This window comes from Myodes glareolus, chromosome 2 (assembly GCF_982192425.1).
Source record: "Myodes glareolus chromosome 2, mMyoGla1.1, whole genome shotgun sequence".
NCBI lineage: Eukaryota > Metazoa > Chordata > Mammalia > Rodentia > Cricetidae > Myodes > Myodes glareolus.
In genome coordinates this window covers 107,663,730-107,735,818 of record NC_142027.1, presented here as the reverse complement: position 1 = coordinate 107,735,818, position 72,089 = coordinate 107,663,730, and the positions used below count along the sequence as shown (strand labels likewise).

The window sequence follows — 72,089 nt, the reverse complement described above, 5'->3', positions numbered from 1 at the left end:
GTTCTAAAAAAAGCGATGATCCCCAGTGAAAATGCACGAGGCAGCTGAACCAAAACCTGCCTAGCATTTGTGGGCCTGTGAACACCTGAGAACAGACAGGGCTCGCAGAGACTTAGCTGCCAGTGGGCTATGCAGACAGCTGGGCTCCAGTAATTGAGCAGGGGCTGAGTGGCGTGGCGCTTGGCTAAGGTAACTGAGCCAACCTAACTGGGGCTGAGTGCAACGAGGTGGAGACATGCAGTTCAAATGTACAAGGCACCCTTGGCCATTTATGCTGGCAGTTCAAGTCTTGCAGACACTAGTGGGGAGCTGCCGCTGTGCTTTAGGCAGAACCTCTCTGGGACGGCAGCAGTCTGAGGCAGAAATGCAAGATGAGCCTTTATGCTGAACTGCTTGCACTTCTGCGTGTACTGACTACAATTACCAGAAGTGGCGATTTTTTTTTGAAAGTAATTTTATTAAATTATAAAGAGTTTCCATTTACGCCCCTCCTCCCAACGCCCTCCCACTCCCCCCTCCCTCTTCTCCTCCCTCTTTGTCCCCAAGGGCAGTCAGGGTCTCCTGCCCTGTGGGAAGTCCAAGTTCCTCCCCCCTCCCTCCAGGTCCAGGAAGGTGAGCATCCAAACAGATTGGATCCCAAAAATCCAGTATATGCAGAGGAAACCAGTCCCAGTGTCATTGTCAATGGCTTCTCAGTAAGACTGCAGGCCAGCCACATTCAGAAAATCCGGCCACATTCAGAGAATCTGGTTGGATCACATGCTCGTTCAGTCACGGTCCATCTGGCCTTGGTAAACTCTCATTAGATCCGACCCCTTGTATCAGTGGGTGATAGTATCCCTCGCAGTCCTTCGTCATTTTCTTCCTTCCATTTGGATCTTGGGGGGCTCAGTTCGGTGCTCCAACGCGGGCCTCCATCTGTATCGTCATCCAACGCCAGATGAGGGATCTATGGTGATAAGCAAAATATTCATCAGTATGGTCACGGGCCAAGGCCGGTTCAGGCACCCCCTCCTCTATCCAGAGAACAATCTGGGGATCTCTCCTTGGACCTGGGATCCCATATATAATCAAGTTTCCTGTAAACTCTAATATGACTCCCTTAGTTGAAATATATTCTTCCCTGATCCCACATTCATCCTTCCTCCCTTCCCCCCATCCCGGTCAACAGAGCTTTCTCCATTCCTCCCCTACTCCCTTCTCTCTAACCCTCTCCCCTTCCAACAAACCTCCCACCCCCCCCCATGCACCCAAGGTTACCTGGGACTCTTGACTATTTCCTACCTCCTGGCGGATAGCTAAAAAATCTTCATCAGGTTCGTCTTCTTATTTAGCTTCTCTAGGATCACGAATAATAGGCTCAAAGACCTTTAACTATGGTTAGAATCCACTTATGAGTGAATACATACCATATTCCTCTTTTTGGGTCTGGCTTACCTCACTCAGTAAAGCGTTTTCTATGTCCATCCATTTGCATGCAAAATTCAAGATGTCATTATTTTTTACCGCTGAGTAAAACTCTAATGTGTATATGTTCCACACCTTCTTTAACCATTCTTCTATTGAGGGGCACCTAGGCTGTTTCCAGGTTCTGGCTATTACAAATAGTGCTGCTATGAACATAGTTGAACAAATGCTTTTGTAGTATGTTTGGGCATCTCTAGGGTATATTCCCAAGAGAGAAATTGCTGGGTCCTGAGGGAGGTTGACTCCCAGTTTCCTGAGAAACCGCCACACTGATTTCCAAAGTGGCTGCACAAGTTTGCATTCCCACCAACAATGGATGAGTGTTCCCCTCATTCCACATCCTCTCCAGCATAGGCTATCATTGGTGTTTTTAACTTTAGCTATTCTGACAGGTGTAAGATGGTATCTCAAAGTGGTTTTGATTTGCATTTCCCTGATCGCTAAGGAGGTTGAGCATGACCTTAAGTGTCTTCTGGCCATTCGAAGTTCATCTGTTGTGAATTCTCTGTTCAGATCAGTACCCCATTTTTTAATTGGGTTAATTAGAGTTTTAGTGTCTAGTTTCTTGAGTTCTTTGTATATTCTGGAGATCAGACCTTTGTCTGATGAGGGGTTGGTGAAGATCTTCTCCCAGTCAGAAGGCAGCCTTTTTGTCTTACTGACAGTGTCCTTTGCTTTACAGAAGCTTCTCAGTTTCAGCAGGTCCCATTTATTCATTGTTTCTCTTATTGTCTGTGCAACTGGGGTCCTACTTAGGAAGTGGACTCCTGTGCCTATATCTTGTAGACTACTTCCCACTTTCTCTTCTATCAGGTTCAAAGTGGACAGATTGATGTTGATGTCTTTAATCCATTTGGACTTGAGTTTTGTGCATGGTGATAGATATGGATCTATTTTCATTCTTCTACAGGTTGACATCCAGTTATGCCAGCACCATTTGTTAAAGACGCTTTCCTTCTTCCATTGTATACCTTTAGCTCCCTTGTCAAAAATTAGGTGTTCATAGGTTTGAGGGTTAGTATCTGGGTCTTCTATTCGATTCCATAGGTCGACTTCTCTGTTCTTATGCCAATACCAAGCTGTTTTCAATACTGTAGCTCTGTAATAGAGTTTGAAGTCAGGGATAGTAATGCCTCCAGAAGTTCCTTTATTGTATAAGATTGTTTTGGCTATCCTGGGTTTTTTGTTTTTCCATATAAACTTGATTATTGCTCTCTCAAGGTCTGTGAAGAAGTTTGATGGGATTTTGATGGGGATTGCATTGAATCTATAGATTGCTTTTGGTAGAATTGCCATTTTTACTATGTTGATTCTCCCAATCCAAGAGCAGGGGAGGTCTTTCCATTTTCTGGTATCCTCCTCAATTTCTCTTTTCAAAGGCTTAAAGTTCTTGTCAAATAGGTCTTTCACTTCTTTGGTTAGAGTAACCCCAAGATATTTTATGGTGTTTGTGGCTATCGTGAAAGGTGATGTTTCTCTGATTTCCCTCTCCATTTCTTTATCCTTTGTGTATAGGAGTGCCACTGATTTTTTGGAGTTGATCTTGTATCCTGCCACGTTACTAAAGGTGTTTATCAGCTGTAGGAGTTCTTTGGTAGAGTTTTTGGGGTCGCTTATGTACACTATCATATCGTCAGCAAATAACGAAAGTTTAACTTCATCCTTTCCAATTCGAATCCCCTTGATCCCCTTATGTTGTCTTATTGCTATTGCTAGAACTTCAAGCACTATATTGAAGAGGTATGGAGAGAGTGGACAGCCTTGCCGTGTTCCTGATTTTAGTGGAAAGGCTTTGAGTTTCTCTCCATTCAATTTGATGTTAGCTGTCGGCTTGCTGTATATTGCTTTTATTATATTTAGGTATGATCCTTGTATCCCCAGTCTCTCCAACACCTTTATCATAAATGGGTATTGAATTTTGTCAAACGCTTTTTCAGCATCCAATGAAATGATCATATGATTTTTTTCACAGATCTTAATAATTTTTATTTGGTATATTTAGTACATTGAACTTTATGTGGGGAGGGGACTTTTTTTTTGGTCAAGTCTATTTGGTGTTCTCTAAGTTTATTGTACCTTCATAGGCATATTCTTTTTTAGGTTGGGAAAGTTTTCTTCTATGATTTTTGATGAATATATATTCTGTGCCTTTAAGCTGAACAACAGCTTATTATTATTATTATTATTATTATTATTATTATTATTATTATTCTTTACCTGTTATTTCTAAATTTAGTCTTTTCATGGTGTCCCATATTTCCTGAATATTTTAAATTATGGATTTGTTGGATTTAACATTTACTCTGACTGAGGAATCTATTTCCTCTATCTTATCTTCAGTGCCTGAATTTCTCTTTTTGATTTCTTGTATTCTGTTGGTTATACTGTGTCTGTAATTCCTGATCATTTATGTAGATTTTCCATTTCCAAAATTGGTTTGTGTTTTCTTATTGTTTCTATTTCTGTTTTCAAGTCTTGAACCATTTCCTTCACATGTTTGATTGTTTTTTCTTGATGTTCCTTGTAGGATTTGTTGATTTCTTGCCATTTTCTGTATGTCTTTTCCTTCACTTATTTAAGGTAATTTTTTCATTTCCTCTTTCAAGGCCTCTATCATCATCATCAAGTTATTTTGAAGGTAATTTTCTTCTGCTTATTCTGCTTTGGGATGATCAGGTTTTGCTGTTTCTGGTGGTGCTGTATTGCTCTTTATGTTGTTGTTTGTATTCTTACATTGTTGTCTACCCATCTCTTCCTCCAATTGGTGCAGATAGGGCTTATGCTTAAGGGGGTCCCTCATCTTCCAAATGGTGCAGGTGGGGTCTGTGACTTAGATGGTTGCTTTTCCCCCAGGTGTGAGTGGGGCCTGTGGCTATAGTATTTGCTACTCTAGGTGAGGCTGTTTCCTGTGATTGCTCCTGCAGGTGCCAGCAGGGCCACATCTTTGGTGGCTGATGATGCATTGGGGGGGTGGTTGAGAATCTGGGGAGGCTGTTGCAAGGACTCTGGGGCTTCATTGTTTGGGGATGGGCATGGGATGTGCTCCCTAGTAGCTAGGGCCTAGAAAGCATAGCAGCCCAAACAATTACCTTTACCAGGTACAGGCAGGAAAGAGATATTTTGATAGAGGGAGTCTTTATGAGGCTAGAGTAATCTGGCACTAGGGAAATTCCCAGGAATCCTCAAGGATGACCTCAGCTAATATTCTAAACAATATCAGAGAGCGTGTTTGGATTGGTATACACCTGTTATCAAATTTATGACTACCTTAAATGTTATCATAGAGCCTTTGTCCAGTAACTGATAAAAGCAGATGCAGAGATTCACAGCAGAGCACTTGCCCACACCCCTGGAGTATAGCCAAAAAGAAAAAGGAACAATAATATGAGCAAAACGGTCAAGACCATGATGGGGGAAAACCTAGCTAGTAGGAGCTCACTGGGCTCTAGACTGACGCTGGAGAAGCTGCATAAAACTGAACAAGGTCCTCTGAATATACGTGTCAGCTGTGTGACTTGAGCAGTCTGTGGGGGTCACTAGAAGTGGTACCCGGATTTACCCCTAGTACGTCAATTGACATTTTGAAGTGCATTCCCTATGGAGGGATATCTTGTTCAGCTTCAATAAAGCATGGAGTTCCTTGATCCTTCCTCAATGTGATAATGTTAGACTTTGTTGACTCCCTGTGAGAGGACTTAGTCTCTCTGAGGAGTAGATGGGGTTGGGATTGGGAGAAGGTTGGGGAACAGGAGGAGGGTAAGGAAGGAAAACTAGGATTGGTATATAAAATGAAAAAGATTTTTTTAAAAAAACATTAAAAAATATGTAACAAAAAAGAAGAGGCCCTAAATATGAGAGAGTGGGGGTTGATGTTAGAGGGTTAGGAGGGAGGAGAAAAGGGGGGAAATGAAATAATTGTATTTTAGTTAAACTTTTAAAATATGAAGCTGTGAAGGTCTGTTATGAACATGGCTTTCACATTCCAAAAGCCTTCAGTGAGGTATGGGTCACGTATGCCAATTAAATGCTGAGTCTCAACCTTATATAGAGCTGCTGAATCAGAACCTCTACCTGCAAATATACTTCCATAGCAGTAATCAGAAAGTAAAGAGTAACTTTGTGAAAATTATGGACACCTTTAAAGAGGAAATGAGAAACTCCCTTAAAGAAATACAGAGAAATATGAACAATAAATTGAAAGAAATTAATAAATCCCTCAAAGAAACCCAAGAAATCCAAGAAAAACAATCACCAGTTCAATACTTGAAGACTGAAATAGAGGAAATAAGGAAGCACAAATCAGGGAATTCTGGATATGGAAAATCTGAGTAGAAGAACAGGAACTACAGAGACAATTATAACCAGCAGAATATAAGGGATAGAAGAAAGAACCTCAGGTGTTGACGATACTAAAAAGAAAACAGATTCATTGGTCAAAACAAATCATTAAATCCAGCAAACTCTTAACGCAAAGTATCCATAAAATCTAGGAAACCATGAAAAGACCAAACTTAAGAATAATGGGGATAAAAGAAGAAGGAGAATAAGTCCAGCTCAAAGACACAAAAAATATATTCAACAAAATCATAGAAGAAAACTTTCCAAACCTAAAGTAAGATATCCCTATGAAGGTGCAAGAAGCTTACAGAACAACAAATAGATTGAATCAAAAATATTCCCTCACCATATAATAATCAAAATGCAAAACATACAAAATAAAAAAAAATATTAAGAGCTGCAAAGAAACAGGGTCAAATAACACATAAAGGTAGACCTATCAGAATTACACCGGACTTCTCAATGGAAAGCATGAAAGCCAGAAGCACTTGGGCAGATAGATATACTGCAGACAATAAGAGGCCATGGATACAAGCCCAGACTACTATACCCAACAAAGTTTTCAATCCCTGTTGATGAAGAAAACAAGATATTCCATGACAAAAACATTTTTAAACAATTGTATCCACAAACCTAGTCTTACAGAAAGTACTACAAGGGAAGCCCCAATCCAAGGAAGCTAAATGCAACCACAAATACACAGGCAACAGATAACCTTCTACCAGAAAAACCCAAAGAAGGGGAGCACACAAACACTACTACTGAAAAATAACAGGAATTAACAATCATGATCATTAATATATCTTAATATTAATGGACTCAATTCGCCTATTAAAAAACCACTTGCTAAGAGAATGGATACAAAAATAGGATCCAGCCTTATGCTATATACAAGAAACACACCTCAACCTCAAAGACTGACACTACCTCAGAGTAAAGAATTGGGAAAAGGTTTTCCAATCAAGTAGAAGTAAGAAACAGGCAGGTATAGCTATCCTAATATCTAACAAAATAGATTTCAAACTAAAAGCAATCAGAGGAGATGAAGAAGAACACTTTATACTCATAACAGGAACAATCCATCAAGGTGTAGTCTCAATCTATGCCCCTAATACATCTCTGCCCCTAATACAAGAACAACCGCATATGTAAAAGAAACAATACTAAAACTTAAATCACACATCAAACCCCACACACTAATAGTAGAAGACTACTCCACACTCTACTCTCTCTAATGGAACAGGTCAACCAGTAAGAAACTTAATAGAGAAATAAGAGAACTAGCAGATGTCACAAATCAAATGGACTTAATAGATATCTATAGAGCATTTCCCCATAATCAAAAGAATATACCTTCTTCTCAACACCTCATGGAACCGTCTCTAAAATTGACCACAAACCTCCACAGACACAAAAAATTGGAGTAATCCCAGTGTCTTATCAGATCACTGCAGATTAGAATTAGAATAAATAACAACACTACTCTCAGAAAATCTACAAATTCATGGAAATTGAACAGTGAACAATTGAACTATTCATGAGTCAAAGATGAATTAAAGGAAGAAATTAAAGTCTTCCTAGATTTCAAAGAAAATGAAGGCACAGTGTACTTAAATATGTGTGTCACAATGAAAGCAGTCCTAAAAGAAAAGTTCATAGCACAAAGTATCCACTAAAGAAAATAGAGAAAGCTCATATCAATGACTTAACAACACACCTGAAAGCTCTAGAACACAAAGAAGCAGATTCACCTAGGAGGAGTAGAAGACAGGAAATAAATTGAGAGCTGAAATCAACAAAATGGAAACAAAGAAAACAATACAAAGAATCATTGAAACAATGAGCTGGTTCTACAAGAAAATCAACAAGATAGACAATCCCTAATCCAAACTAATCAAAAGGCAGAGAGAGAGAACACCCAAACTAACAAAATCAGAAATGAAAAGAGCAACATAGCAATTGACACTGAGGAAATCCAGAGAATCATTATGTCATACTACAAAACCTGTACTCCACAAAATTGGAAAATGTAAAAGAAATGGACAGTTTTCTAGATATCATTTACCATATACCATAATTAAATCATGACCAGATAAATAATTTAAAGAGGCCTATATGATGCAATGAAATAGAAGCTGTAATCAAATAACCTCCAAGCCAAGTAAAGCCCAGGGTCAGAAGATTTTAGAGGAGAATTCTACCAGAACTTCCAAGAAGAGCTAATACTTATACTCCTCAAAGTGTTCCACATAATAGAAAGAAACAGAAGTAACATTGCCGAACTTTCTTCATGAGCCTGCAGCTACCCTGAAACCAAAACCACCTAAAGAATCAACCAAGAAAGTGTGTCACAGACCAATCTCACTCATGAACATTAATGCAAAAATATTCAATAAAATGCTGGCAATCCAAACCCAAGAACTGGTGTAGGATGTATTTCTTTCATTGGTTGAATAAAGAGACTGCCTTGGCCTTTTGAGAGGGCAGAAACTTGGTAGGCGGAAAAGACAGAACTGGATGCTGAGAAGAAGAGCAGAGTCAGACAGATGCCATGATTCTCCTGCCCGAGATGGACTCTGGTTAGACTCATGCCAGTAAGTCACATTCAAGTGGTGATACACATTAATAGAAATAGGTTAATCAAGATGTGAGAGTTGGCCAACAGGAGGCTAGAAATAATGGGCCAGGCAGTGTTTAAATGAATACAGTTTCTGTGTAATTATTTCAGGGTTAAGCTAGCAGAGTGGTTGGGAGCCTGTGTTATTTTGGCAGTTAAGCTAGTCGGGCAGTGGGACACAACCCACTCATCTTTACTACAAACAGCACATCAAAAAATTCATCCACCTGATCAAGTCAGCATCATTCCAAAGATGCATGGTTAGTTCAACATATGAAAATGTCTCAATGTAATCCAGCATTTAAGTAAATTAAAGTAAAAAACTCCAAATGATCATTTCATTAGATGCTGAAAGGCATTTGACAAAATCCAACACCCCTTCATGATAAAGGTCTTGGAGAGTTCAGGTATAAAATGAACATATCTAAATACAATAAAAACAATGCACAGAAAGCCTACAGCAAATTAAATGGAGAGAAACTCAAAGTTATCCACTAAAATCAGGAACAAAATGAGGCTGTCCACTCTCTCCATATCTATTCAGTGTAGTTCTTGAAGTTCTCGGAATAGCAATTAGAAAACAAAAGGAGATCAAGGGAACTCAAATTGGAAAGGAAGAAGTCAAACTTTCGTTATTTGTATATATAAGTGATCACAAAAACTCTACCATAGAACTCCTACAGATGATAAATACCTTCAGTAATATGGCAGGATAGAAGATCAACTCCAGAATATCAGTAGTCCTCCTAAACACAAATGATAAAGAATTTGAGAAAGAAATTAGAGAAACATAACCTTTCAGAAGTAACATAAAATATCTTGGGGTAAATTAACAAAAGACATGAAAGACCTATTTGATGAAAACTTTAAGTCTTTGAAGAAATAAATTGAAGAAAATACCAAAAAAGGGAAAGATATTCCATACTCTTGTATAGGTAAGATCAAAATAATAAAAATGGCAATCCTACCAAAAGGAATCTATAGAGTCAATGCAATCCCCATCAAAATTTCAACACAATTCTTCATAGACCTAGAAAGAACAAAAATCAATTTCATTTGGAAAATCAAAAGACTCAGGATAGCCAAAACAATCCTGTAAAATAAAGGAACTTCTGGAGGCATCATCATCCCTGACATCAAGCTCTACTACAAAGATACAGGAATTTAAACAGCTTGGCACTGGCATAAAAACAGAGAGGTTGACCAATAGAGTCAAACTAAAAACCAGAATATTAATCCACACATCTATGAATGCCTGATTTTTGACAACAAAGCTAAAATTATATAATGGAAAAAAGAAAGCATCTTCAACAAATGGTGTGGACATAACTGGATGTCCACATGTAGAAGAATGAAAATAGATCCATATCTGTCTCACAAAACTCAAGTCCAAATGGATTAGAGACCTCAATAAAAATCTGGCACACTGAACCTGATAGAAGAGAAATTGGGAAGAGATCTTCAATGCATGGACACAGGAGATCACATCTTATATATAACCCCAGTAGCACAGACACTGAGAGCAACAATAAATACATGGGACCTCCTGAAACTGTCAAGCTTCAGTAAAGCAAAGGACACAATCAGTAAGACAAAAAGGAAACCTACTGAATGGAAAAATATCTTTACCAAACCCTCATCAGACAAGGGAATGATCTCCAAAAGTATATAAAGAACTCAAGAAATTAAACATCAAAATTCTAAACAACCCAGAACTAAACAGAGAACACTCAGCAGAAGAATATTAAATGGTCAAAATACACTTAATAAAATGTTCAACATCCTTAGCCATCAGAGAAGTGCAAATCAAAACAACTCTGTGATACCATCTTACACCTGTCAGGATGGCTAAGATCATAAACACCAATGAGAGCTTATGCTGGAGAGGATGTGGAGTAAGTTGAACTCTCATCCACTGCTAGTTAGATTGCGAACTTGTACAACTCCTTTGAAAGTCAATATGATGGTTTCTCAGAAAATTGAGAATCAACCTATGCTCAGGAACCAGTAATGCTACTCTTGGAAATATACCCAAAAGATGCTCAATTATATTACAAAGCCATTTGTTCAACTAGGTTCATGGCGTCATTATTTTTAATATCCACAACCTGCAAAAACCTAGAAATCCCTCAACCAAAGAATGGCAAAAGAAAATTTAGCATTGTAGAAGGCCGCAACCACACTCTCCACCATAGATGGCGCTGCACCGCCAGGTGAGCTAGAAAGCTCACACGTGTTGGTAACTTTCCACTACTCCCAAGGTATCACCTGGAACTGGGAGCAGTTGACCAATCCAAGAGTGACACGTCCGAAGCTAGGACTGTTTCATATATAAGGGATGGCTTTCTTCATATCGGGGTCTTCGCCATGTGGCTTATGCTCTAGCTCCCAAGAGGATTAAAGCCTTTCTACAGAAGTATCCTATGTGTCCCGCGTGGTTCTTGCAGGCGAGGCCGAGCGCAGGACATAGCATATTTACTCATTAGAGTACTACTCAGCTGAAAAAAAAGACATCTTGAATTTTGCATGTAAATGAACGGACCTAGAAAACACCATCCTGAGTGAGGTAACCCAGATCCAAAAAGATGAATATGCTATCTAGTCATGCATAAGTAGATACTAATAATAAACAGAGGTATTGAGCCTACAGTTCATGATCCTAGAGAAACTAAGTAACAAGGTGAACTCTAAGATAAACATATATATGTCCACCTGGAAAGTTGAAATAGAAAAGATCAGCTGAAAAAAATGGGAAGATAATGGCTCAGAGAAGCTAGGGTGGAAGTGAGAGAGGAGGGGAAAAGAGGAGGAGTGAGGAGAACTTCAGGGAATGGGATAGTCAAGATCAAGGAAGGAAGGAGATAAGAGCAAGTAAATAGATATCTTGATTGAGGGAGCCATTGTGGGGTAAGCAAGAAACCTGGCTCTAGAGAAATTCCCAGGAATTCACAAGGATGACCCCAGCTAAGATCATAAGCAATAGAGGAAAGGGTACCCAAACTTGCCTTGCCCTGTAGTCAGACTGATGAATATCTTAAATATCATCATAGAACCTTTGTACAGCACCTGATGGAAACAGAGGCAGACACCTGCATTTGAGTCCTGGAATGACCATCCAAAGAACAGCTAAGGAGGGGGAAGAATGAAAAAAAAATGAGCAATGATGTCAAAACCATGATAGGCATACCCACTGAAACCATCTAGCTGATTTAACAGGAGCTCATCAACTCCAGTCAACCTGGGAAGAATAAAAAGCATAGGACCAAACTAGTCTCTCTCAATGTGGTTGGCAGTTGTATGGCTAGAGCAGACTGAGAGGCCACTAGCAGCAACACCAGGATTTATCCCTACTGCATGCACTGGCTTTTTTGAAATCTATGCTCTTTGAGTGGATACCTTGCTCAGCCTAGATATAGTAGAGAGGTCTTTGGACCTTCTCCAGAACCATGTGCTTTACCTTCTCTGAGAGTGGATGGGATGGGGTGGGAAGATATTTGGTTGGAATGGGAGGAGGGTAACGAGTGGGAATTTGGATTGGTATGTATAATGAAAAAAGATTGTTTTCTTTTTTAAACAATACAAAAACATTTATAGATGGATCTTGTATACAAATACTTAACGTGTTTTGCAATCAAGATAGGTGAAGAAATACTAAAGGACGTTTAATGTCACCCATTCTATTACATTTCTGGTAAAAAGAAATGACCTCTGGTTTTATCACTAACATTTTTATAACCTCAATAATTATTAACTTATTAAAATAACTATAAACTTATTAAATTATACTTTAAATTAACTATTAAAACATCACAGTGTTAATTTCTGTGTTACAGTCACACCTCATCTTTCTACTGGCAGTATCACCTCCTCCACCCCTTTTCCTAGCACATAAATACTGTGACTTGGCTTCACAGATTCACACCTGGACTCAAAAAGAGTGTGCAAGTCCTCAAGAAGGAGAAAATCGTCAGAGCAAATTTCTTGGAAGAAAAAATATCAATTGACCCAATTTTAAATTTTTCCATGGAAACGTGGGCTCTGTTGGCTACCATCCTGGTGCTCCTCTACCTGTGAGTAATGGGCTAGATGCCTCTCCTTTGTGGCTCTAGAGGTTGGATGATTCTCAGGTCGTTTTTCCCTGTCAGGAAAATCAAAAAATATATATCATCCAGTGGAAATTAATACTGCCACAGTTGAACAGATTTCTACTGCAAACTAAACTATTTAACTCACTGTGCTTCTGACCAAATGTTCTAAATGCTTTTCAAGAAATCAATGCTCTAAAAAAATCAGAAGAAGGTTTAAAGTGATTACAGTAAGCTGTTTCTCTTGGTTTGTTTTCTGCCTTTACTTTTGTCATGTCTTCATCAGTCTGCAATAGGAAGTTTTGAGGAACTTAGAACTCCCAAGGATGGAAACTACATTTGAGTTGCAAATGATTACTTTACTCAGGCCTGTCTTTCCAAAAAGTTTTGTAACAGAGATTGTTGTGTTAACAACATATTAATAAATAAATACCTTATGACTTATTATCCTATTGCAGAAAGCTAACATGGTGATGTCTATGGTCTAGAAAGAAATAGGGCATAGAAATGATATTTTATGTAGGCCATACCTCATGAGTTCATGTGGGTAATACATGGTGAAATTTCACTTTTCTGGGAAATACAGAAGCAAACACCTTTTGACCTATGTAGAACACAATTGACAGATCAATGTATCTCTTCCTATAAAATACCCCTTGAAGACACAAAAATTTATGAGGTTATCACAGGAGTTTGTTTAAAATGTTACTTGAAGGACCATGAATGACTCAAAGGCAACCAAGCATCAAACCCCCACACTTGAGCAGATGACTCAAAAAGCCTGTATCTTTAAAATATGTATTTATTTTTAATTTTGTGCATATAAATGTTTTACATGCCTGTATGTATGTATGTATGTATGTATATATATATATATATATATATATATATATATATATATATATCACATTCCTATCTGATTCCTAGCTTTAAATTAAGAGAACTGCACTGGATTTCCAGTTATTTGGGTGCTGGGAACTAAACCTGCATGCCCTGCAAGAGCAGACAATGCTGTTAGTTGCTTAGACACCTCTCTAACCCAAAGGATCTACATGGGAAACTGCACAATTTTCAAGCTGAGGGATGGGCAATTTGAGAGTCTTGTCAGGAGGCTCTGATGGTGGGCTAATTTCCTCCTCTGAGCAACCTCACTGTTCACTGTTCATGAAGTTTTCAGGTGAACTTTGTCTTGCAGATTACCCAAGTTGCTGATGTTTGATTATTTATTAACTCTGGTGAGTTCCTTTCTAACTCAAGTTTAGAAAGTGTTACTACATATTAAATCTAAGTCTTAGACCATTAAGTATTAAAAGAATAGTTTAAAATAATAAGGTAGGTGTGAGTAATTAATGCTCACAGTTTTTATGTTATATTAGCCAACCTGTTACCACACTGAATAACTTCTTGTAGTTGTCAATATTTGTATCCAAGAATGTATATGCACATATTTATATATTTATATTGACTCAATAGTATATTTGTATATGTATATATACATACAAAAATATGTATTTACATATGTATGTACATATGCATCTTAGTTAAGGTTTCTGTTGCTGTGAAGAGTCACCAAGACCACAGTTACCATTTGGCTAACAGATAGTGCAATTCTAGCTTACCTGGAAGTAAAAACCCTTGATCTCAGTAGGACACAATTAACGGATCAAAGTAGATGGAAGAAAATACCATTTGATCTTAGTAAAACAGATCAACGTAGCCCTTTCTCCAAAGTTTCCCTAGGGGAGACATGAGATATCAATTTCTCACAGGAGTTTGTTTGAAAGGTTACTTGCAGGTGCATGAATAATTCAAAGGCAACTGCAGCACCACATCCTCATTAACTGAACAGATGACAACTGGAAAACTCTACATCTTTAAATATATATATTTATTATTAATTTTGTTCATATGAATGGTTTGCATGCATGTTTGTATGTGTATCACACATCTACCTGATGCCCATTTAAGTTAAGGGAAATGTTTCAGATTCCCAGGAACTAGAATTGTAGACTCTTATGAGCAATCATTTGAGAGCTGGAAACTGAACCTGAATATCGTGCAAGAGCAGCAACTGCTGTTAGTTGCCACATCACCTCTCCAGCCCAAAGGCTGCACATGGAAACCTCTGCACACTTTTAAAGCTGAGGGATAGACTGGGTGAGAGAGTGTTGTCAAGAGGCTCTGCTCGTGGGCTAACCTCCTCCTATGAGCAACCACACTCTTCACTATTTTATGGGCATCAAGTAGAACTTGCACTGCACATTATCCATATTGCTGATGTTTGCTTATTTACTAACTCTGGTGAGCCCCTTACTAATATTCAAACTCAAGATTAGAAAGTGCTGTTGCATATTAACTTAAAGACCATCAAACATTAACATAAAAGTTTATGCTAAAATGGAAGGTGGAGGGAATTAATGCTCTGTGTTCTTCTATGTTATATTCTGTCCTCCTGGTATCACACTGGATAAATTTTTGTAGTTGTCAATATTTGTATTCAAGAATAAATTTGAATGCATACACACACACTCATATATACACACGGATCAATGGTATAGATGAATGTGAGTAATTACCTATGTGAGTATGCATTTATATATGTATTTGCATGTGTGTCTTAGTTAAGGTTTCTGTTGCTGTGAAAAAACACCAAGACCACAGTTAGCATTTAAATAATATATCATGCAATTTTAGTTTTATGGGAAATTTGAGAGCAAATAATCATTAATCTCAGTAGGAAAAATTAATAAATCAATGTGTCCTATCCTCCAAAGCACCCTTGAAGAGACATGAGTTTATCAGGTTATCACAGTAGTTTGGTTGAAAGTTCACATGCAGGAGCTTGAATAACTCAAAGTCAATGGCAATATCAAACCCCCACATTTGAACAAATAACTCACAAAACCTGTATCTTTAAAATATATATTTATTCTTAATTTTGTGCATCTTAATGTTTTTCATGCATGTATGTATGTGTACTGCATGCATGCCTGTTAGCCTATGTTAGTTAATGAAAGGCATTGGATTTCCAGGAACTGGAAGTGTCGACCATTGTGAGCAGTTACTTGGGTGCTGGAAACTGAACCTGCATGCCCTGCAAGAGCAGCCAATGCTGTTAGCTGCTGAGCCACCTGTCTAGCCCAAAGGCTACACATGGGAACCTCTGCTCAATTTTCAAGCTGAGGAATGGGTCACGTGAAAGTCTTGTCAGTAGACTTTGCTGGTGGTCTATCATTTCCCTTTGAGCAACCTTACTGTTCACTATTCAGGAGATATCATGTAGAGCTTGCAATGCAGGTTACCCACGTTGCTGACTTTTGCTTATTTTCTATCTGGTGAACCTCTCAGTAACATTCAATCTTAAGGTTAGAGATTATTATTACATGTGGAGATTTGAAGACTGCGTTATAAAATGCGCCAGGGGAGATGTTGTGTACTGCCTTGGAATCTAAGAGAAGTTCCATGGAATGCTATGGGACATTTCAGAGTGACAAGTCCTCTGACCTTTAATTCTGAGAGCAAGTATCACATACCCTGTGGTTTGTGGAAGTGGCTGCCCTGAGGCCACAGTCTCAGCTTGAAGCAGCTGTTCTGCTCACTGAAGGAAGTCTTAGAATAGATTGGAACAGTGAGATAATGTCTCTGGAGGCCCTTGTTTAAAATAGGCTAGGATGTCTTGCAAGCCCCCAGACCACCCTTGCTACATCAAGCTGCTTTGTGTGCATAATCTATATAAGTCCTTGGTTAACTCATGATCTATAGTTCCTCTTTAAACTGTTGACTAAAGCAATTGTTTCCAAAGCATATAAAAGGATTACTTAATAAACATACGGCATGCAGATGCAAATGCTGTTTTCCACGCTGCATCCCCTGTGTCCTGGTTTGTTCGACACTCTTTCCCAGGGACCCCCGATGTTCTAGACGTCGACAATTACATATAACTTTAGGACTGGGATTATGAAGTATTAACATAAAAGTTTATAATAATAGTTTAATAGTTTATAATAAAAGTTTAATAGTACAATAGAATTGTATGTGAAAGAGATTATGTCAATTAATTTTTGTGTAAAATTCTGCCCACCTCTTTCCTCACTGGATAAATTCTTGTAGTTCTCAATATATGTGTCCAAGAAAATATATATGTATATAAACACATATACATATATGTATCTATATATAAACACACATGTGTGCATGTATTTACATATGTGTATGTTATATATTGACTCAATATTACATATGTATTAAGAGTACATGAGTAAGTACATATGTGAATTTGTATTTATATTTGTATTAGTTAAAGTTGTTATTGCTGTAATGAGACACCATGACCACGACAACTCTTATAGAGAGAAACAATCAACTAGTGTGTTTCACTTACAATTTAGAATTTTAGTCCATTATTGTCATGGCAGGAAGCAAGTCAGCATGTAAGCAGATGTGGTGCTATAGTTTAGCATCCTTTCATTTTCAACAAAAGTCAACAGGAATTGAATTGTCTCAGTGGAGGTGGCTTGAGCATATATGAGACTGCCAAGCCCTTCTCTACAATGACAAACTTCCTCTATCAAGACCATACCTATTTCAACAAGGACATGTTTCCTAATAGTTCCAGTCCCTTTGTTGGCCATTTTCTTTGAAACCACCACAATGTACAATATTTGGTGCATTTGTAGATATGTATATTTATATACATGTGTATATGTGAATGCGTCAATTTATGTATGTGAATATGGACATAGATATTCATTCACTGTGTGTATGTATGAATGTGTATATTTGCATGTACTACCAAGAAGCCCATAACTTGGTTTTCTTCTCTATGTCTTAGTTATGGAACCTCTTCACATGGACTTTTTAGGAAGATAGGAATTCCTGGCCCCAAACCTCTCCCTTTTGTTGGGACGCTACTTGACTATAGGAAGGTGAGTGATGTTGGGATTTTTCCTTTACGTATTGTGATTGTGTCATTTTCATGATTGTCCAGAAACCCTGTGTCAGTTCATGAGTGCAACTGGCCATTGGTATGAAATACTAAGGTTTTCAGCTTTCAGAATTGTTTGTGTCACAAGAACATCATTGTAAGGTTACCCTGTTGTTGTTGTTTGACAAATATCTGAGGCCTCAGGTTGAGAACCCACAGTGTTTGCATAACCTAATTTAAGAACCTGATGTATAGGCTTTGGAAGCCTCAAAGACTAAGGTTTTATTTTTTTCAGTACAACTTCCAAAAAAGTAAAGTAATGCTAACTCAGTATTTAAAGAAACACATGTCATGACTTCTGCATGGCATTTCACTAAATTGAGTGCTTCATTCATGTCAGAGTTCCCTGTAACTTTGGCCCTTCTTGTTGAGTACCTCTGGTACATGTGGATCAGGAGGCACACAGCTATTTTGTGGTATATGCACATAAAGGAATACTCAATAATACCATAAAATTCCCTGATATCATTTCCCAGTCTCTTGCTACCAATGATTTCTTCTGTGTGGAGGGGTATATTGAGATGTCAAACGAGAATATTCTCCTTTTCACTTCAAAGTAGAACCTGTTTATAATTCTTAGGAGGAAGAATAAGAGAGATGTTGTCTTTCAACCTAAGATATTTAGCCAGATTATGAGTTTTGTTTCTTTAAACAAAAGCAGAATCATTTATACACAATCACTAAAGAAGGAATGATTTGACAAATTTGTTTAAAAAATTTAGTAAGTGGATTATAATATATGCAAATACATACATATATAATCATCATTAATATATAACAAACTGGACTATGAATTTACAAAGAGACTTCATAAATGCTTTCTTTCTAAAATGTTAGGCTCCTGTACTGTCGTTCCAAAGCTCATGCCCAGGAGACCAAAATCAGTTCCTACATGCAGACTGCACTCTTGAAAGATTAGTTTTTCAAAATATTAGTTTACTTATCAGATCATAATTCTTCAAAACCGATGGCCCATTACTAACTTTACTAAGAATTCCATACTTTTCTCCCTGTTTCAAAATGCAGTAAGCATCCCAATATTTTAGAAGATAAAGATATTCTTTGAAATGCACTTTTGGGCTTTTGTCCCATTCATGCTTTTGTTTCACATTTGTTTTTGTATTAAGTATCATCTCCTGTAGAGAAGATTGTTTGCAAACTTGCTATTCAGATGACCATAGATTCCCAAATATCCTTACTTAGTGCTTTGTGTGACATGGTATCTTATTTATAGAAGTGTTGGTAACAAACTTAGGGTTTGACCCTAACCTACAGGAATAAGGGTCCCGAAGATGGTGTGTTCAGGGGAAGAACTGGACATGAAAAATAAGGGTGGACAGCTGAAATTGGGAGGTCTTGCTTGAGCTGACTATACCAAGCAATTTTAATAAGAAACATAGCTTCTTACATACTATTTGCATGGGGGAAATGGCCAAGGAGAGCAAAGACAATGTTTGCCAAGAAAACAGAAGACAGCCCAGACTATCCTCTGTCAACTGCCTTAGGAGTGACAGTCCAGTACAGGTGAAAGGTCAGTTCCTGAGAAAAAACTGCCACATTGACTCTCTTGAGGCCTTTGATTCATACCCAGACTGGACTGTGCCAAATCCGCTGCTGGACAAGGACACAGAACTTGTAGCATGAATTCCCTACTATATATAGAATGAGAAAGGTATCCATCCAAAGAAAATGGGTTCCCAAAAAGTCAGTACATTCAGTAGAGATAAATCCTGGTGCCACTGCCAGTGGCCCCTCAGTTTGCCCCAACCATGCAACTGTCACACATTGAGAGGGACAAGTTTAGTTTTATGCATGTTCCTTCCCTGTCTGACTAGGGCTAGTGAATTCCCATTAAATTAGGTAGACTGTTACAGTGGGTATACACATCATAGTCTGAATTTTTTGCTCATATTCTCATTTTTCCCACTCTAAAACTGTGCTTTGGAAGCTCAGTCCAGTGCTCTGATGTGGGGTTCTTCCTCTGTTTCAGTCAGGTGCTAGAAGAAGTTCCTGTAGTGATATTTAAGATCACTGATTTAAGATCAGTCTGACTATAGGGCAATGCCAGTTTGGGTACCCTTTCCTCCATTGCTTAGGATCTTAGCTTGGATAATCCTTGTGAATTCCTGGGAATTTATCTAGAGACAGGATTCATGCTAACCCCATAATGGCTCCCTCAATCAAGATATCTCTTTGCTTGCTCTCATCTCTGTCCTTACTCAATCTCAACTACCCTGTTCCCTAAAGTTTTGCATTGAACTGCTTGTTCGTCCCAGATGCCCAAAACTGAAATAATCACACATTAACTATTATAATTAAATTACTGCTTGGCCTATTAGCTCTAGTTTCTTATTGGCTAACTCTTACAGATTAATTTAATCCATTTCTATTAATCTGTATATCACCATGAGGCTGTGGCCTACTAGCAAAGTTTCAGCACATCTATCTCAGGCAGTGGATCTATGATGTTCTCTGACACCACCTTCTTCCTCCCAGCATTCAGTCCAGTTTTTCTGGCCTAGCTTAATTTCTCTATAGCTTTACTCTTGGCCCAAAGCAATTCCTTCATTAACCAATGAGATCAACACATAGACAGAAGGACCTCCTACACCCCTCCATTTCTTCCCTCTTCTCTCCGTTTCACCCTAGCTTCTCCCCACCATTATGTTCCCAATTTTGTCAGTTGATCTTGTCTATTTTCACTTTCCAAGTAGATCTACATATGCTTTTCTTAGGGTTCATCTTGATACTTAGCTTATCTAGTATCATAAACAATAGGCTCAATAACCTATGTTTATGACTGGTATCCATTTATACATGAGTAGAAACCATATTCATCTTTTTGGGTCTGGGTTACCTCACTTAGGATGGTGTTTTCTAGTTCCATCCATTTACATGAAAAATTAAAGATGTCATTTTTTTTACATCTGAGTAGTATTCTAATGAGTAAATGTGCCACATTTTCTTTCTCCATTCTTCGCTTGAGGGGCATCTAGGTGTTTGCAGGTTTGGGCTATCACAAATACTGTTGTTATGATCATAGTTATACAAATATCTTTGAAATATGATTGAGCATCTTTGAGATATATGCCCAAGACTGGTATTTTTGGATCCTGAGGTAATTAGATTCCCATTTTTTTGAGAAATCGCCATACTGATTTCTAAAGTGGTTGTACAAGTTTGCATTCCCACCAGCAATGGATGAATAATCTACTTACTCCACATCCTCTCCAGCATAAGCTATCATTGGTGTTTTTGATCTTAGCCATTCTGAATGGTGTATCTCAGAGTTGTTATGATTTGCAATTCCCTAACGGCTACGGATGTTGAATATTTCCTTAAGCGTCCTTTGACCATTTGAGATTCTTCTGTTGAGAATTCTCTGTTTAGTTCTGTACCTTATTTTTAATTGGGTTATTTATAATTTTGATGTCTAATGTTTTGAGTTCTCTATATATATTTTGGAGATCAGTCCTCTGTCTGATGTGGGGTTGGTGAAGGCATTTTCCCATTCAGTAGGCTGCCTTTTTTTCTAATTGACTGTGTCCTTTGCTTTAAAGAAGCTTCTCAATTTCAGAACATTTCATTTATTTATTATTTATTGCTGCTTTCAGCATCTGTGAAAAAGGTGTTATATTTTGGAAATGGTCTCCTCTGCCCATGGATTGAAGACTACTTTCCACTTTCTCTTTTCTCAGGTTTGGTGTGGTTATATTTATATTGAGGTTCTTAATCCTTTGGACTGGCTGTTTTTGCATGGTGATAGATAATGATCTGTTTTCATTCTTCTGTGTTGACATCCAGTTATGCCCACAGCATTTGTTGAAGATGTTTTCTTTTTTCCATTGTATAATTTTAGCTTCTTTGTCAAAAATCAAGTATTCATAAGTGTGTGGATTAATATCCTGGTCTTCAATTTGATGCCATTTGTCAACCACTCTGTTTTTATGCCAGTACCAAGCTCTTTTTATTACTGTAGCTCTGTAGTAGATCGTGATGTCAGGGATGGTGATGCCTCTGGAAGTTCCTTTAATGTATGGGATTGTTTTGGCTCTCTTGTTTTTTTCATATGAAGTTTATTATTGTTCTTTCTATGTCTGTGACCAATTTTGTTGTGATTTTGATAGGGATTGCATTGAATCTGTAGATTTCTTTTATCCTACCAATCCAAGATCATGGAAGATCTTTCCATTTTTTGGTATCATCTTAAATTTCTTTCTTCAAAGACTTAAAATTCTTGATGAAAATGTTTTTCACTTCTTTGGTTATTTGTTGGTATTGTAAAAGGTGATGTTTCCCTGAGTCCTTTTTCATCTTCTTTATCATTTCTTTCCCTTTTTTGTTTTTGTTTTTTTTTTGAGACAGGGTTCTCTGTAGTTTTGGAACCTGTCCTGGAACTCACTCTTGTAGACCAGACTGACCTCAAACTCAGAGAGATCCACCTGTCTCTTCCTCCTGAGTGCTGGGATTAAAGGTGTGTGCCATGAACACCTAGCATTCTTTCTCATTTCTGTATAAGAGAGCTACTGACTTGCCTGAGTTGATCTTGTATCCTGACACATTACTGAAGATATTTATCATCTGTAGGATTTCCTTGGTAGAATTTTTGGGATCACTTATATATACAGTTATATCATCAGCAAATAAAGAAAGTTTGGCATCTTCCTTTAAAATTTGTATCCCCTTGATCTCCTATTGTTGTCATATTGTTATAGCCAGAACTTCAAAACTATGCTGAAGATATATGAAGAGAGTGAACAGCCTTGTCTTTTTCCTGATTTTAGTTGAATTACTGTTAGTTTCTCTTCACTTATTTTGATGTTGGCTATAGGCTTGCTGTATATTGCATTTATTATGTTTAGATTTGTTCATTTTATCCCTGATGTCTTTAGAACCTTTAATATGAAGGGGTGTTGATGATCATATGGAGATTTTTTTCTTTCAGTTTATTTATATGATGGATTACATTGATTATTATATGGTGAAAGGATTTTTTTATCCAATGTATTTTGTGGTCTGAAAGCCTCTTGTACCTTGATAGGGATATCCTTATTTAGGCTTGGAAGGTTTTCCTCTATGATTTTGTTGAATATATTTCCTGTGTCTTTGAGCTGAAGTTCTTCTTCTATCTCTATTATTCCTAAGTTTGGTCTTTTCATGGTGTCCCAGATTTCTTTGATGTTTTGTGTTAAGAATTTGTTAGATTTAATGTTTTCTTTGACCAATGAATGTATTTCCTCTATAGTATCTCCAACACCTGAGATTCTTTTTTCTATCTCTTCTATTCTGTTGGTTATACATGCATCTGTAGTTCCTGTTCATTTTCCCAGATTTTCCATTTCCAGAATTCCCTAGGTTTGTATTTTTTATTGCCTCTATTTCAGTCTTCAAATCTTGAACTACTGGCTTCACCTGTTTGGTTGGTTTCTCTTGGTTTTCTTTGATGGATTTATTAATTTCTTCAAACTTTTTTTGTCTTTTCCTTTGTTTTTTAAGGGAGTTTTCATTTCCTGTTTAAAGGTCTCCATCGTCTTCATAAAATTACATTTAAAGTCATTTTCTTCTGCTTCTTCTGGGTTAGGATGAACAAGTCTTCCTGTTGTGTGATCATTGGGTTCTAGTGTTACTATATTGCTTTCTAGGTTGTTGGATAAATTCTTGCATTGGTGCCTAAACCTTTGTTTTCTTCAGTTGATGCCGGCAGTATCTTTTTGTCTTGGCACAATCCTTGCAGTTGCTGTCTGAGTCTTTGCAAATTGTTCTTGGTCTGCTCTGTACTGTCAATGTCTGTGTCTCAGGGAGCCCCTGAGTTCTCTCTTATCCTGATCTTGGTCTTCTCTCCTGATTCACTCTCTTGGACCACTCTGTTCATTCACAGCTTGTGCATTAGAGTTCCTCTCTTGGTCCTCTCTCTTGGTCCTCTCTCTTCTTTCTCTCAGCAGGAAGCTCTCCTGATGGCTAGCTAGATAAGCTAAAGCAGGTGGGGAAGGGTCTTGGGGTTTTGCCCCACTATGGAGAGTCTAGAGAGTGGGGTGTCCCACCATGTGACTGGTCACTCATCTCTTGGTCCTCTCTGTAGAAAGCTGTAGGAAGCTGTGTTTCAAAGTTCCACCAAGGTTGCAGGAAGATAGGCGAGTTTGGGGGTGGGATGGGGCTAGTAGTTTATGGAGTACAGTGGAATGGGGGTGGGTATTGGGGCAACCTACTTACAGGAAACTCTCCTGCTGTTTGACTAGAGAAGCCTAGTAGTTCAGGGAGAGGCCCAGGGTTTTGCCCCATTGGAGGTCCTAGAAGGTGCAGTGACCTTCTGTGTGGCTGGTCACTGACCTCTTGGTCCCCTCAGTATTGTAGTAACCTGTGTTTCAGAGTTCCACTGAGGTTTCAGGAGGATAGGCAAGTTTGGGGGCAGAATGGGGCTAGTAGTTTTGTACTTGTGTTTTCAAAGCCACAGAAGTATTATAAGCAAGCTGATTTACAAAATGGGAAGTTTGCATTTGTTGAGCAAGAGACAACATGGAAGCAGTCTCTGGCACTATAGCTATAACTACTTCAAAAATAATAAAATAAAGATTAAAAAGAGACCTAGAAATCTTTATTTGTAATAAAAGTCTGATAAAGTTCAAAGACAAACTGTTGTCCAAAATCACCATATGATATATCCCTAATGTGAGTACAAACCATAGCAAGTGAAGGCTATTGAAGTAAAAGAAGGCATTTATGAGCAGAAGAGTTTGCACAACCAGAGAGGATACAATTTGCAAAAGTAATCTTGAAGTATCTTTCACTTGAATAGAGGAGCTCACAATAATGATTGTGCAGGGTTAATAACAAGCAGTGAGTCCACATACAAAAGAATTTCTATGCCATACATGGCTGTTCATCTGATCAAAAATCCAATAGATCATTACACTGTTAATCCAATAGGTCATTACACTGTTAATAATGACCAAGATGTCCAGTTGATATTTTTCTGTTGAAAATAATATGACAGGATATGGTCAATGAGTGGGTTCTAAGACATATCTTCATCCAGACCAGGTGGGTGGTTCCAGGTCAAGTCAACAGTACCTTAGATCATCCATTCAGAGACACAAAGTTCTGTTGATTCATGGAGCCTGCACCCAAAGGGGAATTCCATTCTGAAATCAAAGCATGTGTTTCTTATGAGATACTAGGAAACACGAGTACATTAGAGTAACCTGTGTGCAATGGGAAACTAGAAAACTCAAGGGATGAATGAGTTTGTGTTGTTTAATAAATATTATCTTCTCTGTCATGGACCCCAAAACAATAGGCCTTACTAGTCACTCAACTGAAAGGAACACATCCATACCGAAGCACCAATGATGAACAAATAGAACAGTTGATATTGTGCTAGTACAGTTAATGAGATAATTGCCAGAAAGCACATGGAAAATAGTCAGAATTGTAAAATAACCTGCACATCATTAGCAAATACTCTGATAGTCAGATCTTCCCAAGTGATGGAATGGATCAAATGGGTGGCGGGAGGAAAAGTCACAAGGACTGGTAGTCTACCATACATTCTATGATTGTTTCCATGGTTGGGTCATAGAGTAATTGCAGAATTACTGAAAATAAATGGATGCAAGTCATAGGCTGCCATGTCTTCTAGACCACGGAAATTTCTTCTTCATAAATGAGGGGTAAAGACATAGTGTTTTAGGAATTCAGAATCAAAATATAGCAATAAAATTGTCACAGATAAAGACAACTACTGCTTTTAATAAAAAACAAAGTTGGGCAGTTGTGTGTTGTAAGTAATGCCAAGAGTTGCAGGAGGATCAACTTGTTTGTCCTGGCTACCTAGATAGCTTAGCCCAGAAATAACCCCACAGAAACTTTACTAATTAAATTACTGATTGGTCCATTAGCTCTACTTTCTTATTGACTAACTCTTATATTAATTTAACCCATTTCTATTAATCTATGTATCACCATGTAGCAGTTGCTTACTGGGTAAAATTCCCAGCATCTGTCTCTGGTGGATCCATGGTGTCTCTCCAACTCTGCTTTCTTCCTCTCAGCATTCAGTTCCATCTTCCCCACCTACCTAAGTTCTACCCTATCAACAGTCCGGGGTTGTTTCTTTATTCATTATCCAATGAAAGCTTCACATGGACAGAAGAACCTCACACCATTTCCCTTTTTCTGTTTAAACAAAAAGGAAGGCTTTATCATAGTAAAATTACATATAACAAAACAGTTATCAAGCAAGAATTGCAGTTACAATATCTACATATATACTTTACCTTTATCATAACTAAAGAAAACTATAACTATAACTGAAATTCTTCAACTCCATCAAAGACTCCAGAAGAAAACAATTTACCTAAGTAAACAGAAAGTACACTGTAAGCAATTTCCAGAACTTTAGAAATGACAGAGACATCTTGCTGCCTGGACAATCACCCAAAGTTCTGTACTGGTGGGGCATCCATCTTCACCCTACAGGCTCATAGTATCCAGCAGACTTTTCTATGAAGCAGAAAATTTCAAAGACAGGTATGCCTATACTGGCAGTTTGCCAGTCACTTTCTTCTGTGTCCTGCAGAATGACTCACAGACTCTCTTAGCAAGCAGGAACTCCAAAGGATCATTTCACCTTTAGGCAAGTTCAGAAGTCGTTTCTTGGTGTGTCCTGCATATCCAGTTCAGCAGTTCAGGCAAGAGCAATTCCTTGCCCAAATGGCTAACCAACTCCATAAGGAGCCTCTTCAATGTCCATCATCCTTTTGAAGTAGCTTGATGCAGTCAGGAGCAGATATGTCTCACTGTCCTGAAAAATCTTAAGTCCTTAAACATTTTAAATGCCATATTCTGAAGATCTCTGAAAGATTTGAAGAATCCCTATCCATCTGAAAGACTTCTCTGTACATCTAGGTAATCTAAATAGCATAACTACAAACTTTACTATTTATAGATGATTGTCTATTTATTTTAAAGTGAATCATGGCCAATTTTATTTAAATTCTCCAAAATTTACAGCAAACATGTCAATTGCTTCTAAAAATGTATGTCATCCTTTATATATAATGGTTACTGTGTCTTTTACTGATTCCTTTTTCTTCTTTTCTTTAGAATTCTTTAGTAGAATTCAGAATCTTGAGTTGCCCAGTTGGGAGCCTCTGATCTACTGTTCTGATTGAGTTTCTTTTCGATATTCATGGCCAACATTTGGCTTCTAAAAGAAAGACTTTTTGTCTTTTCAATCACTTGCTGATAGGGCGATACTGCATTGTTACCCATTACCACATGACCTAGTTTGGAGTCAATCTTGACATCATGCCCGTCTCTTCATATTTGAAACCTTTTGTTGTATCCACCAATGTATCAGCATTAACATGCTAGCAGAAAAACTGAATATGACTCCAGAGGAAGCTGACAGATGGATTGTGAATCTGATTAGAACTGCAAGGTTGGATGCCAAGATAGATGATTGTCTATTAATCAATATTTCTTAATTATGTATTGCATTTTTTCCTTTTTTTCTCACTGCAGCTTTGATCAGGTTTTTATTCAAATAGGTTGTCTCTATTTGCTCAATGGAATGAAAAATTTTAATAGATTAAGCAGCAGGCTTTTTCTCTTCTTTGGCTGGTTTCTTCTCTACTGGCTTTTTCTCAGCTGCTGGTTTCTTTTAATTGAACTATATAATCACAATACCTTAATCAAGAGCAGAAATATACATATAACAAAATTCACCTTAAATTTGTATTTGACCTGGAGGGAGAGGGGAGGAACATGAACTTCCCAAGGGCAGAAAATCCTGACTGCTCTTAGGAATGGAGAGGGAGGAGGAGAGGGAGTGGGGGTCAGGAGGAGAGGGTGTGGGGGGAATGGGAGGGTATGGGGAGGAGGGGAGGAAGTGGAAATTTTTATAAACAAATAAATTAAAAAATTGTATTAATAAACCAAGATCCATATCAATGCAAATTATTCATATCTATATCATATCCCCTTTTAAATGTAAAAGAATATTTATAAACAATATTTGGGAATATGGGCATAGTTCTGTCCATACTGCTTTCTGCTATTTGGGAGCACTGTTAATCAGGTCTTTCATAGTGTATCCTATGTGCTAGGTTCATCTCAGTAAGCAGTTGGGCAAAGTAATTTTTGGGAGGTTTTCTTGGGAACTTTTCAGGGGATCTTGTTCCATGATACCATATTGATCTCGAAGCAATCCACAAGTTCTCATTTTCTGTGGAAACAAAAGAAAAACCTCTTTCCCAAAGCAACATGTCCTTAGACCCAAGTTTTGGAATCAAGATACCTTTAGCTTGGTTTAACTTAGCAGCCCATACAATGGGCTCATTCACAATAAAAAAAATTCAAAGAAAACACAATACTACACATAATCCAGACTCTCTGTCAATTTTCCATCTTTGTGTGGCTTATTTTTCTTTCTGTACTCTTTGTCTTTAAAGACTTTCCCTTTTTTTAAATATTTACTTCTTTTTATAACTGTCTATACTCTTTCTTCTCTCTCCCAAGCCTATGTACATTTATCCAACATTGTGACACATTTAGACTTCTTTTATGTCTAAATTTTGAGCACCAAAGACACTCCACTTGGAGCTCATTTTCTTCTTGGCAAAACTGGCCTTTGGGTGAAGAAATGCCTCAACCACTGATAAGACACATGGTATTCAGAAATGGATAAGAGGGACTGTCAAACCTTGCCAAAACAGGGTAAGATAATTTTAATAAATTTCTTGCCTCTGAAAGTGGTCTCTCAATTATTATAGGCCTTAGCCAAAGTTGGTTGCTTCAGTGTGGCAAATGAGACTTTGCACCCAGGTAGCCAGTTGTCTCTGTTACTTGTTGCACATTTTGGAAGTTGCTTGATTGCACTTCCTGCTTACTCAAGTAATATTATTTCCCTTCTAGGATCTTCGATGGGGTTGAATTCTAGATAGTTGTAGTTACTTTCCTCTCATGACTTGGTCAGGTTATTTTACTAGTTAGGATAGGATAATTATTGAATTATTGAATTATTAGCAAATATAATTTTGTATTAAACTTTGAACTCTCATATTTTAAAAAAGAAAGGGGAGGTGCTGTAGGAAGTCTTACAGCCAGTGGTTACCCATCCACTGGGGAATGGCCTCTAATACTATATAAGAAGATGTAGAGCAAGCATCTGAGCTCTTTCTATGGCTATGGAATTTGGCTTCTGATCTCCCATTAGGCAGAGGATTCTGATTTGTGAGTCCACCTCTAAATAAATAACCATTGATTTCTCAATTCTGAGCTAGTATGGGGTTTCTTTTAAGCATCTTTCTTCAGTTGTGGCACCTGCCTTTTCCCGGTACTTAGGAATCAGGAGAAGACAAATCTCTGAGTTCAAGGCCAGCCTGATCTACAGAACACGTTTCAGGGCAGCCAGAGCCATGGAGAGAAACCCTGCCTTGAAAAACCAAAAAAAAAAAAAAAAAAACGAACAAACAAACAAAATACTAGAGAAAGAAATATTTTGGAACATAAGCTGTCCTGGAAATGAAAACCTGATTATCATTAAAATCCCCATTTCAAGCATGTCCAGTATTTTGTTTTACCACATCAACAAATCCTGAAGGATTTCCATTAACTTCTTATTATGGAAGTTAAATAATGAGCCTGATATCCTGGGGTTTGAGTCTTTTTTTTAATTTAACAGCATGACAATTTTGTCAATTCTGGAGTATCTTGGGACACATTTGCCTCATTTTTAAATTTATTCTTTGTGTCTTTCACATTATGTATGTCAATCCCATTCGTCTCTCTTTCCCTTTGTATCCACCTCTGCCTTTGTAATCTCCTGCCTAAAGTAAAATAAAATTTAAGAGAAAAATAAGTATGAAAAAGTGAATAAATGAAGGAAGAAAGAAGAGAGGGGGGAATGAAGAAAAAAGAAGGACATAAGTAAAGAAAAAAGAGAGATTGATCTTATTGTGAACGCTATAGTGTAGCACATCTGTGGTACACCAGCCAGCTGGTTGACAGTCTTAACCATCTATACAGTCTTGCAGAGAGCAATTCTGGCATCAGTAGCTGTGGTGCCAAAGATAGCAATCAAGGTCTCTCTTCTGCCAATCTTCTATGGTCCATCATTTGTTGCCATATTTGCTGATACTCCTGACACCGCCGTGGTGTCCCCTAGGCTGGGCACCAACTGGGCCAGCACAACATGCCTTTCCCTGCAGCCACCTATCAAAACTCTGCTCCAGCTGCCTTCTGACCCCAGAAGCACTCTCACTGGGCCCAAACTGTTGCATGGAGTGGATCAGAACTAAGGGAAGCAGGCTTACTACTCCTGCTCCTGAACCACTGAAGGGGCCCCACTTTAATAATCTTTTAGGGAATTTGGGCATCATTAACCTGTCTGGCTACTTCCTGCTGAGCAGGGGTGCTGCATTCTTGGGGGTATTTTACATCAACATTTTTGGGGGTCTTGGTGAATCAAACCACATAAATTTGCAATGAATTCACAGGTTCTCATACTCTGTGGAGACAAAGGCAGAACCTCTTTTCTAAAGCATCAAATCCTTAGGCTTATATTTTGAAGTCAAAATACCTTTCTTAGCAGTTTCCAGAATCAAATGTCTTTCCCTAGTCCAGAACACAGTCTTAGGAACCAAAATCTTGGTGCAACTCCAAATGAAACAAAAGACAACACAATCAACACAATAGCATGCATCTGTATACATTCTATCTTTTTGAGGCCTTCAATTCACCCTCTTGCCTCCTCTTTATTACTTCCCTACTGGCCAGTCTTTCAGAGGGCATCTCTCAGAGTATCTGTGGGGATGAAGAAACACATACTCCTTTTAATATGACTTGGATTGTTCCCAGTCTAGAACATTTAAACCCACTCCAATAATAAACCAAGGGCTAACTTGAGCTTTTGTTTGTACAAAATCTTTGGCTGTCTTCCTTGTTACTTCTGTGTCTTGTTGCTTTAAGAGTTTCATTTACTTTTTGAGGCCTTCAATTCACCCTCCTGCCTCTTCTTTATACTTATGAGTCTTTTGGACGGTGTCCCTCAGAGTATTTCTTGGGATGAAAAATAAAAACACATTACCTTCCCCAATATGCTCCTTGATTTAGCTGGCAGACAGATCGACCCCATTCACATATCCCCACTTTCCAGATCTCGATGGGACCTCCACTTGCCATGTTGCTGGTGCAGCCTGGATGCTGAGACTGGCTGGAAGAGCCAGGATTGAGACACGGAGGCTTCTTTTCAGGGGAAGAACAGCAACCTTTATTCTTCCCTGATCTAAAGCCTTTTATACCTCTACTGCTTCTGTGGAATACCACCAGGCAGAAAGAACACAAACATCCTTGTCAATTACAGACCACAAGGAAGTTCTGCTGTCAGTCAGGGGGAATGAGGGCAGCTAAATCATAACACACCTCCAGCCACACAGTATGCATCTTAGTCCATATACTTCTACTTGTAATTGTTCATTGCAAACAATCATTGTTCTAATTCAGCTTCTCAAGTTTTTGATCCATTATCAATAGTGGGCCCTCACTGGGACTCCTCTTCGATATCCTATAGTTGTCCTGTGTCATTCCTGAAGTTTTGGATCTACAGTCCCAGTCCCTTCACAGACGGCAGAAGATCATAGATGGGGTGGATGTTGGGTTGGGCCACCGTATCTTCCTGGTTCTGGGACTGTGTTGTTATTGCAGGGTTGGTCAGACTGCCAGCTCTCACATGTCGTCACAGCAAGCATGAGCACTTCAGCACTATCATTGCTAGCTCACTTTATGCAGCAACAAGCAATGATGCAGGACCAGTTTCCTGCTTTAATATCCTCAGGGCCAGCTCACCTACACAAACACCACCAGGGCCATCTCTACTATGTTGACCAGGTGAGGTGTGGGGGCTACTTTCCTGACTCCTGCAGCTGGTAAGGGACAGAGACAACACCCCCACTCTAATGACCTCAGTGCCAGTTCTCCCAACCTGCAACAGATATCTTAGTGGGTAGCATCTTTCCCTCATACAAGCCGGCAAATGACAGATGATGAGCAGGGATGATCTCCATGTTCACTGTTCTGGGTGACTCACCTGCACCCTGTATACAGTATCAGTTATACTGTTTTGCCCAAGTGAGGCACAGAACCTGTTCTTAGAAGTGATGCAGTTGGCAAGGGGTTAGGTCATATCATTTTCCTGCTTGAGGTGGTGAGGGAATGAGGTGGGGCATCATTCTTTCTCTCATGCTACCACATGGCCAACAAGAGAGGATGGGATCCTCTTTCCCACTGTCATGTTTGCAGGGCCAGCTCACCCATCATCAGTTAGCTTTACTTTGCAGTCTAAGCAAGGTATATTAGCCTCTCCTGAGTGCTACAGTTGATAAGGGACAGAAACAGTTCTCCATAGTGTTGCAGCTAACAACGGGCTGTTCCAACTCCATGTAATCCTATCTTCTAGGCCCATTGTGGTATCAGACATGGGCCTTGGTAGCAGTCCAGGCGAAGACATCATTTCCTGGGTGACACTTAACCTCAACCCACTCATCACTGCTTTTATCTCTTCAATCTTCCTTTCCCCACAGGATCTCTCTCTCTCTCTCTCTCTCTCTCTCTCTCTCTCTCTCTCTCTCTCTCTCTCTCTCTTTTTCTCTTCTATAACACACCTTACATTTGCTCACCAAAATAGTGCCAAATCACCCAACACTGCAAGGTCCCTGGAAAGCCCATGTTTTCTCCTCAGCACCCAGAGCAGGCCACCATGGAAATCTGGAAATGCATGTGTGATTACTTGTTCTATTCAGTCATAATCACATTTGCCTACATAATCACATTTGCCTATTTTTAAGTGTGTGACAGCATGTCCTGCCAGTAGTTCCATATGTATGTATGAAAGACTCAGTATGAAAGACTGAGAAATTTGCAGACAATCCTTTCATGATCCAGGGACACATAATATTACTTGCATCCAGTGCTTTGTAAGGATTCTTGCCTTCATTTACCCTTCCTTAGAACTTTTAAATTGTGTGGAATGTATTATTTCAGATGACATGTAATGTGTCCTCATAATTCAGGATAGCACTTCTTTCCCATACCAATTTGCACTTAAGGAAAAGCAAAATCATGTTAGAAAACTATTTACAGTAAATATATACATTTTTAGAGACAGGCTACCAGAAAACAGGCATATTTGTGATTACTTTTGGTTTAATTTCCTGTATCAAAACTTTGTAATTATTTTATATCTATTATTTCTTTTATTGTTTGGGACTATAATACTGCTTCATTTCTCCCTTCCCTTTTCTGCCTTCAAATACATCTACATTCCCCTCATTGCTCTCTTTCAGACATATTGTCTTTTCATTAATTACTATTACATGTACATATATAAATATATGTAAATGTTGAATATATGTAAATGCATATATGTGTGCTTATACATATATAAATAGGTAGATAATAAATAGATAGATAGATAGATAGATAGATAGATAGTTTCCTAAGTACAACCTCAGTTTGTAAAATGTCACTCATATGTATCTTTTCAGAACTGACCATGTGCAAGTGAATAATCAATTGGTGTAGTCTTCCCTGGGAAGGGTATTTCATTAACTCTCAGCATTTCTTGGTTTTCTCTAGTTCTTTATTCAGGTTTGAGTCTTCCTTGCTTTTCTCCCTTTTTTAGGCCAGATCTAAATGTGTCTTAGGTTGTCCTGGAAGTGTCTATGAAGCCCATATTGGCCTAGAGGTCACTGACTTCAATATCTGCCTCCTAACTACTGATCCTAGGGGTCTGTGACATCCATTGATGATTTTTTTTCTCTTTTTATTTTTTTTACATTTGGAAACAGTCAATGACTATTTAGCAGGAATGTATGGGATATAGTCTCTCAACACATACTACTCACTTTGAAGAACAGGTATAGGATGAGTTACACCATGCTGTTGCCTTCTAGGATTTTTATTAATTATTTTGTGTGATGATTTAGTCAACAGCAGCAGATCTTCCCTCTCAAAACTCCTGGGGCTTTGGTAAGAGAATGAATGGGAAAAAGTGACACCGCCATACTGTGTGCCACAAACATGGTGTAGGTTGTTCTGCCTCTTCATCTCTTCTCATCCATCATCAGAAAAAACAGTACTAATCACAGGGTCTTCTGAGTTGACATGGCCAGGTGACTGATTGCCAAGACTGTGCTGTGCTTCATTTCTTATAGCTCTAAAGGAACTTCTTGTAATATTATTGCTTGTTAATTGTTCACAGTTTATCTTTAGGGGCTGGAGAGATGTTTTAGCAGTTAATAGGAATTTTTGTTTTTACAAAATATCCACAGTTGGGTCCCAACACCCTTATGGTTACTCAAACCCAGGAAATCTGATACAACCTCAGACATTCAAGAGCTTCTGCATAAGCATCATGCACATTCATTGCAGTTATGTACACACTTACATATGAAATAGAAAAGAAAAAATAGCTTATCTTTAAATTTGTACACAATTATTATCATTTCCTAGGAAGGAGTCCAACACCAGCCTCCATTCAAAGCATAGATAGTTAATAATTTTAAAGGTTGAACAAATTAAACCATATATGATATAGGATTCCAGACAATGACTTATTTTTGGAATCGAAGAACTTTCCTCCAAATAACAGTTTTATATTTTTAGGAAAAGAGACACATGATCTTTGGTTGAGGATTATGGCCCTTATTGACATGGAAAGAGTTAGAGAAGATTGATTCACCATCATCTTTCTGATCCTTCACAACTATTTTTGGGACTATACCTCTTAGGGGTAAATCCTAAGGTGAAATAGGAAATGAGTAAAACATCAAGCTAAGCATAAGAACATAAGAAATAACCCAGTTTCCAGAGGCAGTCTGGAAGCCCTTCCTCACCTGGGCTCCATATGAGGATCAGAGCATGTGTAGATAAGATAAAAGCTAGGGAAACACAAATTTGAGAAGCTGGACTTGAAAAGTCTTATCAAGTGCTGCACACTGCATGGTAGATACCAATATGGCTCTTTTCTCAGGTTACCAGTATACTGAGCAATCATATTCTTAATCAGTAGTATATATTGTTTGTATAAGAGTGATATATATATATATATATATGTGTGTGTGTGTGTGTGTGTGTGTGTGTGTGTGTGTGCGTGTATATACATATATATTATTTATCCATGGCCCTGGGACATAAAATCCTAAGATCTAGTGTCATCTGAACTCTTGATTTGTATCTTGGCATTCCAAGCACTCTTTCCTTCAGAGTTTGGTGCTTTCTTGCTTTTTCTATGTCCTCCCTGACTAACTTAAAACATATTACTTTTGTGCTGTTTTCATTTCCAAGGAATGTGCTGGGATTTAAAACTGTCTTTGAACTTAAATTATAAAGAAGAGCACAGATCATTCCCAAATGTGCTCATTTGGAGGGCTGTTTTTTGTCATGGCATTCAGCTTTTCCTGGGTTATGTTACTCTTTATTTCCAGAACTAACAAGTGGCTTCTGTGGTTGACCTAGCAGCAGTTGTTGCCCTTTCTTGTAGACCCGGAGGTAAAATCAGGATCAAAGTTTAACCATATCTTTTTTTTCCTAATACAGATTGTATGATGGGTTGCAGCCTCTGTTGGTCATTGCAGAGCCAGACATGATCAGAAAAGTGCTAGTGAAGGAATTTTATTCTGTCTTCACAAATCGGCAGGTATATTTTTCTCTTCTTTTAATGTGAGCAATATGCAAACTGAAGAGGTTATATTTGAAAATATATATGTGTATACATATGTATATATGCTTGTAACAATTATTTTTTAAAAAAACTTGAATATGAAAGAGATCAGAAAAGAGTACATGGAAGAGTTTAGAAAGAGGGATGACAAAGGAGAAATGTAATTGTATCATAATCTCAAAAGTAAAAAGTAAAAATATAAGCATTCATTTAAAAATTGTATTATGAGTTACTGGTGGTGATCAATTTTCTGGAAAGAAAAGCAAATGTGACCCTTTTCAAAAGATAGTGGGGACAAACAGGGTCACATGGCAGAAGCCAGAAGTTCATGTAACTCTGTTGTCTTTGTCCAGAAATGTATTCTTACTCTGTTACCTCATTTCTATGTCAGCTCATAGTCCCTAAAGAAGCTTGGTAGTCATAATTAAGATTAAAGTTGCTGTTTTTCCATTATCCTTCGGTTTTTCTTGGCTGTTTATTTATTTCATCTGGCAGCATGCTTAAGGCTTTGTTATTAAGTGTCAGTGCTTGCATTCAAGTACAGTTTTGTCTAATGACAGAGCCAGGATAAATTACCAAAAGAAAATATTAACATTATTCAAGTTCATCTCTTCTTACATAAACAGCTTTAAATTTTTCTTTTATAATTTTAATTAAAAGATAATTGTATCATTTTCTTTTTCCTACCACATATTTCCCCATTTGTAGAACCTCATCTTATTCTTCCTTTTTCATTTTTGAGAAAGAGTCTCACTATATGACCTAGATATCCTAGAATTCAGTAAGTAGATCACGTTGACCTCACAGTCACTTCTGCCTCCCAAGTATAAGGATTGAAGGCATGTGTCTCCAAGTCAAGCCATGGTTCCCTCAGTGTGTAAATCATGCTGGTCTCCAACTCACAGAGATCTGCCCTCATTGACTCCCAAGTGCTGGGAATAAAGCCGTGCACCACTTAGACCATTTCTCATTCTCTATTTTTTATTATTCTCTCATATGTTATATTCTGTCTGCAATTTCCCCTCTGTCCAGTCCTTCTAGTTTCTTCCCCTACCTCCTCTCTCTCCCAGATCCTCTTCTTCTCTGCACCCCTTCAGAAAGGAGCAGAACTCCCAGAGATATCAACCGAACATTTTATATAACAAGTTACAATAAGACTAGGCACAAACCCTCATATCAAGGCTGGATAAAGCAACTCAGTAGTGAGGAAATGGTCCCAAGAGAAGGCAAGCGAGTCAGACACAAACCATACTCTCATCGTTAGGAGTTGCACTAGAACACCAGCTGCTCAACCATAACATACACAGAGAACCTAGATCAGACCCATAAGGCTCTGTAATTTTTGGTTCAGCCTTTGTGATCCCCTATGAACACTCTTTTGTTGATTCTGTGATCTGTGCCCTTGACTCCTCTGGCTGCTAAAGTCCTTCTTTCTCCTCTTTCTCAGGGTTCCCTGAGGTCAACTTAATGATTGTCTATGGGTCTCTGTGTTTGCTCCCATCAGTTGCTGGACAAAGCCACGCTGATGACAATTGCACTAGGCTCCAGTCGATGAGTATAGCAGAATATAATTAGGAATAATTTTGGTGATTTGGGGGGGGCAGGCATGTTTGGTTCTATCCTGGGTCTCTGAACTATCCAGACTCTGGTTGAGGCCCTCCATGCAGTTTCAGTTGTGGCTTCTCTCTCAAAGTATGGGCTTTGATCTGGACCAGTCACTGTTTGACCATTACCACAAGTTCTGCACCTCTGTTACCCCTGCACATCTTGTAGGCAGAACAAATTGTAAATTGAAGATTTTGTGACTGGGATGATATCCCAGGTCCACCATTAGAAGCCTTGCCTGGTTACAGAAGATGGTCAGTTTAGTCACTATATTCCTCATTACTAAGTATTAAGCATAGTCTATTTTTTAATTGTGTTGTTCTTGGTTCCTTGTTTTTGAGTTCTTTACACATTCAGATATTAATCCTTTTCAAACATATAAAGATTCTCTCCCACTTTGTGGGCTTTGTCTTCACTCAATTGATTGCTTTTATTCTTTTGGTCTCTGTGTACCAGACCTCACTTGTACTGGAATTCACTTTGTAGACCAGGATGAACATGAACTCACAGAGTTCCACCTGCTTCTGCCTCCTGACAGTGGAAATTAAAGGTGTGTGCCACCACCACCAGATAATTAATTGCTTTCTTTGCTGTATTGTGCTTTTAAATTTCATGAAGAAGCATTTGTCAGTTGTTAACCTGATAATTGCTAGACATACGGAGTTCTATTCACAAATTACTTTTTTACACCTAGTGTAAGATACACACTACAAGATACTGTTCTACCAGATTTGACATCTCAAGTTTTACATTGAGGCCTTTGATGCATTTTAACTAGATTGTTATAAGGTGATGGATATGGAAATTTATTCCTCTGCATGTGAATATCATGTTTCATAGTACTATTTATTGAATTTGCTTTTTTTTTAATAGTGTCTCTTTTTTAACATCTTTGTCAAACATCAGATTGCTGGAGTTGTATGTGCTCATGTTTAAGTAGGCTGTTTGTTACATTATTCAATAAATCTTTTGTGTGTGCCATATTATATTTATTACCATAGCTATCGAATGTATTTGAAATGTGGAGTAACAATCCCTCCAGCATTGTTCTTTTCCTAAGGAAGTTGTGCATGCAGTGGAATCAAAGCTCAGCGCCATTGTCTTAGCTTCTCAGTCAGCCTCCACCATCAGACACATTTAGAGAGTCCAGTTTGATTACATGCTCCATCAGACCCATTCTAGCTGGCCTTGCTGATCTCTCATTAGATCTGTACCATCATCTAAGTGGGTGAACGCACCCCTTGCAGTCCTGACTTCCTTGCTCATGTTCTCCCTCATTCTGCTCCTCATTAGGACCTTGGGAGCTCAGTCCAGTGCTCCATTGTGAGTCTCGGTCTCTATCTCCATCTATCACAGGGTGAAGGTTCTATGGTAACATGCAAGATATTCATCAGTGTGGCTATAGGATAAGGCCAGTTCAGGCACCCTCTCCTCTGCTGCTCAAGGAGCAAGCTGGGGACATCTCCTTGGACACCTGGGAGCCCCTCTAGAGTCAAGTCTTTTGCCAACCCTAAAAAGGCTCCCTTAATTCAGATATATACTTACCTGCTCCCACATCTATCCCACCTTCATCCCAACCATTCCATTCCCTCAAGCTCTCCCCATTCTCCCCTTCTCTCTTCTCTCCCCCATCTCCCCTTATCCCCACCTCACCCCACCCCCATGCTCCCAAATCCTGCATGGCAATATTGTCAACTTCCAATATCCAGGAGGATAGCGATATGATTTTCTTTAGGTTCACTTTCTTATTTGGCTTTTCTAGGATCACGAATAATAGTTTCAAAGACCTTTAATTATGGCTAGAATCCACTTATGAGTGAGTACATACCATATTCCTCTTTTTGGGTCTGGCTTACCTCACTCAGTAAAGCGTTTTCTATTTCCATCCTTTTGCTTGCAAAATTCAAGACGTCATTGTTTTTTACCGCTGAGTAAAACTCTAATGTGTATATGTTCCACACCTTCTTTAACCATTCTTCTATTGAGGGGCACCTAGGTTGTTTCCAGGTTTTGGCTATTACAAATAGTGCTGCTATGAACATAGTTGAACAAATGCTTTTGTAGTATGATTGGGCATCTCTTGGGTATATTCCCACAAATGGAATTGCTGGAACCTGAGGTCAGTTGACTCCCAGTTTCCTGAGAAACTGCCACAATGATTTCCATAGTGGTAGCACAATTTTGCCTTCCCACCAACAACGGATAAGTGTTCCCCTTACTCTACATCCTCTCTAGCATAGGCTATTGGAAAAAGAATAGCGGCCCGCTTCCCGCAGCCTCCCCTGCTAGCATTACCCGAAATAATTACATGGAAATTGGATTCATTTAAACACTGCTTGGCCCATTAGTTTCAGCCTCTTATTGGCTAACTCTCACATCTTGATTAACCCATTTCTAATAAACTGTGTAGCCCCACAAGGTGGTGACTTACCGGGAAGGATCTTAACCTGCGTCCATCTTGGAGAGGAGAGCTATACTGTCTGCCTCTCTGCCTTCTTCCTCCCAGCATTCTGTTTTGTCTTCCCCGCCTACATATGTTCTAACCTATCAGGCCAAGCAGTTTTCTTTATTAATTAACCAATGAAAGCAACCAAAAATAGAGAAGACCCACCTACACCAGGTTATCATCGGTGTTTTAGATTTTATCGATTCTGACAGGTGTAAGATGGTATCTCAGAGTTGTTTTGATTTGCATTTCCCTGATAGCTAAGTAGGTTGAGCATGAACTTAAGTGTCTTTTGGCCATTTGAACTTCTGTTGAGAATTCTCTGTTCAGTTCAGTACCCCATTTTTTATTTGGGTTAATTAGCATTTTAAAGTCTAGTTTCTTGAGTTCTTTGTATATTTTGGAGATCAGACCTTTGTCTGATGAGGGGTTGGTGAAGATCGTCTTCCAGTCAGTAGGCTGCCTTTTTGTCTTACTGACAGTGTCCTTTGCTTTACAGAAGCTTCTCAGTTTCAGTGGTCCCATTTATTAATTGTTGCTATTATTGTCTGTGCTACTGAGGTTCTACATAGGAAGAGGTCTCCTGTGCCCATGTGTTGTAGACTCATTCCCTCTTTCTCTTCTATCAGATTCAGTGTGGTCAGATTAATATTGAGGTCTTTAATACATTTGGACATGAGTTTTGTGCATGGTGATAGATATGGATCTATTTTCATTCTTCTACAGGTTGACATCCAGTTATGCCAGCACCATTTGTTAAAGATGCTTTCTTTCTTCCATTGTATAATTTCAGCTCCTTTGTCGACAATCAGGTGTTCATAGGTTTGTGTATTAATATCTGGGTCTTTGATTCGATTCCATTGGTCAACATTTCTGTTTTTGTGTGTGTTTTGCTATTTGTGCCAATATCAAGCTGTTTTTATTACTGTAGCTCTGTAGTAGAGTTTAAAGTCGGGGATGGTAATGCCTCTGGAAGTACTTTTATTTTATAGGATTGCTTTGGCTATCCTGGGTTTTTGTTAGTCTACTTCCTTTTATCTATACTTTTGCTTTTGATCTTCTTTACCTTCCTTCTTTCTCAATGTTTATATGTCTGGATGGCTGATGACTGTCTGGCTTATGGACCTGGGAACCTCTCTTGTTCTCTCTTCCTCCTTATCTCTTTTGTTTCTCTGTCTTGAGCCTACATTTCTCCTATTTATTCTCTCTGCCTAGCATCTCCACCCATTCTTTCAGCCTAGCTCTTGGCCACTCAGCTCTTTATTAGACCAATCAGATGCCTTAGTCAGGCAAGGTGAAACAGCTGCAACACATTTTTATATAATTAAACATACATCCTTACATTGTTAAACAAATGCAACCAAAAAGTAACACACCTCTACACAGTTAAAGTAATATTCTGCAGCATAAATAAATGTAACACATTTATACATAGTGAAAGTAATATTCTATAACATATATACATGTATACATACATACAAGCAAAACACTATCATTAGTTCATTAAATGGGGAGGTGGTATCAAGAGCCACTTTCCCCCAAATGTTGTTTCTTTTTTATTGTACTGATCTTCTTTGTGTCTTGGGGTAATCATAGCAACTAAGAGTTCATGTGTGTTATAGTCCTGTCATGTTCAGAGGCCAGTCTGACAATACTGCTCTAGTTCTTGAAGTCTTTCAACCCCTTCCTCTAAAATATTCCTGGGCCTTGGGTAGGAGTAGTTAGAGATATTCTGTCACATAACATATTCTTAATTTTTGTGTATAATTGTTAGGTATTCCATGTGGTTAGTGACATCTTTACACCACACAATGTGGTTATAGTATCCTTCCTTTAGTTTGAGGCATTCTACATATTTTAATTTATTTTTCATGTGTGTATATTTTTCATATGTGTATATTTTTCATGAGTGTATGTGTGTGAATTGAAGGTGTACGAGTGATCACAAAGACAAGAAGATGGTATCACATACCTGCATATTGTGTTTGTTAGTTGTACACCACCAAATATGGGTGCTAATAATTGAAACAGTGTCCTCTGCAAGAAGAGCAAGTGCACTTAACCAATAAGGCATCACTCCAGTCCCAGTTTGAGGCATTGTAATTAAAATTATTGAGATTCTAGCATAAAACTGGACACCTAGAAGAGGGTCAGAAACTACATTAAGGGAATATTCTTTCTTTTATCCATGTTTGACAACTGTTTAGATAACCAATCTCATGAGGGACAAAATCTAATTTTCTTGATATTGTAGTGTTCTGGTATAAAAGGATTATTGAGAAAGGGTGTCTCTGGTTGTGAGAATGAAGAGTGGAAGAGAGTTCGAGTATTGCTAACTCCAACCTTCACCAGTGGAAAACTGAAAGAGGTAAGAACATGAAGAACTTGTATGATAAATGTAGAAGAGTATATCTGAGAACAACTAAAACCAGTATCTCTTCAAAGGGATGTTCTTTTGAGCATTACATTCTAAGAATGGTATCTGATCTATTGAGATCCATTACATTTAAAACATGATTATCTTCTCATAATTATAGATGTCTTGTTATTTTGGGACTCAGAACCTCACATTTTAACAACAGAATGTTTTGTATATTATGCTTAGATGTTTCCAATCATCCAAAAGTATGGAGATGTGCTGGTGAAAAACATGAGTCAGGAAGCAGAGAAAGGCAAGCCCATTAGCATGAAAATGTGAGTAGTGGGGTACGCATTTTCTGGGGCCTTTTGTCAGAACATATGGTCACAGTATCATGCAGGGTGAAGGACAATTTTCTCTCTTGTGCTTAATATTTACATCTGTACCATCCACTATGATCTGGGTTCTCACAATCAACTTACCAACCGGAATTGGATCAATCCATTCTGTATTTTTTACTGTACTATTCCTTCTTGGAGAATGCCAGGATTTTCCATTTTGTTCTATAAACACCATAACCTGGAAACTTATTCTTAAGTGTTGCCATTGCTTACCCCTTTTCCTTCTGTCTATCTTCCTTAACTTCTTGGAGGTGTTTTCATAGTTATTAAATGAGAGAAGAGTGGGTTTCTGTGATTTTGCTTTGTTCCCTGTTCTGTTCTTTGAATGTTCCCATTAACTCCTGGTATTATCTATGTAATAGTATTTCTTTAAAATTCTTGTGGTCAAAATCATTCATCCCAGAATAGTTATACAAATATGTATCTTTAAACTTCATGATACTGTGACCCATTTAGGTCAGCAGTATAGCTAACATAGTGAAAACAAGGAAAGCACATAACACACGTACTCCTAGGGTCTTGCACAGAGTTATGAAGGGAACTGTCCACAAATTCTTGCCTAGTAGACTTGCCACAAGCAGAGCTGTGCATGCTATTCTTAGACATTGTTTCCCAAAGAAGTCATATGACTCCCACCAGCTACTGTTTTGCATGTTAAATTATTTCATCACCAGAGTAAAAGAGGAATGTGATGTTACTCTGCTATGAACCTTATGAGAAGTAACAATTCCCTTCCAGATTGCATTGGGAAAATCCCCCTTGTGTATGCAACACAAAATTAGGTTAGTTGTTGTCTTGTTGTATACTCTAGAAGAAAATTATATAGTTTTGAAAGGAAGAATATTTTAGAATAACAATGGGAGTGGCAAATAATAAATATGAGAGGTAGAGACAGCTGACCTGAGTTCATAGGAGCTTATGGAATCTGGACTGGTAGTCAGTGAGCCTGAATGGCACCGGCTTAGGCCCTCTGCATGTAGGCGACAGTCATGTTGCCTGATCTGTTTGTGAGGCTCATAGCAGTAGGACAAGGACTGGTCCCTGGCTCTTAAAGTGCTTTTGGGAACCTATTTTCCACACTGAGTTGTCTTACCTCAACTTGGTGCAGAGGTTGGAGCTTGATCCTATCTCCACTTTATGTGCCCAGCTTTGTTGAGGCCCAAGGAAGGTCTGCCCCTTTTTGACTGGAAACTGAGGAAGAGTGTATGGAGGAGGGGTAAAGAAGAGGCCTAAGGAAGGAATACGAAGAAGGAAAGGAGGGGAAACTGCAATCCAGATGTAAAATAAATGAAAATTTTAAATTAATAACACCCCCAAAGGAGAGGACCACGAGAGTGGTACATGAAAGGGATTTTGTCAGGAAAGAATGTTATTGTTTATAACTGGACAGTCTAAAGCTTCAATTTCTGTGGAGGATTTTAGAAAAATACCAGGTAAAAAACAAGTTTATTCTAACTTCATCAAACTGAAAATGGAGAAGGTTCTGGAAATGGTGTGGCTAGCAAAATCATGCTGAATTTGGAAGACATCACAATATATACTTGGGCGACAGATAAATTGTCAGACAGCTCACAGGTTGTGTGTGTTATTTGTTAACTCCCCTGTTTCTCTACTCAGGATTTTTGGGGCATACAGTATGGATGTAATCACTGCCACATCATTTGGAGTAAACATTGATTCTCTCAACAACCCCCAGGATCCCTTTCTAAAGAATACCAGAAATCTAGTAACATATAGCTTTCTCAAACCACTGATTATATCTGTAGGTATGTAGCCTATATTTCAACTATGTAAACATTATAATTTATTTTCAATTAGTATGCAAAGTAAAAAATTTCTCATAGTGTATACATAAACACTTAATTCTCTCCCCTATCTCACTGTCCTCACTCTATGATCTAGCCCTATTATCCCCCTTTATGCGTTCACATCACATGTGGTTATTCACCATTGCTTAATACTTTTCAATACTTTCATAGGTCTAGGAGATTTGAATAAACATAAACTGAAAAAAGGAGAGGTAGGTTTGTACCGTCAGATTATGTAGAACAGTTTCATCTCAAAGGAAACTGAGCCACAGAGGTCCTATTAAGCAGGGCATTCCATGTTCAAAAATGAAAAAAAGGTATAAAGAAAGCCTCCCAAAACCTTACATTAAATGTAAAAATTGAGAAATTGTAATGGCCTTCTAAATTGAACTTTATATAATATAAATAAAGAATAACTCAAAGAAAATGAGAATGGGGTGGTCATTGGATAATAAAACCAACAAGCCAGAATAATTGGTTGTCTCACTGCTGCAAGATCCTCTGTATATATTTTCCCAAAAGTCCTGCTCCAGAATATTTTTGCATGTTGGCTTTCAACTTCATATTCTTAATAGACTATCCACCATGATTGTGAAACAGCCAGTTGGACCAGTGTGTAGTGGTTGGATCATGATTATTTATGTTTTGATAATTTTGTAAATGTTGTTTTCTTGCTAATCTCATGTTGTATGTATTTGTTGCTTTAGACATGAGTACAATTAAATTAAAGTAAATGATTATGTCGAGTGTTTTGGGGAAGTTTTAATGCCAGCAATAATGCAAAGCAGAAATAGAAGGATTGCATTTCTTGACCTGTCTGCTCTAAAATCAAGATTTTAGTTCAATACCAAATGCTGGAGGTGGGGTTTCATGATATGACTCTTGGCTAGCATGTAAAAAGCTGTGTATATCACCACTAAAATTGCAATTTCTAAAATGTTTACACTAATTCTGTCTCATAATCAAATCTGCTCTCAAACATGTGTGAGTCTCTGCCTCAGCCCCTAATGGGTTGTATTCATGGATGTGCAACTGAATGTAAGTATAACTTTGTATTCCTATATATTTTTGCATATTAAAGTTGTACAAGCAAAAGCATATTGTAAGGAGAGAGCTGCTTGTTGGTTCCGGGTTGCTTAGCCCAAAAGTAATCATACAGAAACTGTATTAATTAAATAACTGCTTGGCCCATTAGTTCTAACTTCTTATTGACTAACGCTTATGTATTAATTTAACCCATCTCCATTAATCTGTGCATTGCCACATGGCTTTGGCTTACCAGCTAACGTTTCTGGTGTCTGTCTCTGGCAGGGCTACATTGCTTCTTCCTGATTCTGCCTCCTTTCTCCCAGAATTCAGTTTTGTTTTCTCTGCCTAGCTCTCTTCCCCTAAAATTCTGCTATAGGCCCAAAGCAATTCCTTTATTAGCCAATGATATTCACAGCATAAAAAGGGGAATTCCACATCAACATATAAACCTGCTTTTTGGTTTTTATTACTTAATAGAAGTGATAAGATAGTGAGCAAGCTATCATTGTCTTTTCTCTGAACATGATGGGAAAGATTTATTCATTTATTCATTTCTGTGTTAGCTCTTATTTTCCATAGAAAGTTTTCATCAACAAAAGTGAGTTACTCTCTTTCTGTTTCTTTGTAAGAATGTTAAGCAGGGATGAATGTTGAGTTTTACCTAAAAATTTATCAGAATACTCCATCTCTGATTGCTTGTGTGATTTGGCTTTATTCTGTCTTGTACCTCCTTGGATATCACATATATGATTATTGACCAGGATTCATTTCATGTTTCTGCATTCAGTTGGTGAGTGATTTCTTAATAAGGTTTCTGCTGGTACTTCCAAATCATGTATCCATACTGGATTACTTTCCAGGATATATTCTGATTTTAGTAGCAGGGAATTACTAGATTCCAGACTGAACTTTCACATGTTCTCAAGTTTTCTAAGTTTTGAAAATGCTTATGAAGTATTGATAAGAATCTTCTATTAACTATTTCATAGAATTCCACACAAAATCTTTCTGAAGTGGCACTCTCCTTTCTGGGTGTTTTTTATTTGTAACTAGTTTTTGGTATAATAAACATTCTATATTTCATAATTCTAATCATTTCTACCAATATTTCCTCATTTTTGTTGTTTTTACCTAAATTATTGAAATTTTGCAATTAATGAATAAATAACTGTCATGAAATAAAATTTTCATTTTAATCATGTTGTTTTCTTTTATCTATAGCACTCTTTCCATTCCTTCACTGAATATATGAAAAACTAAATATCTCCGCATTTTCAAATGATGCTATAACATTTTTAAAGATTTTTATAGAAAAGACCAAAAAAGATCTACTTGAAAATAAGCAAGAGGTAATATATAACAAAATTTATTTCAATTTTGAGGTAATGCTATCACATGTCACACATTCCCCTTACAAGGTTCTACTAGAATTTTTTTATTGATTCTTATTGAGCTCTACAGTATTCTTTGCTCACCTTGATGCCCCTCCCCCTCCCCTTCAACCCTCTCCCAAGGTCCTTATGTTCCCAATTTACTCAGGAGATCTTTACTTTTTCTACTTTCCATGTAGAGTAGATCTATGTATGACTCACTTAGGATCTGGATTTTTGATGAATTTGGTCTGTTTAATTTGATTTGTGGCTTGCTTTTATCTTGGGCTATGTCTTTGAACATTGAGCATGTTACTGAAATAGCCCAGCTTTATCTAATATTTCCTATATGGTAGCCTAAGAATGATGATAGAAAGATGATGTTAGAAGAATGTCAGGGAATTAGTATCTTTCCTAAGGTGTTATTTCATTTTGTTGAGCATTCTGGGATCTGGAGCATTTGTAGGTGATCACATAAAACCCAGAAATGAGCTCCAGAAACAGTATTTGATGAGTATGGAATATTGGTTAAGAATATGTCAAGGAAACATCAGATTGATATGCAGAATTTCTTTCTACACAGTTATCTATGGTAGGAGAGGAAGCTAATAATCATCTAGCAATGGCCTGTTCTTAGCAGACGCAGATGCTCAGAATGAGGGAAAGCCACGAGAAAAAGTGTTGGACATGGCAGCATTATACTAGGCTATGACAGATTCTTTGTTCTCCAAAATCTATGGATGAGTATTTTGTGTCACTAGTGATTTAGGCAAACTTAGTCATAGTCTGGCCGTAATTAGGTCATATCCTCATAAGAGTTGAAGGTCTTGTTCCATTCTCATCTTTTACTTCACAATACAACTTATGCCCTTGATATTTGTGTCTGCTTTCAGAACCGAGTGGATTTTCTTCAACTGATGTTGAACTCCCAGAATTCCAAAGATGTGGAGGCTCATAAAGGTAACTAATAATGTCTTGGGGTCTAAAAGAAAATCACAGAAGGAGGGGCTTATTCTTGAAATATAAGGGAGTCATTTAAGCAGAGAAGTTTTCCAGCTCAAATGCAAAAAGAGATATGTGAGCTATGGGCAGCAGTCTGAGGAATTATCTAAAAGTACAAGGTATAAGGATGCTCAAAGTCTGAGGATTATTGCACCTTCTATCAGTGACAGGGAAACTATACCCTTGAGATTTCATCAACATGGCTACTTAAGACCTGAATAGTTCCAGAAACAATTGACATTCTTACATAGGAGAGGGAAATCACATGAGGAACCACCCTAAGATGAAGAGCTGCAGGGACTATAAGTCTTCCTCAGGAATGAGAACCTGATTGGCTATCCAATATCAAGTTACTGGCCCTAGACCTAAAATATGTAGGCAACATTAAGAAGACTCAGCAGACTGTATTTATATGATTATTCATTTGCATGTATGTAACAATAATGGTTAATGAAAAGGAGACCATAAATTTGGTAATGAGTGGAGATGTAACATAGGAAGAATAAGAGAGATATCAGGAAAGGGTAAAAATTGTATGATTAAATTTTATTAAACTTACAGAAATCTTAATGTCATCTGTGAGCATGACTTTCATGCTCTAAACACATCCAGTGATATGTGGGTCACCTGCATCAATCAAATGCTGATTCTCAGTCTCCTTCACAACCAGTAAATCATAACCTCTGTCTGTAAATCTACATCCATAGGATACAAGTAGGATGTGCAGTGGCCACACATAAATGTTTACTGCGATTCACATGGTAGAAGTGTTTACTAGCTTAATAGACTAAGGAAGTGTATTTTTCCTTTCAAAATGATCTACTACAAAGAAGAAAAAAATCACTATGAGTGAATTATTTCCTCTTCATTTCTTACACACTTTTACTGACATTAGTAATTTAGAATAATGTTTTTCCTTGTATGTTAGTATTAAAATGGTTGGAAAATTATAATTATCTAATTTTGTCACTTATACTACATTTAAAGTCAGTGCACAATTTAAAGAGTACTTTTTACACACCAGTTTGCTTCTAGTATAGTCTCTGACTTTTTCCTCACTAATAAGATTTTACATGTTTGCAATTTCTTTTTAAATCATAGTTTACAACATGTTTTGTGTTTCCTGAGATTAGTGAATTTTTCCCTTTCATGTACTTCTAGAGCTTTCTTTATAAAACAGTACTTGTAAAAATAAAGATTACTTTTAGAAACATTTTGGCTCAAAGCTCCATTGATGGTAATGTAACATTTCCTCAATACTCACCACCATAGAATCAAATACATTCCTTAGCAATTAGTATTCCCACTCTAGTGGTAGATACATTATACTTGATTGGTAGGCAGTAACATACTATTGTTACAGAACTTTATAGTTGACATAATGTTTAATTTTTGTCCATTACATCCTATATATTTCGATAAATGTAAGATGTGAATATCCTATTCAATTATGGTGACAATCAGCAATTTCTGTGCCTTTGAAACAATTCATGTTCTTTAAATAGTTATTGTTTGAGAATTTAATACAAAAGTTAATGCATTGTGGTCAAATTTACCTACATTCCCTCCTCTCTACTTTTTCTTAATCCCCCACCACTTTTCCACCATGTTCATATCCTGTCTTTTATTTTAAAAAAAAACCTACTGATTCCTTGGTGCTGCCTGTACATGATGAATGTAGGACCATGTATGGCAGTGTGAGTAGAATCTCAGATCCCCATCCCTTCAAAAGGGATGTCTCTACATTTCTTCGTACTCATCAAATGCCAATAGCTCCTCATTTACATGTGGGGCATCATAAACCCCCTCCAACCCACGTTGGGATTTTGGTGGGCTTAATGTCATACAAGTCCCCTGGGTGCATGCCACCTCCTGTGAGTTTATCTGTGCAAGGACCCTGCCTTCTCCAGCAAACACTCATCCTGCAGATATCCACCACTTCTGGCTCTGACATTCTTTCTTTTTATACAAGGATAAACTCTTAGCCATGGAGCTAAAAGCGATGTAATATAGATGTTCCATTAAGAACTAAGCACCACACAGTCTCTTATTCTTTGCATGTTGACCAGTCGAGGATCTCTGTATTGTCATCTATTGAAAAAAAAAATAAGTTTCAATGATGAAGGCTAAGAGATGCACTGACAGAAGGAAAAAGATAAAACATTAGGGAACAGTTTACTCCTGAGTCGTTACACTGTTAAACTCTTCCATAGGATCTATGACCCACTCTGCCATATACCTTTGTCCTAGTTGACAATATCAGGCTTGAGTTCTTTCCCAACATTGTGTTACTATCGTTCCAAATGTCATTACCAAGCAGGTTAGTTATTATTGTTACTCACAAGGTTTACAGCTAGGCAACAAGAGTATTGATTACTATCCCTTCCCTGGCAGAGTACATAGAAGCATGCTTCACTGTGAAAGTTGGTCAGCAGGGATAAAACGTCAAGATTCATTAACATCTTGATTTCTTCATGTCTGTGACTTAAATATGTAGTGTCTTCAGCAGTAAAGTCTTACTATCAGTTCTGAAAGGTGACAAAGAATAAGGGCCATAAACAGTAATGTTTGGAGACCACAGACCAGCAACTATCAAAAGGGATAAAACTCAGCTATGGTCTTTCTTTTCTTTCCTTTCCTTTCCTTTCCTTTCCTTTCCTTTCCTTTCCTTTCCTTTCCTTTCCTTTCCTTTCCTTTCCTTTCCTTTCCTTTTCTTTTCTCTTCTTTTTTAAATGATGTCTAGGGAAGATTGTGTCCCTCCATAATAGTTAAGTTAAACTTTTTTTTACAGATGTGTTAAAAAAGGAGTGGCCTGCTGAATTCCTGCCGGGATCCCAGCTCCCTGGCTACTTTACAAATGAAATAATTACACGGAAACTGTATTCATTTAAACGCTGCCTAGCCCATTAGTTCTAGCCTCTTATTGGCTAATTCTCACATGTTGATTATCCCATTTCTAATAATCTGTGTAGCACCATGAAGTGGTGGCTTACCAGAAAAGATTCAGCATGTCTGTCCTGGTGGCTGGCTGCATGGCATCTCCCTGACTCTGCTTCTTTCTCCCAGCATTCTGTTTTGTCTACTCTGCCTATCTCAGCTGTTGTCCAATCAAAGGCCAAGGCAATCTCTTTATTAACCAATGAAAGTAACACATAGAAAGATGACCCTCCTACATCACAGATGTATATATCACTTAGAGTAGCAAGATTCCATGAGATTTTCAAAAAGTTGTTTGGTCTTAGTTGCACCCCTCTACACCATCTAAACTCTCCTGAACTATTGCTGCATTTTGCTCCATCAGACTTCATAGTTTGTACTCTTTCCCTAAAACACCATCAGAATCAGTTACTAGGTTTCTGACTTCTATGGTTACTCCAACTTAAGTACACATATTGAAAGAATCAAAACTAGCATTTTTATATTAGGGACAACATGCAGTGTTTTTTTTCTATATCTGGGTTATCATCATCAGAATGAACATTTTCACCTCCATACATTTCCCCAAGAAATTTATTATTTCATATTTCATTAAAATACATTGTTTTTCTGTGGTGATATTTTGTTTTTGATCTAACAAATAATGCTTGCCCAAAGATCAGACTTTGGAGCTAAGCCACTAATTAGCCATAAACGACAGGCAGTGGTGGCACACACCTTTAATACCAGCACTCTGGAGAGAGAGAAAGATAGATCTCTGTTAGTTTAAGGCAACCCTGGGTCACAAAAGATGATCCAGTCTAAAACAGAAACAGAACTATATGATAATGGTTTACACCTTTTATCCCAGCCTTGGGAGTCACATGCCTTTAATCCCAGAACTAGTAAAATGGAAAGAGGAAGCGATATGACTAGGTAGAGAGTAAAATATAAGGTGGAAGGAGACAGAGCTCAGTCCATTCAGTCTGATGATTCATGAAGACAAGATCTTGGCAACTTTGGTCTAATGATTTGGTAGAGATAAAAAGTCTCTCTGGTGATTGGATCTTTTACTTCTCTGAAATTTCAGCATTTGTCCCAATATCTGACTCTAGGTTTATTATTATTATTTTTATTAATATTATATACTTGTTATTTATTATAATTTGAATTTATTCTATATGTTTCACTGCTTATAGTACTATATTTTCAGTACCATTCTTCAATTGGTGGATATGTAGTTTACTGTTAATGGAACAGCAATGAATATATATATATATATATATATATATATATATATATATATATATATTCTAGTGTCCCTACAGTAAGATGAAGAATCATCTGGGAATAAGCCCAGTAGCAGTATATCTGGATAATATTAAAGATATATTTTTAGCCTTTTGAGGAAGCTCCACACTGATTTGCATAGTGACTGCACCAGTTTGCTCTCTCACCAACACTAAATAAATTTCCCCTTATATTATGTTCATGTCAGCTTTTATTGTCATTTTTAATCTTAGTCTAATTGGGGTAAAATGAAATCTCAAAATATTGATCACTGCATTTTAAGGATGACTAGGGGTATTGAACATTTAAAATATTTCTCAATCATTTTTTATTTTTTCTTTATATAGCTCTCTGTTTAATACATATCCCATTATTTAATAAGGTTATTAGTTTTATTGACTTTTAGTATTTTAAGTTCTTTGTTTATTCTTGACACTAACTCTCTGTCCAATATGTTGTGGGAAAATTTGAATTTTTCCCTAGTCTATAGCCTGTCTTTTCACTCAAATAATGATGTTCTTTGTATGAAAAACATTTTTAGATTCATGAGGTCCACTGCTCAGTTACTGGCATTATTCCCTATATTACTTGTATCCCTCGGAGTAGATAATTACTCTTGACTATAAACATTGTCCTCTAGCACATATAAGTCTCATATTGAAGTTCTTGATCCATTCATTTGGAGTTGAGTTTTGTGCAGAGTGAAAGAAAAATCTATTTTCATTCTTTAAGATGCAACATCCAAATACCCACTTAGATCAACACCATTTGCTGAGGAGGCTCTTTTCTAGAATATGTGTTTTTACCATTCTGTAAATTGTAAATTCAGATGACTGTAGGATTGTGGGATCACATTTGATACTCAGATCTTTTCCAATGATCAGTGTGCTGTTTAAATGTCATTACTATGATTTTTTTATTGCTCTAGAACTGCAGTGTAACTTGAAACCAGGGCTGGTGATATCTACAAGAAATATTTTTAAATTTCTGGATTTTTTTCTATTCAAGGTCTTTTTGGTTTCCATATGAATTTTGAAATGACTTTCTATATCTGTGTAGAACTGCATTGGAATTATGGAAGGGATTTCACTGACTCTGTAGATGGCTTTTCATATGTGGCCCATTTTACATTATTAATATTACCAATCCCATGGGAGTTATTGACCTTTTCTGTTATCTTCTACAATTATTTTCTTCAGTGTCTTAATGTTTTATTATGCAAATCTTTCACTACTTTACATTTATTTCAAAACATTTGCGAGGCAACTGTGGATGAAATAGATTTTCTGATTTCATTCTTGGTTTGCTTATCATTGTTATTATGAAGTTATTGATATTTGTATGTAAATTTTGTATCCTGCTATTTTCTAAATTTATCAATGATGGGAATATTTTAGTGGAGTTTTAGAGTTCCTTTTTATAAAATCATATACTCAAAGATAAAGATACATTGTAGTTTATCTTACTTTCTCTTGTCTTACTGCCGTATCTATAAATTTTAGATATTGAGGAATTCAAAGTCTCATAAGACACAGTTTCAAAATCTATATTATGCTTAACTGGAAATTCTAAAACATATGTATGCATTTCTAGATGTGTATGATATGTCATAGTCAGGACAAGATAAACAATTTAAACATATTGATAGCAGAAAAAAAGATAGAATAAATAATTTCATATGTCACAACTTGTACAAGCTTACAGCCAGATCAATTTAGTGTAGAATTTAATCATACATTCAAAAAACTAGCATCACATTAGAAGATCTCAAAATTTTCTGTAAAATAAAAATGTATAAAATATATAAAAATCTTTTTATAAATTCAAAATTACTCTGATACAAAATATGGGTTAAAAAGTGAAAAAGTGGTAAATAGGCAAATCTCCCTCAAGAATATACACGCAAAATTTCTTGATAAAATACTTGCTAACCAAATTAAAGAGAACATGAAAAAGATCATTTAGCTGGATCTAGTCTTTTTTGTCGCAGAGATGCATGAATTACTCCATTAATATAAATCAACACATATAACCAATGGCATAAAAGGCTCAAGTAGGGAAAGTTCAAGATCATCTCATTAGATGGGAAGTTGCCTTTGAAATAGCCAACATCTCTATATGACAAAAATCTCATAGAATCTCTCAATTCATGAACATGTCTCAACATAATATGGGCAATATAAAACAAGGCCACATTCAAACCCGTCTAAATGGAAAAAATTCAAAACTTGTCCAGTACAAGAATTTCCATTCACTTGAACTGACATTTTTTAAGAAAGATGTTGCTTTCTAGTAAAGCTACTCCTGGTCTCTTTCATTTCTAAATATAGCCCTGAAATCAGCTACTAGTTGACAAGTAAGACCATTTACATGCAAATCTCTAGAAAGCAACTAGAAAATACAGGGCCATTTTCTTGACTATGCGTTATGCTCTTAAATCTCTCATCTTAAACTTTACTTATGTAGAATGCCTGATTGTGAATCATTGGAGGTTAGCAGTCTTTCTCCACTCTATTTTGCTTACAGCTGTACAGTGTGCAGCAATTTGATTCCTATCTAACACTCTGCTTAGTGCCCTACATTATAATCCATGATAATCTAATATATAATATTTTCTATTTTTTATTATTATACAGAATTGCCTTCCACACATTTGATAATTTCTTTTTTAAATTCATATAAACAGGGACTATTTCACTTGGTCTAATATATGTTGCCTTCCTGTAGTGACAGAAATATCTATTCTCATTCTAGCACTCTCTGATATGGAGATCATAGCCCAGTCGATCACATTTATTTTGGCTGGCCATGAGACTACAAGCACTACTCTTTCCTTTATTATGTATACATTGGCCACTCACCCTGATGTTCAGAAGAAACTCCAGAATGAGATAGATTCAGTCTTGCCCAATAAGGTGAGTGAGTAGTGCCTGGAGAGAGATGGAAAAAAATGAAGGTCTAATGAGAAGCTCTTCTTTCATACTTGCACTGAGAATTGTAGTAAATATAGTAAGCATTGGTTCTTTCGGTAATAGTCACTGAAAATGTATGGAAATAAGAAAAAGAAAGACATGGAGAAAATTGTGTTCAGAGAAAATAATAATCTTTTTAATTCCATTACTGTTCTAGTCATATCCACTGTCTATTTCCATAGTGACAGGATCCAAAAACATACATAAAATACTTAAGATTTTAATAATAAGCATACAGAAGTCAAGTGTCTCCTTTAAATTTTACTTAATTAAAAATTAATTTAATATTTATAAAGGTTTTGCCTGAATGTTTATCTATGATCCTTGTGCATGTCTGGAGATAGAGAAGGCCAGAAGAGAGCATCAGTTCCCCTCTAAGAAGAGCTCCAAAAACTGTGATCTATAATATGGCTACAGGAACTGTCTCTGGATCAGACAGAACAAATAGTGCTTTTAACCAGAGGCATCCATCTAGACTTTACAACAAAAAGTCTAAAATTGATAGCTGTATTATTAATATTAGAAGTACTTTGGCATGGTGATATACTGATGGAGACTTGGGTTATTTCGGCTGAGTAGACTGATCCAACTGTTATCACCTTAACTCATCTTTTGAATCATATAATTAATTAGACAAGAACAAAACCAATCATGGTAACTTACAATCTAAACTGTTCAACTCTCCAGTATGGTCCCTTCAGTGTCCAATGGAGTGCCAACCACATGTTACACAAGTTGTATACAAATCTACACCCAAAGCTGATGCTATGGGGAGTGAAATACCTGAACTCTGGGACTGTATGGGTTGTCAGTGAGGTTCACACAAGCATCTTCAGACCTCATACTCTCTCTGTTTTTGCTTCATTCTGCTACTGTATTAAGTGTCATGACCCTAAATAACTATGCGAAGGAAAGGTTTGGTTTCAACTTACATTTTTTCTGATAACAGGCTATCATTGAGGAAAAGCCAAAGGAGGAACTTGGAGGCAGGACTTCTTATCACTCTGCACGGCACTGCTTCTGAACAAGATACTATCTCACAGTTAAAGAAACACAGCAAAGGCCAATGACGATACTGGTTGATATTTGGATCACTCACTGACTCATGCTTATCTAGCTCTTCTTATACAACACAGGAACACATACTCAGGAAATAGTGCTGCCTGTAGAAGGATTGACCATGCTCAATCAACTTAGCAATTGGAACAAACCTACCAACAAATATTCACAAGTCACTGTGATGTAGGAATCTCTAATCCCTCATTTGAGACCTTCTGGGGTGCTTCTGGTCTGGTTAATGTTGAAAGTTAAAGCTCACTAGGACACCATTTGAAGCCATAAGGAGAAAGATTAGTTCAGTAGTTAGACATGAACCTGAGTGGAATTTTCAGTTGAATTGAAATTTTGTGCTCAAGTCCTATCTGTTGTTGCCTTATTTTATGGATTTTCAGGGGAAAGTTCCTGTTGGAGTCATTCACTATCAATTTCATATATATGTTTATTTAATACTGCATTTCTCTTCAAATTGCATAGGTATAGTAATATAAAATTTAGCCACAGTATTTACAAAACATGGGCTGTCAGTTGAAAGACTTGATATACAGTTTTATAAAAAGGCAGAACCACATTATATTTCCTTTGTCTGGTCTTATGGTTACTTTCTATTACCTTATGACCAACTCAAAAGTTGATGGACCTTGAATGGAATTGTCATACTTTATCATTCATTATTACATGCAAAAGAAAGTAGTGCAAATAAAACTAAATATTTGGGTCCTGAATATTCTCCCACATTCGCTTCACCGTGCATATCAATACTCCTTTAGCAGGTCAAAAATATTACTGTTGCCATAATGACTAATAATGATAAATACACTCTATAACGTTGGTGGAATGTGGAGTTTCTGACAACTTGATAGTGCTGTATTGCTTGACCTGAAAGTTAATATTAATTCTTGACTCATCAAAATTTGTTTTTTCTCTTCCCAGGCACCTGCCACTTATGAAGCCCTGGTAAAACTGGAATATCTTGACATGGTGTTAAATGAAACTATGAGATTATATGCAATTGCTTATAGGATTAACAGAGTCAGTAAGAAAGATGCTGAAATAAATGGTGTGTTCATTCCCAAAGGGACACGGGTGTGCATACCTATATTTGTTCTTCACCGAGATCCAAAATACTGGCCAGAGCCTGAGGAGTTCCTCCCCGAAACGTATGAGGACACTGGAAAAGGAAGCCTGCTGAGAACCAGACCTCTCTAAGTATTCTAAGACACATCTTGCTAGTTACCACATAACTATAAATATTCATTATCTTGCGTGTGTGTTTGATTTTAAAATGTTTGTAGTGCAAAGCGATAATTATTGTAAAAACTACAGGCACTTCAATCAAGAAAATAATGACACTGCTTTACTTTATTTTGTTTTGAAGTCCTTTCAAAAACCTTAACATGAATTCCATTAACATCATAGTATCAGTGGACACATTTCTATGTGCCTCTAGGTATTTAAGAATTAGAAAAATATGAGATTTCTCTGGTGTTTAGAAAATCTGATTGTTTTCACTAACCAGGAAACACTACTTTATGATTTGTGCTTTTGTGTATGTATGTGTGTATATATAAATATAGCTCTACACTTTTAAAATTGTTTATGCTAATGGAGGAGATAGAGACAAAGGTCAGTGATAATAGAGTAGAGAAGCAGCTGTGTCTTTGCATACTATTTTACTTAATGACTCTTTGGAGGAAAGAGAAGGTAAAAGATTTGTGGAGGAGCTCAATGAGGGCAAAAAAAGGAGTCTTGAGAGAGAAAGGATGGTGGAAAAGAGAAAACAGTAGAGGAAGATGGGAATAAAATAAGGATGGAAGGATAGAAAGAAAGAAGAAGAGAGAATGGAAAGGAACAAAGATTTTCATTAATAACACAAATATTTTCCTTCTCCAATAAGCAAACCTCTGAAACAGAACACATCAAATGGGGGAAACATGAATTAAATAATCCACACTCACTCCAAATAGGGTATGCTAAGTGTTTTGTTTGTTATAAGAGAAACTCATGGATTACAGTGAGGAAATAGGAATGGGGTCTGCCATCCAGTTGTGGTGTGTGGGAATAAGAGGACCCAATTGCTGGGACCATGGCTTTTTGGTACCCAAGGCCACACCCCACATGGTCCAGCCTCTAAAAGGCTATTGGCTGAAGGATGTTACCCATCACTGCCCCCTATTGTCTAAATAAGAGAATTCCATACACAATATAAAACTATATACAATAAGAGCAGATATCAAGTAAAAAAATTAGAATCACAACCTGTATAAACAATTTTAAGAAAGAAACATATACTAAGTGTTTTAATAATTATTCTATCTTAAGGAGTTTAAATCTTGTATTAGAAATGGTTTGGCTAAATCATAAGAGGAAAGCAACTACAATTATCTAATCTTCAAGACCATCAAAGGCCTGAGAAGGGAGATAATATTACTTGAGTAGGCAGGAAGTGCAATCAGGCTGCTTCTAAAATGTGCAGTACATGACAGAGACAACTAGATACCAGGGCAGTCACCCAAAGTTTCATTTGCAATGTTGAAGCAGCCAACTTTGGTTAAGGCCAAGAGTAACTGACAGGACATTTTCAGAGACAGGAAAAGTTTCAAAACCATCTTACCCTGTCTTGGCAAGATTTGGCACTCTTTGTTCTTGTTTCCTACTTGTCCAGTTCAGACACCATACATTTTATCAGTGACCAAAGCAAGGGCAGTTCCTTGCCCAAAGGCCAGATTTGTCAAGAAAACAAGTTCCAAATGTAGTGACTTTGATGTTTAACATTATCTTGGGAATAGATAAGTGCTACCAGGAGAGATCATGTCTCAAGTCAAAAGGACCCTAAGTTATTTAAATGCCATGTTCTAGAGTTCTTTGAAGTGGTTGAATATTAACTACCTATGCAGAATAAAATCTCTATATATCTAAAGAACTGATTAGTCTAATTATAAGTATGAGAAACATGGATGAATATTGACCTATGTGAGTTAAAAAGTAAGACTTCATATTAGAATATTAAACAAACTTTAAACACTGCAACAAATGAGAACAATAACCTCAAAATGTAAACAATGTGTAAGTATTTTGATCAGAGGTAGAAATGTATAATGCAATATGTTAAATATATGCTAAAATTGTATCAATATACTAAATGTCTTAAACATAGGTAGAAACATGCATGCATACAATCTGACAAAATAACTTTGCATAGGTATACAAATATTGTAAAAAGAAATTGGAACATATTCAATATAACAAATATAATTTGAACTCGTATCAATATACAAAAATCTGTACCAATGTAAATTATCCATAAATAACAGCTCACAAGTATTCACTCTATTACTCACTATCATTATTATTATTAGTGTGAGTAAGTTCACACTTAATCTACCTATTATCCCATTGAATTTCCTTTTTTCATTTGAGATAGGGTTCCAATTTCTAGGAATTGAATAACTGCCTCCTGAAGAGGCCAATCTGGTTACCAAGAGGCCAATCTGGTTACCAAGATTCTGGAGTTATGATACTCACATTCCTTCAACTGCAATGTCATTTATACACTCTTAGCTTTGGTCTTTGATCATTTTTGGAAGTCTTCCAAAGTATATGTTTTCTATTTCCTACTGGAGTTTTTTTTTATTCATCCATGTCTATTCCATCATCCAGAACAATATGTTTTCTTACAGTAAGAACTGGATTGTTTAATTTTTCTGATGAAATTAAAACATGGAAACATGTTCTCCACAGTGACTAGGAATGACTTGCCCACATTTGACATGGGGGGCCTCTGGGCCCCCCAAAGGAGTTTCCCATTGTTATTTGGATACCCTGTCTGTCTTTTGTTTGATCTACATTCATTGATCCATTATTGGCCTCCTATATATACCAGAAGGCTGAGTCCTCTTATTCTTGCCATTCCTAAAGGAGACATTATTCCTAGGAATCTCTTGTCTACAGTCCCATGTTAGATGTCCTATTATGCCACAATTGGAATATTTGGCATTTTGGTGTCACCTCATAGCATCGGAAATCACTTCTTCTACCCAAGCCTCAGTACTATAATCAAATGTTTCAACATTCGTTTGTGCGAGATTCTTTCATCTATTGGTGAAAATCTGACCTTTAAAGGCTGAAGTATCCTCTTGCATTCTAAGTTGGCATTTTCAAAACCCAAAGATTCAATAAGTACATGCCTAGCTTCAGGGTTTGTTACTCCTACTTATACAGCCTTAGTTAATCTTTATAAGAAGTCAGTAAAGGGTTCTCTCTGATGCCTAATATATGATTCAATTCTCTTTCATGGTGCCTGAATCCTGTCCCAAGCATTTAAAGCTGTTGTGTTACATAACAAGGTGTGTTCATCATAGAGAGTCTGGTCCTGAGGATTGGAGTAATAGCCCTTGCCAAGAAGTTGATTTTAGAAAGTCTCAAATCCTTTTACTTTTCCCTGCTTTTCTAAAATTTCTGCCTCTCTCACCAATAGTATTTTCATTGTAGCTGGGGTCTTTCTTCTAGGATACCTTAGACTAATTGAAGCCAATTGTGTGGTATAACCTTATTGCTTAAAGCCAATATTTTTACCATTTCCCTAATGAATGGTAAGTGCAAGCCATAAGATACTATTGTTTGCTTAATATCCTTTAGGTCACTCATATCTATAGGTTGCCATTTATATTCGTTGACTTCCTTAGTGTATTTTGTACCAGATGGTTTCTCAGAGGAGATTACTAGATGAGCAGTTAAAACTGTATGTGAGTCATCCCTGATTTTTGCCCGTATTTGCAAGGCTAAATCCTGTGTTGTACCTTCTCCCCTGCACATCAGTTCCAATAATTTCCCCAATCATTTCAAATCTTTTTATCACTGCCTTTTTTAATGTCTACATCTTCAGTCCTTTGTGCTGTTTTAGTGGCCTCATTGATTCATTTAGCTTCTGGTTCTTATTCTGCATGTATGATTCCAAGGTATGAGATTTTTCCAGTAAAGATAATGTCTCATTCTTGTATATTATTTGGATGGTGTGCATATTGCCTTCCTGCAGAGATACCTTATCCATTAATCTATCATAACTTCAACAGATTCTGATTGTTAAATTTAACAGTATGAATTCTTTCAGATAATTTCTCAGCACTCATTGACATTGATTGGATTTGGTCTGTCAAATTAATATTATCCTTTTCAACAGTATGAATTTTTTCAGTTAGTTGTACATTAGTAGTCTGTAAAGATTGTATCATTTCTATAAAAGTGTTTTCTTGACTCTGTTATCAAACTATTTTCTTAAAGATATAATATGAAAAATAAAGCTAATTACCAAAATCAAATAAATGCATAGATAAGGAAATTCACATAAGCCTTTCAGAATGCCATCCATAGTACAAGCAAAATGCTTATTAAATTTCTGAATGGTAATATTGCCAGTAATCATAAAGCTTTGAAATTTTACAATCTACTAATCACCCTAGGCAAATTCAGTAAACTGGAGTAGGTGTAATATCTTTATTGGCCAGAAGGTGTCACAGTTGTAACTGTGTGGCAGAGGGACTGAGCTTCCAGGGGTCCCACTATTGGTTCTGCACAGTGTCCTGCACTGGTTCCACATGGGCTGTCACTTACATAGATATTGAAAAATATGCTCTGTTTAACAAAATAAGAACAGTTATTAAGGGCTCACAATGTGAAAAAGAATGGCATACTGCTGTGGGGAAAATTGAGGTCCTGTGCAGTGGCAGGTAAGTTGTGGGCGGGGGTGGGGGAGAAACATGTGAATGTGGACTTGGCCCCATGTTGGGCAGTCAGATGAAGCAGAACACGTCTGAAGGGGGAATGCTAATCAAATAATTTCAAATTAGCTCTGAAGAGAGTATACTAAGGTTTTTCTATATTAAAAGGGAAACTCATGGGTCACAACAAGGAAATAGGAATGGGGTCCAACATTCAGGTGTGGTGCATGAGAAGAAGAGGGCCTGAGTCGGCAGGACCATGGCTTTTTAGTACCCTAAGCCATTCTCTACTTGGTCCAACTCTTCAAAGAACATTGGCTGAAGGATGTTACCCATTAAATCCTCATCTTAAGTGTTATAAAAATTCCTTCCTCCTCCTTCATGCTACTTTCTGTGATGTTTCCATACAGTGAATACCACAATGTCTTTAGTACTTTGAACTGTAAAGGCACATTTACTCTCAATATGTCATCTTCAAATGTCACATAAACAGTAGGAGATCCATTACTGCTCAGGCAAATAACACATCTTTTCTTTATTGATTTTTATTGAGCACTACATTTTTCTCTGCTCCCCTCCCTGCCTCTCCTCTCTTCCCTTAATCCCTCCCCCAAGGTTCCCATGCTCCCAATTTACTCAGGAGAGCTTGTCTTTTTCTACTTCCCATGTAGATTAGATCTTTGCAAGACTCTCTTAGTGTCCTCATTGTTGTCTGAGTTCTCTGGTATTGTGATTTGTAGGCTGGCTTTCTTTGTTTTATGTTTAAAAACCAACCACATATGAGGGAATTGTCTTTCTCGGTCTGGGTTACCTCACTCAGAATAATGTTTTCTAGCTCCATCCATTTTCCTGCAAAATTCAAGATGTCATTATTTTTTTCTGCTATGTAGTACTCCTTTGTGTAAATGTACCACATTTTCCTTATCCATTCTTTGGTTGAAGGTCATTTAGGTGGTTCCCAGGTTCTGACTATGACAAACAATGCTGCCATGAACATAGTTAAGCATATGTCCTTGTGACACAATTGAACATCCTTTGGATGTATACCCAAAAGTGGTATTACTGGGTCTTGAGGAAGGTTGTTTCCTAATTTTCTGAAAAATCACCATCCAAAGGGGCTGTACCAGTTTGCAATCCCACCAGCAATGCAGAAGTGTTCCTTATTCCCCACAACCTCTCCAGCATAAGCTGTCATCAATGTTTTTATCCTTGGACATTCTTACAGGTGTCAGATGGAATCTCAGAGTGGTTTTGACTTGCATTTCTCTGATGGCTAAGGATGTTTAACATTTCCATAAGTGTCTTTCAGCCATTTTAGACTCCTCTGTTGAGAGTTTTCTGTTTTGGTTTGTACTCCATTTTTTACTGGATTACTTGTCTTTTTTGATAACCAATTTTTTGAGTTCTTTGTATATTTTGGAGATCAGACCTGTCTGATGTGGTATTAATGAAGATCTTTTCACATTCTGTAGGCTGTCGTTTTGTCTTGTTTACCATGTCCTTTGCTTTAATGTAAAATAAAAATAATCTCCCCAGGCAATGAGTGGTGGTGCACGCCTTTTAATCCCACCGCTCAGGGAGGCCAAGGCAGGTGGATCTCTGTAAGTTCAAGGCCAGCCTTATACACAAGACCTAGTTTCAAAAAGCCAGTACATACAGTAGAAACAAATCCCAGTGCCTTTACCAATGTCTTCTCGGTCAGCCCCCATTGTCAGCTGCATTCAGAAAGTCTGGTTTGTTGACAGGTTCGCTCAGTCCCAGTCCAGCTGGATTTAGTGAGCTCCCATTAATCAGGTACACTGTCTCAGTAGGTGGACCAGCCCCTCATGGTCCTGACTTCCTTGCTCATCTACTCCCTCCTTCTGTTCTTCAGCTGGACCTTGGGAGCTCAGTCCAGTGCTCTCATGTGGATCTCTATCTCTATTTCCATCCTTCCCTGGATGAAGATTCTATGGTAATATTCAAGATAATCATCAGTGTGAGTTCAGGCACCCTCTCCTATGCTGCCCAAGGACCTAGCTGGGGACATCACTGAAGACACCTGGGTTCCCCTCTTAACCAAGTCTCTTTCCAACCCTAAAATGGCTCCCTTAATGTAGATATTTTTATTCCTGCTCCTACATCCACCCTTCCCCAAAGCTCTCCCTAATCCTTCCCTTCTGTCTTCTCTCTCCCCCTCTCCCCTTCCTCACCCCCACCCCTAGCATCACCCCCATGCTCCCAACTTTTGCCTGGTGTTATTGTCTGCTTCCATTTTCCAGGAGGATTAATATATTCTTTTTGGGGTTCAAATTGTTATTTCACTTCTCTAGGCTTGTGAACTATAGGCTTAATGTCCTTTGTTTCTGCCTAGAGTCCACTAATGAGTGAGTATATACCATATTCATCTTTTGGGGTGTGGATTATCTCATTTAGGATAGAGCTTTCTATTTCCATCCATTTGCATGCAAAATTCAAGATGCCATTGTTTTTTTTACCGCTGAGTAGTACTCTAATGTGTATAAATTCCACACTTTCTTTATCCATTCTTCCATTGAGGGGCATCTAGGTTGTTTCCAGGTTCTGGCTATTACAAATAATGCTGCTATGAACATAGTTGAACAAATGCTTTTGTAGCATGATTGAGCATCTCTTGGGTATAGTCCCAAGAGTGGAACTGCTGGATCCTGAGGTAGGTTGTCTCCTAGTTTCCTGAGAAACCACTATAGAGTGGAATTGCTGGATCCTGAGGTAGGTTGTCTCCTAGTTTCCTGAGAAACCACTATACTGATTTCCAAAGTGGAAAGTCTCTGTTTTTATGCCAATAGCAAACTGTTTTCATTACTGTAGCTCTGTAATAGAGTTTGAAGTCAGGGATAGTAATGCTTCTGGAAGTTCCTTTATTGTATAGGATTATTTTGGTTATCCTGAGTTTTTTGCTTTTCCCTATAAAGTTGATTATTATTCTCTCAAGGTCTGTGAAGAATTTTGTTGGTATTTTGATGGGGATTGCATTGAATCTATAGACTGCCTTTGGTAGAATTGTCATTTCAACTATGTTGATCCTGCCAATCCAAGAGCATGGAAGATCCTTTAGCTTTCTGGTGTCTTCTTCAATTTCTTTCTTCAAAGCCTTAAAGTTCTTGTCAAAAAGATCTTTCACTTCCTTGGTTAGAGTTACTCCAAGATACTTTATTCTATTTGGGACTACCATGAAATGTGAAGTTTCTCTGATTTCCCTCTCTGCTTCTATATCCTTTGTGTATAGGAGGGCTACTGATTTTTTTGAGTTGATCTTGTATCCTGCAACATCACTGAAGGTACCTACCAGCTGTAGGAGTTCTTTGGTAGAGTTTTTGGGGTCACTGATGTACACTATCTGCAATAACAAAATCTGCAAATAACGAAAGTTTGACTTCTTCCTTTCCAAATCGAATCCCCTTGATCTCCTTATGTAGTCTTATGGCTATTGCAAAAAGAACCAGCTCTTTGTTTAATTGATTCTTTGGATTGTTTTCTGTGTTTCTATTTTGTTGATTTCAGCTCTCAATTTTTTTCCCATCTTCTACTCCTCCTGGGTGAGTCTGCATGTACTGGCTTTTTGGGACCCTAATCTATTTGGATGCACAGCTTTCTAGGCCTGGATGTAGCAGGGAGGGCCTTGGACTTCCCACAGTGCAGGGTACCTTGCCCTCTCTTAAGACTGGAACTGGAGGGAGCAGGGTTATTGGGGGAACAGGTTGGGAATGGGAGGAGGGTGGAGTAGAAATTTTTGAATGGAAAAATAAAAATAAATAAATAAATAAATAATCACAAGTAATTGTTAAAATGTTTCCATATTTAATAAATCTAAAAATATAGGATAGAAAATTATCTGGAAATAGTTACAAGGTTTCTTAAATAAAATGACTTCTAAGATAGTATGAAATATAACAATTATAGATATTAAACGTTTCTTCCAAAACCAAGTTTATTAATCTATTTTTAAAAGTAATCAAGTTTTGATTCCTCTTATTCTCCTTTTATTTTATTTTTACTTAACACTCATATATATATGAGTTTAAATATGTTAATTTACATATATTTGCAAATATATGTAAATTTACATATTCAGGTTTATTGTACTTAAAATAAGTCATCATATCTCTTACCTCATGAAATTAATGCTTCTAGTTGCAACTAGATCTAAAGTTTGCTCTTTGAATAATTTTGAAATATATAATGAATATTATTAACTCAATATCAGACAGGATATTAAATCTCAAATACTATTCTGTTTAGCTGCGATCTTACACTTTCTGACCACCAGCTTTGCAGCTTGTCTCTAGGTTGTGCAGTTCAACTCTCCAGCTTGTATATCTTTTCAGGTTGTGTGCTTGTAGAAAATCATTCTCTTTTTGTGACTGGCTTGTTTATATTTGGGTGAATGCCCTGTAGGCTTACTCATGTTGTTAAAAATGACAGAATTTTCTTTACCCCTTAAGGGTGAGTTATTTCTCATCATGTGTATATACTACCTGTTCTTTATATACCTATCCTCTTGGGGGACATCTGGAATGCTTTTGTACCTTGGCATTGGTGAATAATGCTGCTATCCACACCGAGGACAGTGCAAACAGCTTTCTGACTTACTAATTTCATTTTCTTTGGGCATATGCCCAGAAAGGGTATTAGCAAATTCTATAATTATTTGTTACTTTTATGAGCAACCTTCATATTATTTTGCAAAATGATAATACTAATATATATTCCCATAGCCTATAGGATTTGCATTCAAATTATGCCAACAGCTACATCTTTTCGGTAAAAGTCCTTTTCATATGTTTAGGGAAATATCTCATTGTTTGTTTCTTTGTAGTTTTAATTTTTATTTATTTATTTGTTGGCTCAGGAGACCATACTCAGAATATTGTAAATACTAGGCTAGTGCTCTGTCACCATAAAGCATCACATGTCCTATGTGGTCAATGGTGATATTAAACACCATTTAAGGTAGCTTTTGGCCATTTGTGTGTCTGCTTAGATCCTTTTTCCATTTAAAAATTGTGTTTATGCCTCATTTTTTGGGATGTTTAAATTTTTGTTTCATTGAGCTGTCTGAATGCTTGACATATTTTTGACACCAGTCCCTTCTTGGTTTTATGGTTGTCCATTTGTTTTTTCATTCCATATACAGGAGTTAATTCTCTGTATGATTCATTATCTTTATTTTGGACAGTCCTCTCTCTCTCTCTCTCTCTCTCTCTCTCTCTCTTTCTCTCTCTCTCTCTTTCTTTCTCTCTCTCTCTTTACCTCTGATACAATCTTACTTATTTTGATTTTGATTTTTGTGTTTTGGGTGGTGCAGATTGCTGTGTCCTAAAGCATAATCATTGTCCAGACCAACACAGTAGAACTTTTCACTATTATTCTTCTGTGGATGCCCAAAAATTTTAGCCTCCTCTTCCCTCCTTTCCCCTCCATAGCCCTCTAAATAAACATCCAACTTCATTCTGCAAAAAAAAGAGCCTGTTCCTGGACAGGCTCCAAAGCTACAGAGAAACCCTGTCTCGAAAAACAAAACAAAACAAAAACACAAAAAAACTCATGATGAATGAAATGAAATAACTACAACACATTTGGAACAGTCAACACACTGTAGTGTCCTGCATAATCCTTACTTTGGGTTGTACATTAAAACTACAACATAAACATTTTACTTCTTGTGGACTTGATGTGATGTTTCATTATTTTGTGTTCTTGTAAAATTGTACCAACAGATTCTCCAAGAAAAGCAAAGATGCAATCAATCCTTATGTATACATGCCTTTTGGGAATGGTCCTAGAAACTGCATTGCCATGAGGTTTGTTCTCATTACCATGAAGCTTGTCATTGTCAAAATCTTGCAGAACTTCTCCATGGAACCTTGTGAAGAAACACAGGTGAGGCAGAAAATATTCTCTTTGGAAAAGTTTTTATTTTAGGTATTTTCATAAACTGGGGCTTCATTTATTCTTAAAAATGTTTTTTCATCTCTAATTAAAGCTTTCTCTATTCAATGATCTGTCTGAAGTCATGTGTGAGTTTTAGGGTCCTGAAGTATGGAGCAATTAGTCCATATCTAAATGTAAATGGTAATATCATATAAAGTCAATGAAGATATTTTTATATGATTATGTATGATATTATTGGATTTGAACAAAAAAATTTCTTCTTTCTTACTAGTGTATATCCATTTTACAAAATAATGGTTTGGTTTATAGTGTATTCATACATGATTGTACCATACTTAGAACCAGTTATTAAATAGTGTTTCTGGTTAACTACTATTGTGGACATGTCTTATCTCCAGAAGGTATAAGGATCACCTTATGATGCCTGTATCACCTCAGATACTAGAAAACCCTTCACCCACAGAATGACTTTTAAAACTCCACAGTGATTTCCACTTATATCCATAGTCAAGAATCACTGGTTTTAAGTATTATTCATGGATATAAATTACTCCTTTACTAAACCATTCTGACCATTTGTCCTCACATTTTGGGAACTCTAGTATAGACTAAACAACCTCCCTTTACACTTTTACAGTAATGTCCCTTCATTATTTCTCATCCTTCAAATTCAAAGAAACCATGTCCCAACCCCAATAACCATTCCTAGCTTGTCTCTGTAAATTACTCTTGTCTTCTAGTAATGGTTTCTGTATGCTGTCATTGCCCCTGGTAACACATTAAGTACTACATGTACTTCTCTGTGGTATTTTCTCTATGTTCAGTATTCTTCTTGCTTTCTGAATCACTTGATTTTATTCTTTCCATTAACTGAAATTCTGACTTTAAGGCTAAAAAATTTCAGTGAATACATAAAGGATGTTTTGCAGCTGTTTTTTAACTCTTGGGTATACATTTTTAAGTTATTTTACCATTTAAAATTGAGAAAATTGCTTTTATAGATACATGTGTATATCTTAAATAATATTTTATTTATTCCCTAAGAATTTCATGGCAATTCATCCCAATATCTATAATTACTTTCCTACAATCCTCACTTCTTTCTTTCTCATTTTTAAATACATAAAGTTCAATTTTTGTCAGCCAGCTGCTCTTGGGTAAAGAGGGCCTTTCCTTAGAATCTGAGTGATTTAAGAGAGGCACTACCATTTAAATAAAACAGGCTCGGTTTTTTCCAGCAGCATAGGATAACAAAAGCTCATCGTCTAAGGATGGAACTGTGTTTCTATCCATACACATGCCATTCTGGCATTTTATATAGATTGTGGTTGTACGTGTCTTGTTAATTCTTTCATATTCTTGTGATTTCAGCTGTGCATGTGCTCTCTGTTGTTTTGTTTGGAAAACATGGTTTCTTGAGGTCAGACAACATTTCTGGTCTTAAAACTTTTCTCCCTTTTCTATGTACTTTTTAGGTAAGGTGAAACATTTAGAAACGTGGTACTTCACCATTAATTTAAATTGAAGTAATGCCAAATGGGTTTAATCTTATGACTTTTGTGTTTAATATACCTTGAATGTCAGTAGGTTTTTCTTCATGGAAGAATAGGAAGATAAGTTGGTCATCTTCTTTTTAGAGACTTGAAGACAGGCATCTTGATGGTCAGTATATGGATACTTTGCTTTGATGGAAAGCAAGTTCTAGTAACCCCTGATAAGCTCTAGTTACATACAAGATAGTCTTTGTCAAATTACAAGACAAACTATTTGTACATTCTTCTACTTAGATAAGAATATTGCTCTGTTGGAGATCCTTCACTTTTTAAACTAATGAAAATATGGTATAAAAATAAGGTATAAAATAGACTACAAATTCCCTAAAGCCCTCCCTTGAGTTCAGAATAAATGCAAAGTACTAATATCTTAGTGGTTCCAAAGTTTTCTTTCCATCATGAATTTCCATGTTTCAGTGTAGAAGGTAAACACATTGTTTAGGAGCAAGAGGTGTACAATGCAAAAATCACGATTATCTTTCCATTTTACTAAATACAAAATTTACTTTAGATCACCTTTAAATGCTGTTTTCTGTATACCCACAAATATGCTTTATAGAGTTCAAATTAGTGCTCCATTTAAAATGTTTATAACTGAGGAAGACATACCATCACAATTTTGTCTTGGCATGTAAGGAACGGGTGATGAATATTTACTTTTATGTGTGATAGATAGTAACATATTTTCTTTTTTCAGTTTTTATGAAGATAAATGTATGAGGAATTCAAAATATGTGTTGCTAAAAGTCATAAGTTTTCATTTATAAAGACATATTATTTATAGGAAGTAGTTCATATTTTCCAGGTTTGTATGGAACTTGCTATGTAGTTCAGCCAGCCTTAAACTTACATTCTTCCTGACTCTTACATCTTTGCACTAAGATCATGACCAAATGACAATACATGAAGAAACTACTGTTGTTCTTAATAAATTAGTTCTATTAGTCTTCTTGCATTTTTTCACTTGTTATTTACCAGTGTATTTTTTCAATTATTATAGATTCCCTTGAATTTAAGTGGTCAAGTACTTCTTTATCCAGAAAAACCTATTATCCTGAAGGCTGTATCAAGAAATGGGGTCAAAAATGAATACTGATTTGTCTCAAGTTCTGATAAGTTCTTCAAATATTGTATTCTAAACATCTGAGATTTTAATTCACTTCTGAAAAAAATCTAGATGAATATTTTATTTATCTACCATACTTCATGAATTGAGCATTCAGAATCTTTATCTTTCATTGTCTTGATAGAATTTCAATTATTGTGTGTAGAAAGAAAATTATTATTTAACAATGTATATGTTCTTTAATGTCAAAATACATCCATTTTCCCAGTGATATCTCATTGTGTTTTATTTCAATACTGATTAAGTTTTCTCAGAAATATCATTAATATTTTCTTTTCTATTATAAAATCTTTGATTTTTCCATTGTTGACTGAGTACTCCACTGATCCCATTTTTTGTCCTTTGAACTGCTGTAAGTTTAGGTGTTGACCACTGTCCACTGAACTATTTCTTTGATTAAGTCTAAGGGTTGCATTCACCTCTGGATAAAGAGATACATCTTTAGAAGGCAGTGTGATATAAAGATTAAAATAATATTAGAAGTTTCATTTCTGAGATTTGTGAGTTCCTCAACCATGGATTCTTGACCAGAGACCTAGTACCAGGCATGTATTTCTTCTCCTAGAGTGAAGTTAAATGCAATCAAAAGGTGGCTAGTTATCCTATAATAGTCATGTGACTATTACACTCATGAATTCATATCTTTACATACTGGTCTTTATTTCACAGCTAGGTAAAACTACTGATGAGTCTTTCTTCCAAGAAGTCTATCTAGCACTTTCTGGTATGATACTCTCTTGAAATCAAGGAGGAAACCTCATGATCAGTACTAAGTTGATATCCCTATAATCAATGTCTGTGAACAACTGATAGCAGCAGTCTCTCCATGGGAGTGTAGACTGAGTGTCATGGTGTGTGTGTGTGTCCTTGATGGGGTCTTAGAAAAGGAAAATTTGGGTATGGAAGATTCTGTCTGTAGGTCTGTTCCCCAGCAACCTCAGAGGGTCAGATACCAATGGCTACATAAAGAAATTGTCTCCTCTATTTATCTGTGCATACCTGAACAAACTTGAGATTTGACACTTTGCTGTTTTATTTTTAATGAAACATTCTTGAATTTTCTTTTCTTTTTTCCCTTCTTTAATATCTTTTTTATTTATTTTGCTTACCAACCACAGTTTTACCTCCCTCCTTCCCTCCCATTCCCTTTCCCACATACCTTCTATTTCTCCACCAATCCACTCCTCTATCTCCCTTAAAAAGGGTTAAGGCAAAAGTCAACAAATTATGGCATATCAAGTTGAGGCAGAATGAAGGTCCTACCCACTGTATTAAGACTGAGCATCATTAGAGGGAATAGGTTCCAAAAATCTATCTCATGCACCAGGGACAGGACATGATCACACTGCTATCAGTCCCACAAACAGACAAAGCTACACAACTGTCACACACATGTAAAGGGCCTAGGTGAGTCCCATGCAGGCTCCCAAGCTGTGGGTCTAGGATCTGTGAGCTTTCATGAGCTTGTGTCAGCTGTCGGTTTTCTCATCATGATCTTAAACTTCCCTTGTTCATATAATCCCTCCTCTCTCTATATAACCGGGTTCCTTGAGGTTGGCCCAGTTTTTGCTCGGCTGTGAATCTCTGTATGTTTCCATCATTTGTTGGTTGACAGTTCTATGATGACAATAAGTAGTCATCAATCTGATTACAGAAGAAGTAATCTAGTCCTCTTTAATTTTGGAATACCATCACAGCCAAAGAATCATTTGGTCCTGAAGTAGGATGAGTTGTTATGGCAAAAGGGTATACCGCATGACACATCATACCTCTTAAGGCCACTTCCCCAAATGAATATGTGATGGAGTGGTGGAAAAAATGGAGGAATGATTTTTTTGTTATCTTTTTTTATTTTGAGGGGGGAAGCTTCAACGGTGGATAGAAGAAATGGGAGGAGTAGAAAATGTGTGGGATTAGGGTTCATAATATGAAATTCCCTAAGAATCAATAAAAATACATTAATAAAAAGTTAAATAAAGTTTAAGTAAGTTGTAACTCACATTTCAAAAATAAAAAAGGCAATTACAAATAATGCTGCTATGAACATAGTTGAACAAATGTTTTTGTAGTATGATTGGGCATCTCTTGGGTATATTCCCAAGAGTGGTATTACTGGATCCTGAGGTAGGTTGACTCCCAATTGCCTGAAAAACCACCACACTGATTTCCAAAGTGGTTGCACAAGTTTGCAATCCCACCAGCAATGGATGAGTGTTCCCCTCTCTCCACATCCCCTCCAGCATAGACTATCATTGGTGTTTTTGATTTTAGCCATTCTGACAGGTGTAAGATGCTATCTCAAAGTTGTTTTGATTT

At 37.1% G+C, this 72,089-nt stretch overlaps 1 protein-coding gene across 1 annotated transcript; it reads left to right on the top strand.

The window, feature by feature from the left end:
* The first annotated feature begins 12,355 nt into the window (after positions 1-12,355).
* LOC125398824 (cytochrome P450 3A6-like) lies at positions 12,356-69,743 on the top strand. The gene is given in 16 exon segments (XM_087898080.1): positions 12,356-12,492; positions 17,339-17,432; positions 17,898-17,907; positions 21,308-21,312; positions 23,073-23,094; positions 23,619-23,634; positions 35,087-35,186; positions 41,516-41,629; positions 41,867-41,955; positions 43,639-43,787; positions 46,080-46,207; positions 47,122-47,188; positions 54,191-54,351; positions 56,398-56,624; positions 66,920-67,082; positions 69,648-69,743. Coding segments are annotated over 16 exon segments (1,488 nt in total). The 5' UTR covers positions 12,356-12,445.
* The last annotated feature ends 2,346 nt before the right edge of the window (positions 69,744-72,089 follow it).